Genomic DNA, 52,389 nt, shown 5'->3' on the forward strand with positions numbered 1-52,389 from the left:
AAGGTGACAGAGAGAGGGAGAGGGAGAGAGAGACAGAGACCTAAGTGAATGGAGATGTCTCTAAACTTTCAGAGTTTAACATCAGGAATTAACAACAGAAATAGCTTCTTTGAACACGTGGAGTGTGTTATTGTGTGATTAAAGCCTGGAATCCCTCTTCAAGTTTTTTTTTAATAATTATTTTATTTATTTGAAAGAGTTACACAGAGAAGGAGAGGCAGAAGAGAGAGTGAGAGAGAGATCTTCCATTTCACTGGTTCATTCCCTAAATGACTGCAACAGCCAGAGCTGAGCTGAAGCCAGGAGATTCTTCCAGGTCTCCCACGTGGGTGCAGGAGCCCAAGGACTTGGGCCATCCTCCACTGCTATCCCAGGCCATAGCAGAGAGCGGGATCAGAAGTGGAGCAGCCGGAACTTGAACCAGCACCCATATGGGATGCCGGCGCTGCATGTTAGGGCTTTAACCCACTACACCACAGCACCGGCCCCAGGTTCCTTGCCTTGAAGAACCTCACTTGTCTCTCAAGCTTTGTGCTGATCCCATTAGGGAACTCATCAGGTGATTCTTCCTGTGTTTCTCTGCCCACCTTTTTCTTTTTAAGCAGACACCAGCAGAATCAGGATTACCTTGGGAAATGAAGCAAACTCGACGGTAAGTGCTTTAAAATGACATTTTTGAGACATCCATCTATGGGGCACTGGCTGCCCTTGGGTGCTCTGAGATATTGAAAGGCTGTGGGGCCCCAGCGGGGAAGCAGTTCTGCATCTTTGACATGTGACGACATCATCAGTCTTGGAGTCCTGCACTGCTGGGTGAGCCTCTGTAAGTCACCAGTTATTTGATCTGTTTCTTCATTTTTCTTTTAAAATATATTTTTTATTGTTAAAAAAGAACATATTTCATGTATTTTTTTATGACATGCAGAGTCGACAGTGAGAGAGAGAGATAGAGAGAAAGGTCTTCCTTTGCCTTTGGTTCACCCTCCAATGGCCGTCGTGGCCGGCGCACCGCGCTGATCCGATGGCAGGAGCCAGGTACTTCTCCTGGTCTCCCATGGGGTGCAGGGCCCAAGCACTTGGGCCATCCTCCACTGCACTCCCTGGCCACAGCAGAGAGCTGGCATGGAAGAGGGGCAACCGGGACAGAACTGGCGCCCTGACCGGGACTAGAACCTGGTGTGCCAGCACCGCAAGGCAGAGGATTAGCCTAGTGAGCCGCAGCGCCAGCCAATTTCATTTATTTCAAAGATACAATCTGAGAACTTAAGGAAACCTCCCTCCCTCCTCCTTTTTTTTCTTTTAATTTTTGCCATAGCATACTTCTAATTTACTTTATAATCACAGGCTTAATACTCCACTGAATATAGTGTTCAGCAGTAAAATGTAGAAAGACCACTGTTCCACAGGAATATAGACAAGGGTTGTAAATGACCATCAGATGATAAACTGTCAATTTTATCCTTATACATTTAGGGTTTTTTTTTTGTATTCTATATATAAGCTACCATACATCAGAGAAAACATATGATGTTTGTGAGTCTGGCTCATCTCACTAAGCATAATGATCTCCAGTTGCATTCATTTTTTATTTGCAAAAGACAGGATTTCATTATCGATGACAATGGCCTCAAAATACACGTAAGAGAATTATTCGTGTTTTCAGTCATGAAAATGTTATTTAAGGCTGACTTTTTGTTTTTTATTGCAATAAAATATATGTAGCCAAAATTACCATTTTAGGAAATTTTAAGCAAACAATTCAACACCATTAATTTTACTTATAATATTGTGCAGCCATCACCACGTTTCCAAAACTTCATTGCTTGGGGTTGGTGCTGTGGCATAAAAGGCTCAGCCTCCACCTGTGGGTGCCAGTTCGAGTCCCAGCTGCTGCACTTCCTATCCAGCTCCCTGCTAATGGTATGGGGAAGCAGTGGAAGATGGCCCAAGTCCTTGAGCCCCTGCACCCACATGGAAAAGCCAAAAGAAGCTCCTAGCTTCAGATTACTCAGCTGCAGCATTTACAGCCATCTGGGGAGTGAAACAGTGGATGGGAAACCTTTCTCTCCTTCTCTCCCTCTGTCTGTAACTCTACCACTCAAATAAATAAAATAAAAACTTAAAAAAGCCAACTTTTCATTGCCCTAGATGGAAACTCTGAACCTATTAAACAGCCAGTCCCAGAGGGACAAAAATAGTATGTTCTCCCTGATCGGTGACAACTAACCAAGCACCAAAAAGGGAACCTGTTGAAGTGAAATGGACACTATGAGAAACAGTGACTTGATGAATCCTTGTCCTGACTGTTGATGTACAACTTAATACTTTATCCCTTTTAGTATTTTTTTTTGTTCTACTTAATACCATTGGTTGAACTCTGTAATTAACACACAATTATTCTTAGGTGTTTAAAATTAACTGAAAAGTGATCTCTGTTAAATATAAGAGTGGGAATAAGAGAGGGAGGAGATGTACAATTTTGGACATGCTCAAGCTGACTTGCCCCAAATGGTAGAGTTAGAAATGTGCCAGGGGATTCCAATTCAGTCCCAACAAGGTGGCATATACCAATGCCATCTCACTAGTCAAAGTGATCAATTTCAGTTCACAGTTGATCATACTGATAGGTCTAAGAGTCAAAGGGATCACATAAACAAGACTAGTGTCTGAAAATACTAACCAATAGAGTAAAAAAGGGAGAGAATGATCCAACATGGGAAGCGGGATACATAGCAGACTCGTAGAATGGCAGATGTCCTAAACAGCACTCTGGCCTCAGAATCAGCCCTTAAGGCATTCGAATCTGGCTGAAGAGCCCATGAGAGTATTTTAGACATTAGGCATGGAAAGCCAAGACACTCTGGCAAAAAAAAAAAAAAAAAAAAAAAAAAAAAAAAAAAAAAAAAACAAACAAACAAAAAAAACACCTAAATGACAGATCTCTGCAAGTGAGATCCCAGTAGAAAGAACAGGCCATCGATACCTTTCTCTGAAGGGAGGAGAGAACTTCCACTTTGACTATGACCTAAATAAGATCGATGTCCTCGAACTCAAAAGGCTTCCATAGCCTTGGCAACTCATGACAAGAGCCTAGGGAGATTACTGACACCATAAACAAGAGTGTCAATTTGTTAAGTCAACAACAGGAGTCACTGTGCAATTACTCCCCATGTAGGAGCTCTGTCCTTAATGTGTTGTTCAATGTGAATTAATGCTAGAATTAGTACTCAAACAATATTTTACACTTTATGTTCTGTGTGGGTGCAAACTGTTGAAATCTTTACTTAATATATACTAAATTGATCTTCTGTATATAAAGAGAATTAAAAATGAATCTTGAAGTGAATGAAATGGGAGAGGGAGCGGGAGTTGGGAGGGTTGCGGGTGGGAGGGAAGGTATGGAGGGGAAAAAACCATTGTAATCCGTAAGATGTACTTTGGAAATTTATATTTACTAAATAAAAGTTAAAAAAAAATAAACCTGCATTTACCTGCCCCCAGCCCCAACCCAATCCCTGGTGACCTCAGGTTTGTTTTGGTCTCTGTGGGGAGCAACTGGGAGCAACTCGGACTAGACTAAGTTACCGGAATTAAGACTTATTCTATGCATCTGCTCTCCCACAATATGGCGCTGAGAAGGGAGAAACAGCTTCTACACAGCTGCCTCCAGTTCAACCAATAAACTGTAGGACCTGCTCCTGATTGGAGGAGAGCAGCGTACTCGGCGTGTGGGTAGCAGAGTTGGGATTGGTGGAAGAGGACTATAAAGGAGGAGAGAGACAACATGCACCAGGAACATCTATCTGAAGGAACACCTGTGCAGCCCCCGAGAGAGCCAGCCAGTGGTGTGCCGCTCCCCCGCGGAAGTGGGGAAAGTGGCTGGGGGCCCGCCCCTCCACGGAGGTGGAAGGGATGGTAGCCAACACGGGAAGAACCAGCAGCAAACCCGGGAAGGGCTGAGCAGACAAAAGAACAGTGCAGGGTCCTGTGTCGTTCCTCCACGAAGACGGGGAGCAACATAATGGTGCTGTGACTCGGATATGAAGCCTAGGCAGGGTTTAGTGTCGTTCCTCCACAAAGACGGGGAGCGACATAATGGTGCCGTGACTCGGATAGGAAACTTAGGAGGGAAGAAACGGGAAGAAGTGGGAAAATACCGGAGAGACTAGCAAAGAGCCTAGGGGAAAGCCGGACGGAAAAGGTGCCGGAAGAAGCTATCGAAAGCGTAGGCATAGACTCAGATATGGACTGTGGGAAAGAAGTTAGGATTGAAAGCGAAAGTGAAAGCTTTCATAGACTCGGATGCGGACTATGGCGGGGAAGCTAGGAGATTGAAAGCGAAAGTGAAACCTGGAGGAGGCTTGGACTCGGATGCGGACTGTGGGGAGAAGCCGGGAGAAATGAGAGGGTAATATTGTTGTTGGAAGAAAAGTTAGGGAAACATACCGGGTAGAGAAAAATGTTAGGGAAATTGAAGCCATGGGGGCAGGCCGAGGCGGAGACGTAAGCTATCTTGGAATTCTTCAAGTCAGCCCGGGGAGCAAAAGATGAAAATCTGGAACCAGAGGCAGAGACATGGGCCGCCAGGTTGGAATTCGCCAGGTTAGCCCGGGGAACTTGGACTGAATGCCGGTGGCGGAAACGTGAGCTGGGCTGTGTGACTCGCGGAAGCCGCTGCGCACAGAGAGAGCGCACGGGGCAAAAGTGGGGAGAGCGCACGGGGCACGGATAGATAGGGAATGTGGGGCTAGCGCGAAGGCCGTGATGCGGGCGCGAAGGCCGTGGAGACTGCGGAGCGCGCGAAGCCGAGCCGCGCAGAGCCGGGAACCCGATGCAGGGCGGGCGCCGGGAAGCCGCGCAGATGAGAGAAGCGCGGGCTGAAGCCACGCAGAGCCGGGAACCCGCTGCGGGGCGAGGCGCCGAGAAGCAGTCTCGGGGTGGGCGCCAGGATGCCGCAGGGATAAGAGAAACAGAAGTTTAGAAGTAAAATGAGAGAAATAGGAATACTGGCAGATAGAAGTAAAATAGGAGAAATAGGAATGCCCGGAGGTAGAGAAATAGAGAAAAATAAGGCCTCCCCACAACACGGCAATGAGAGAGCTTGGATTCGGTCTGCCTGATTAGTAAGACAATAAGCACCTGTGGGTGGCTGCAGGTCACCAAAGACAGGCACGTTATCAACACCAATAAGTCTCCCCACAATACGGCAATGAGAAGGCTTGGATTCGGTTTGCCTGATTGATAGGGCTTGTAAGCACCTGCAGGCAGTTCTAGCAGAGCAGAGCATGCGCTGCAGGGCACCAAACACAGGCACACATCAGCGCCTAAAAACCTCCTCACAACATGGCGAAGAGAGGACCCGGATTCGGTTTGCCTGATTGATAGGGCTTGTAAGCACCTGTGGGCAACTCTAGCAAGCAGAGCAGAGTGTGTGCCGCAGGGCACCAAAGACAGGCGCGTATCAATGCCAAAAAATAAAAAGAAAGGGGGATCTGTGGGGAGCAACTCAGACTAGACTAAGTTACTGGAATTAGGACTTATTCTATGCATCTGCTCTCCCACAATATGGCGCTGGGAGAGAAGAAAACAGCTTCTACACAGCTGCCTCCAGTTCAACCAATAAACAGCAGGACCTGCTCCTGATTGGAGGAGAGCAGCGTACTCGGCGTGTGGGTAGCAGAGTTGGGATTGGTGGAAGAGGACTATAAAGGAGGAGAGAGACAACATGCACCAGGAACATCTATCTGAAGGAACACCTGTGCAGCCCCCGAGAGAGCCAGCTGGCGGTGTGCCGCTCCCCCGCGGAAGTGGGGAAAGTGGCTGGGGGCCCGCCCCTCCACGGAGGTGGAAGGGACGGTAGCCAACCCGGGAAGAACCAGCAGCAAACCCGGGAAGGGCTGAGCAGACAAAAGAACAGCGCAGGGTCCTGTGTCGTTCCTCCACGAAGACGGGGAGCGACAGGTCTCTATGAATTTGCTTGTCTTTATATTTCCTAATCAGAATGTCACAAGATTTGTCCTACTGGGTCTGGCTTCTTTAACTTATGTAATGTTTTCAGGTTTTATCTGTGTAAATTATTCCTTTTCGCTGATAGTGATTTTAGATCACTATTTTTAAAAAAGATTTTATTTATTTGAGAGAGTTACAGACAGAGAGGAAGAGACAGAGAGAGATCTTCCATCTGCTGGTTCACTTCCAAGGTGGCCGTAATGGCTGGAACTGAGCCAATCCTAAGCCAGGAGCCAGGAGCATCTTCCATGTCTCTCACATGGGTGCAGAGGCCTAAGCACTTGGGCCATCTTCCATTGCTTTCCCAGGCCATCAGTAGAGAGCTGGATCAGAAGAGGAGCAGCCGGGACATGAACTGGCACCCATATGGGATTCCAGTGCCACAGGCAGAGGCTTAGCCCATTACACCAGAGCACTGGCCCTGATCACTATTTTTTTTTTTAATTTAAGTATTCTTTATTCAAAGGTGAAAAATGTACTTTTCTGCATTAATGCAAAAAAAATTCACTGGCACAAAACACTTTTGCAGCAAGTGAGAAAGCAATAAAATGTTGACTTTAATGGCCAGAGATTTGGCTCACTAGGCTAATCCTCCGCCTGCTGCACTGGCACCCCAGATTCTAGTCCCAGTCGGGGTGCCGGATTCTGTCCCAGCTGCCCCTCTTCCAGTACAGCTCTCTGCTGTGGCCCGGGAAGGCAGTGGAGGATGGCTCAAGGGCTTGGGCCCTGCACCGGCATGGGAGACCAGGAGAAGCACCTGGCTCCTGGCTTTGGATCAGCACGGTGTGCCAGGCTGCAGCGGCCATTGGAGAGTGAACCAATGGAAAACGAAGACCTTTCTCTCTCTCTCTCTCTCTCTCTCACTGTCCACTCTGCCTGTCAAAAAAAAATGTTAACTTTAAAACTCAGTACTGTAAGTCATTCTGACAGTACTTTGCAAACTCAGAATTTCAAACTGCATTTTCTTTTTCTAAATTGCCCGTGGTACCCGAGGTTCCTGAAGCTCAGGTAGCTGTTTCAGAGAGGAAGGGGAGGAAGGAACTAGCAGATGTCAAGGGATTTCCATTTCTCTTTTAGTCCCCACAGACTTCAGATTACAGATACTGGTTGCATCTGTTGAGATTCCTTGAATGATTTGCAAAATGAATTTTGTTACCTTTGCTGGTTGCATCCACTACAGAATCATTGTTCAAGTTGAGCAAAAAGCTGCACATGTTATTTATCTTCTACTTTCCCTCTCCAGTCTACTTCACCTTGAGAAATTCCCTCTCCACGGTATTCAGAGATGAATTCATTTTCTGTACAGAGTCTTTGCTAAAACTCCCTCGGCCCGCCATCTGTGATGGTGCCAGCAGGAAATGCCCTTTGCAGTTGTACCTTTGTGCAGTGTGCTGCCCAAAAGCGGGTTTCCTTTTCTTCTTAATTGGAGGATGTCCACATCCTCAGCAGGAGCTGGGCTATCACACTAGACTGACTCTAAATTCATATGCCTGTCTACATGTCTTGACCCCAGCTAACCCAGCAATGGCACAGAAGTGATCCTAGTAAGTGCCGGTGAGGACTCTCGTCTAGTGTAGGGGCAGAAAGGAATGATACCTTTCCGTACCCATCAAAAAGGACATGGTCAATACCCTATAACAAAAGACAGGTTAACAGGAGAGGGGCCGGCATTGTGGCAGAATGGGTTAAGCTGCCACCTGCAATGCCAGCATCCCATATGGGTCCCAGTTTGAGTCCTGGCTGCTTCACTTCTGATCCAGCTCCCTGTTAATGTGCCTGGGAAAGCCACAGGTGAAGGTCCAAGTGCTTGGGCCCCTGCACCTGTGTGGGAGAGCTGGAAGAAGCTCCTGGCTCCTGCTTTCTGTGTGGCCCAGCTCCAGCCATTGTGGCCATTTGGGGAGTGAACCAGCGGATGGAAGGTCTCTTTCTCCCTGTCTCTCCCTCTCTGTAACTCTGCCTTTCAAATAAATAAAATCTATCTTTAAAAAGAAAGAGAGAGAAAAATTTAATCAACATATTACATGTCACAGAAGCCTTCATAATGAAGACACAAAGACCCAGAAAAAGTGTCATTCTTATGCTTAGGTATGATAATACGTGGATGGGTGTGCAGACATGTGATTAGACAAAGGGTATGGCTTAATGGTAATAGAATGAGAAGGGAAATCCAGCAAGGCCTGCCTGTTCAGCTTTCTTCTCGGCCTCTCAGTACAGCACTTCTTCCTCCCAGGTATGGGACAGGACTCCTTCCCTGGAATGATGGTCTGATGACAAGGGTGTATCAGAGAATTTCTTGATGGCCAGTCTGAGGCACAAAGGTGGGAGAGGGCTAGTGTGATAGGTTTAGGATTACAGCTTACTTTAGGAAGAGGGTTCTAGTTTCTTTTCTTTTTTTAAAGATCTAGTTATTTATTTGAAAGAGTCACACACAGAGAAGGAGAGGCAGAGAGAGAGAGAGGTCTTCCATCTGCTGGTTTACTCTCCAGTTGGCTGCAAGGGTGGGAGCTGTGCTGATCTGAAGCCAGGAACCAGGAGCTTCCTCCACATCTTCCCACACGGGTGCAGGGCCCCAAGGACTTGGGCCATCTTCTACTGCTTTTTCAGGCCATAGCAGAGAGCTGGATCAGAAGTGGAGCAGCCAAGACTCGGACCAGCTTCCACATGGGATGTCGGCACTGCAGGCAGCGGCTATACCTGCTATGCCACAGCACCGGCCCCAGGGTTCTAGTTTCTATAGTCCACATTGGGGAAGAAGAATTCTGGTTTCTGTGACTCACTTTGGGGGAGAATGAGAGTTGGGAACAGGAGGGCAGGAGAAGGTCCTAGAGATCTTGATTCCGAGGCTGCTTCTGAGGGCTTGTAATGTCCCTTAGTTCAAAGCACTCAGCATATCAAAGTGCCATACTTGGGAGTACCGTGTTATGAGCCACAATAATAGCAGCCTTATAAAATGTCTTGGTTTGAGATTACAGCATGGGGGCCTGCATTGTACAGCAGGTTAAGCTGCCACCTGCAGTGCTGGCATCCCAAATGAGTCCCTGCTGCTTCACCTTTGACCCAGCTCCCTGCTAATGCACCTGGGAAAGCAGCAGAAGTGCTTGGGCTCCTGTACCCTCATGGGAAACCTGGATGGAGATGCAGGCTTCTGGCTTCTGCCTGGCCCAGCCCTGGGTGTTGTGGCCGTTTAGGGAATGGCTGGATAGAACAGCTCCCTTCTTGATTCTGTCTCTCCTTCTCTCTATCTCTATGCTTTTCAAATAAATTTTTAAATCTTAAAAAAGAAAAAGATTATAGCATGAAAAGCCCATTACAACAAACCACATTGAAAATTCTTATTACTGGGGCCAGTGCTGTGGCATAGCAGGTAAAGTTGCCGCCTGTAGTGCTGGCATCCCATATGAGTACCAGTCCAAGTTCTAGCTGCTCTACTTTTGATCCCGTTCTCTGCTATGACCTGAGAAAGCTGTAGAATATGGCCCAAATGCTTGGGCCCCTGCGTCCATGTTGGAGACCCAGAAGAAGCTCCTGGCTACTGGCTTCAGATCGGCCCAGCTCAGCCATTGTGGCCATTTGGGGAGTGAAGCAGTGGATGGAAGACCTTTCTCTCTGTCTCCCTCACTGTCTGTAGCTCTACCTGCCAAATAAATTAAAAATAAAAAGACACTTGGGATGCCTGCATCCCATGTTGAGTGCTTGGTTTGAGTCCTCCCTCCTCCACTTCCAGGGCAGCTTCCTGCTAATGCACACCATGGGAGGCAGCAGACATGGCTCAAGTCCGTGAGTCCCTGCTACCCATGTGGGAGACCCAGATGGAGTTCACTGGCTCCTAGCTTTGGCTTGGCTCAACCCAGCTGCTGTGGGCATTTGGAGGGTGAACCGGCAGATGGGAGATAGCTCTTCCCCCCTTCCCCCAACCCTGTTCACTCGCACACTCTGTCTCTCATTCTGCCTTTCAAACAAATCAGTCAACAAAAACTTTTTAAAGAGGTATATACACATTAAAAAAGAGAATATGATTTCTTGTTAAGAGCCATTAGGAAATGTAGCATTTGTTATCTACCATAGAAAGCATAGGCTACTGTGGATATGGAAGTCCTCCTGGAGCTTCTTCCTTGTACATCGTATACTTTATAACTACATATATACTATTTCTTAAAAATTCAGTTGCTTTTATTTTTTTAAAGGTTTATTTATTTAGGATGGGCATTGTGGAATAGCTTTTAAAACGAACACCTGTGGAGCTAGCATCCCATACGGGCACTGGTTTGAGCCCTGGCTGCTCCACTTCCCATCCAGTTCCCTGCTAATGTGCCTGGGAAAGCAGCGGAAGATGGCTCAAGTACCTGGGCTCCTGCACCCATGTTGGAGGTCCAGAAGAAGCTCCTGGTTCCTGGCTTCGGCCTGGCCCAGCCCTGGCCATTAAGGCCATTTGGGTAGTGAACCAGTGGATGGAAGATCTCTTTCTTCCTCTCTGGCTTGGTCCTGCAAAGCCACACCATCGGGGAAGAGCAGGGCAGAGGTGTCCTTTCCCATAAAGAAACACTGGGGACAGGCTTCCATGAACATGTCCCTTTATTAACAGCCACGTAGGCTTTTTAAAGAGCAGGGAGAAGGGGTGTAACTAACTCAGGGAAACACTGACTATAGGACAGAACTGATCTGGTGTGAATATGCCTCTCCAGTCAGCTTGAAGGTCACGTAGCTTTCCAGGTGGGCCTAATGGGCCTTGGCCACACCTGGGAGCAGTTCACCTGATTGGCAGAAGGTGGGAGTGGGGAGAAATGTGCTTGGGCTCAGGCTAACTGCTGGGATTGCCCACATCCCTCTCTGTCTCTTATTCTCTCTGTATAACTCTGACTTTCAAATAAATAAATATATATTTTTTAATTAATTTATTTATTTAGAAAGAGTTACAGATAAAGAGAGGGAGAGGAGGAGAGAGAGACTGAGAGATTGAGATCTTCCATTTGCTGATTCACTCCCCAAATGGCTGTAACAGCCAGGACTGGGCCAGGCTGAAGCCAAGAGCCAGGAGTTTCATCCAGATCTCCCACATGGGTGCAGAGGCCCAGGTACTTGGGCCTCCTCCAATACTTCCCCAGGCACATTTTGAGGGAGGTGAACAGAAAGTAGAGTAGCCAGGACTCAAACCTGTGCCCATATAGGATGCTGGCATGGCAGGCAGTGGCTTTATCTGCTATACCACAACACCAGCCCTCCAAATTCAGTCACTTTAATGATTTATTTTACCTTTTTTGTTTGTTTGTTTCCTTTGCTACTTAGATTTGAAGGAACATTGTTGCTAAATCTGAGTTTGAAAGAGAAAATAAATACTTCTGAATCCTTAGGGTACTTTTGTAGCTATAGAGGAATAAATAAAATGACATGCTTGGCATTCCTCTTTACATTTCAGAACCAGGCAGTAAGTCAGTGCATCTGAGGCAAGCCGGCTCACCAGGCCCTCACAGGTGGCAGTGGGAGAAAAATGTACCTGGTACAGCTTTGACAGCTTTGGAAAACGCGTCCATCCTCACTTCCAGTGTAACAGCAGAGGATGACAAAGGTGAGTACAGTCGGCCCATAGCATCCCTGGGGGGTTGGTTCCAGGACCCTCTGAAGATACCTCCGAAGATGGCTCAAGTCCCCTATATCAAATTTAAAGTATCCTCCTAGGTACTTTAAAAAATCCCTAGATTACTTAGTAATACAGTGCAAGTGACATAAATAGTTGTTATACTGGGTTATTTAGGGAATAATGACAAGGGGAAAAGTGTGTACATTCAGTACAGACACAGTTTTTTAAAAACAGTATTTCTGATACACAGGTGGTAGAACACATGTGCGGAGGGCTGACTGTGTCAGATCAAATGCAGTTATTATAGGACATTTGCTCATGGTTATGATGTGCTGGGATTTCTTTCTCTCTTTAATGTCACTCTGTGCAAGATACCAGGTGTCACACATCAGAGCACTACTCATACAAAAAGTGAAAAACATTGTAGTTGAGAATCAAATATAACTAACTTTGCCTGAAATGTGATCTGGAAGACAGATGCTGAACATCTTTTTTTTATTTGGTGCTAATTTTTATCTTTCACTCTAGGTGGTTCTGTAATCAAATACAGTGAAAATAACACCCACAAGCAGTGGCTCAAAGAGACCCCTGACACCTTGTTGAACATCCTTCAGAATGCTGATCTCAGCCTGGCGTTTCAGACCTACACACTTTATAGACCAGGTAATTTATGCCTGTAACTGTGGAAACTCTTCAATTTTTAAAAAAGTATGAGATATATGTATAACATAGAATACACCACCTTGACCATTTTAATGCCATTCAGCCAGGTACAGAGTGTTCCCTTTTTTTTTTTTTTTTTTTTTTTTTTTTTTTTTGACAGGCAGAGTGGACAGTGAGAGAGAGAGACAGAGAGAAAGGTCTTCCTTTGCCGTTGGTTCACCCTCCAATGGCCGCCGCGGCTGGCGCACCGCGCTGATCCGATGGCAGGAGCCAGGAGCCAGGTGCTTTTCCTGATCTCCCATGGGGTGCAGGGCCCAAGCACCTGGGCCATCCTCCACTGCACTCCCTGGCCACAGCAGAGGGCTGGCCTGGAAGAGGGGCAACCGGGACAGAATCTGGCGCCCCGACCGGGACTAGAACCCGGTGTGCCGGCGCCGCTAGGCGGAGGATTAGCCTATTGAGCCGCGGCGCCGGCCGGAGTGTTCCCTTTGTACTGGCATTGCCACTATCCCACCACCGAGCTTTTCTCACCTTCCAACACTGAGACTCTAGACCCATTGGATAGTAATTCCCCATTCTCCCTTCCTAGAAACCCTGCAGCTATAAAATTGTGAAGTACGTCTTAGCATTGTATTTTTAGAGGTCCCTGAAATCTGTTCTAGCCCATCTTAAGCTGCAATTAAAATTTTCCATGTGGCTACTTTACTCACATTGTTTAAAAAAAGATTGACTTATTTATTTGAAAGTCAGTGAGAGAGAGAGAGAGATCGATCTTCCACCGCTGGATCACTCCCCAGATGGCTACAACAGACTGGGCTAAGCCAGGCCAAAGCTGGGAGCTAAGAACTCTGTCCTGCTCTCTGACATGGGTGGCAGTGGGCCAAGCACTTGGGCCATCATCCACTGCTTTCCCAAGCTTGTTGACGGGAGCTAGATTGGAAACTGAGCAGACCATTCTTGAGCCAGCACTTCAATATGGGATGTTGGCATCTCACGTAGTAGCTTAACTGTGGGGAGCAACTCGGACTAGACTGTTACTGGAATTAAGACTTATTCCATGCATCTGCTCTCCCACAATATGGCGCTGGGAGAGGAGGAACCAGCTTCTACACAGCTGCCTCCAGTTCAACCAATAAACAGCAGGACCTGCTCCTGATTGGAGGAGAGCAACGTACTCGGCGTGTGGGTAGCAGAGTTGCGATTGGTGGAAGAGGACTATAATGGAGGAGAGAGACAACATGCACGAGGAACATCTATCTGAAGGAACACCTGAGCAGCCCCCGAGAGAGCCTGCCGGCGGTGTGCCGCTCCCCCGCGGAAGTGGGGAAAGTGGCAGGGGGAACCGCTCTTCCACGGAGGTGGAAGGGACAGTAGCCAACCCGGGAAGAACCAGCAGCAAACCCGGGAAGGGCTGAGCAGACAAAAGAACAGCGCAGGGTCCTGTGTCGTTCCTCCACGAAGATGGGGAGCAACACTTAACCAACCCACTGTGCCACAGGGCTGTACCTAGAGCTTCATTGAGCTATTTGCTCATTTGTTTGCTTATTTTAATAATCATGCTACTACTTTTTTTAAGAGTAGCCCATTTTTACCATGCAAGTATTAGACATTACTTTTGTGACAGCCCCAAGATTTCTTTTGCTGTGTCCTTGAATTCAGTTATATTGAATAGAACGTAAAAGGGATGATCAAGCAGGATTTGATTTTTAAAGTTTTTCTACAGACATTTTGAGTAATTGTGTACAAAATAATATTTTATACTTCTAACCCTAGGGATCCAGGCCAAAGGCCTCCATGAAGGGTGTGCACATGTGTATAATTTTGATAATTCAGTTCCTGAGCCACCTTCCTAGATTAAAATTGCAGACAAGTTATACCAAGAGCCTATAGTGGTATATAGTAAGTCTGAACTTTATTTATTGTAGCAGATTGAGGTCTGATTTGGCAATATTTATTGATTTACTGACAGGTTAATGTTTAAAATAAACCAGTAAAACACTGTTTCTGCTTTGAAGACTGAAGGCATTTATTGCCTGGGAAACCGGCACTGTACCGTGTGCACATTCCAATAGGGCTAAACATGGAATATGGGAGCCTGAGGAGGGCTAATACCTGGGAGAAAGGTCTCAGGAAGATTAATGGCTGCAATTTTGATTTAGAAATTATAGTCCTGGATTTTGTATCTGCTCAAATGATGAAGTCTTTGTCATTTTAAGAAAGTCATCATTTAGAAAATCTGTCCTAGCTCTATCTTGAAATGGTTTTTATTAAGATTTAATTCACATTTTTACATTAGAGTTTTTTGTTTAAGTGAAAACTCAAAAGTAATCACTATCTGGAAATTTTTTTTTTAAAAAATGTATTTTTGTTTGATTTGAAAAAGAGAGACAGATAAACAGGAAAGATCTTCCATCTACAGGTTCACTCTTCAAATGCCCACCATAGTTGGAGCAAGGCCAGTCTGAAGCCAGGAACCAAGAACTCAGTCTGGGTCTCCCACATGGGAGGCAGGGACCTTCATATTTGGGTCATCACCTTCTGTCTCCCAGGGTGTACACTAGCAGAAGGCTGAATCAGAAGCAGAGGAGCCAAGACTCAAACCAGCACTCTGATATGGAATGTGGGCATCCCAAGCAGGATCTTAACCACTGCACCAAACACCCACCCCCTAGAAACTTTTAAAAAGTATGTGTGGGACCAGCATTGTGGCACAGCAGGTGAAGCAACTGCCTACAATGCCAGCATCTCATATGAGCACAGGTTTGAGTCCCAGCTGCTCCACTTCTGATCCGGCTCCCTGCCTGGAAAAGCAACAGCAAGTGGCTCAAGTACTTGGCCCCCTGCCAGCCACAAGGGAGACATGTATGGAGTTCCTGGTTCCTGGCTTTGGTCTGGCACAGCCCCTACCGTTGAGGCCATTTGTGGAGTAAAACAGTGGATGGAAGATCTCTTTCTCTGTCTTTCTCTTTCAGTAATTCTGCCTTTCCAATAAATAAATTAATCTCACAAAACAAACAAGCATGCGTGTAGGACCGAGTGTGTGGTGTGGTGGTTGTGATGCTGTCATCCCATATCAGAGTACTGGTTTGAGTCCTGGCTCCTTGCTTCCAGTCCAGCTTCCTGCTAATGCACCTGGGAAGGCAGCAGAGGATGACTCAAGTACCTGGGCCCCTGTCACCCACATGGGAGACCCAAATGGAGTTTCAGACTCCTGGCTTTGGTCAGCAGATGAAAAATCTTTCTCTTTCCTTCTCCCTCTCTCCCTTTCTCTATCTTGCTCTGCTTTTCAGATAAACAAATAAATAAGCTTTTTTTTAAAAAAAGCATGGGAGTGCTCTTCAGTTCACTACATTTTCCCCTGTTCAATGAGAAGACTTAGGAAGAAAAGGCTCAAAGGAAAAAGAATTCACCGTTATCCAACTTCCAAATAAAGTTTAATGCTTTAATATAGATTAATTTTAATGATTTAATATAGATTATTATATTTCAAAGTTTTTTATTGTGAGTTATTTTCCTGTTAAAGAACTGGTCTTTAGGGACTCCAATTTAATCCCATCAAGGTGGCATGTACCAATGCCATCTCACTATTCCAAGTGATCAATTTCAGTTCACAATTGATCATAATGAAAGGACTAAGAGTCAAAGGGAGCACATAAACAAGTCTAGTACCTGCTAACACTAACCAATAGAATAAATAAAGGGGAGAGTGATCCAACATGGGAAGTGAGATACTCAGCAGACTCATAGAATGGCAGATGTCCTAAATAGCACTCTGGCCTCAGAATCAGCCCTAAAGGCATTCGGATCTGGCTGAAAAGCCCATGAGAGTATTTCAGGCATGGAAAGCCAAGACACTCTGGCAAAAGATCTCTGTGAGTGAGATCTCAGTGGAAAGAACAGGTCTTCAAAGAAGGAAGTACCTTTCTCTGAAGGGAGGAGAGAACCTCCACTTTGACTATGACCTTGTCTAAACAAGATAAGAATCGGAGAACTCAGAGGGCTTCCATAGCCTTGGAAACTCATGACTGGAGCATAGGGAGATTACTGATGCCATAGACAGGAGTGTCAATTGGTAAAGTCAACAACAGGAGTCACTGTGCACTTACTCCTCATGTAGGATCTCTGTCCTTAATGTGCTGTGCATTGAGATTTAATGCTATAACGAGTACTCAAACAATATATTTCACTTTGTGTTTCTATGGGGGTGCAAACTGTTGAAATCTTTACTTAATGCATACTAAACTGATCTTCTGTAAAAAAAAAAAAAGAAAGAAACTATCAACTCCCAACTTTACTCTCACTGGGATTAAACATGACAATAGGTCTGATCTGATTTCATCATCATTTAAAAAAAATCATCTATTATTTTTCACTTTATGTTTCTGTGTGGGAGCAAACTGTTGAAATCCTTACTTAATGTATACTAAGCTGATCTTCTGTATATTAAGATAATCGAAAATGAATCTTGATGTGAATGGAAGGGGAGAGGGAGTGGGAAAGGGGAGGGTTGTGGGTGGGAGGGACGGTATGGGGGGGAAGCCATTGTAATCCATAAATCGTACTTTGGAAATTTATATTCATTAAATAAAAGTTAAAAAAAAAAGAGAAAAAAACAAAAACAAACAAACAAAAAAAACACATCCTTAGTGATCGTGACCTACAACGATAATGATGAAGATGATTCCTAGGGGGAAATTAAATAAATAGGAGTCATCAAAGACTTCATCAAAATGCATGTTATGAAAAAACCTGCATTATTTTCCAAAAAATTTTATATCACAATAAATGAAACTTTCAATTTTCTACAAAAAAAAAAAAAGAACTGGTCTTTAAAAATATTTCTTTTTAATTTTTTTAAAAATTTTATTTAAGGAATACAAACTTCATGTATTAAATATATACAAATTTGGGAACATGATGATTCTTCTCCCCTACCTCCCTCCTGCCCATACTCCCCCCCCCTTCTTCCTCCTTACTCTCCCTTTCCCATTCTTTTCTTTCTTTTTTTTTTTTTTACAAAAGTCAGTTTTCAGTTACTTTTTTATTCGTAAGATTAACCCTACATTAAGTAGAGAATTCCCTCAATAGTATGAACAAAAAAGAACAGAAACAAACAAACAAGAATAACATTGTTCCTTGACAGTCAAGAGCTGTTAAAAATCATCGCATCTCAAGGTGTCAGTTTCACTCCTATAGATTACCTTTAAGTACTCCATTAGTTACCACAGATCAGAGAGACCATATGGTATTTGTCTTTTTGTGACTGGCTTATTTCACTATGTATAATGGTTTCCAGTTGTATTCATTTTGTTGCAAATGTCTTTTTTAAAAATATTTTTTTATTTATTTGAGAGGTAGAGTTATAGACAAAGAGAGGGAAAGACAGGGAAAGATCTTCCATCCTCTGGTTCACTCCCCAAACGGTTACAATGGACAAAACCAGGATCTTCTTCCAGGTTTCCCACACAGGTGCAGGGGCCCAAGCACTCGGGCCATCTTCCACTGCCTTCCCAGGCCATCAGCAGAGTGCTGAATCAGAAGAGGAGCAGCCAGGATGTGAAGCCGTACCCATATAGGATGCCAGTGCAGAAGGTGGAGGCTTAACCTACTACATCACAACACCAGAAATATTTATTTTGATCTGCTTGAAAAGCAGAAAGAGAGCAAGAGTGAGATTCATCCTCCATCTGCTTGTTCATCCCCCAAATGCTCACAACAGCCAAATCTGGCCCAGGCTAAAACCAAGAGCCTGGAGTTTCATTCAGGTCTCCCATGTGGGGGACAAGGTGCCAGTACAGAACCATCATCTCTTGCCTCTCAGGTTGTGTATTAGTAGGAGGATGGATCAGAAATGGAGCCACTGAGAATTGAACAGGCCCTCCAGTGTGGGGTAAGGGGGTCCCAAGTGGCGATTTAACCTGCTGCACCACAATGCTTGCCACAATAATTCTTTTATTTAATCCATGCACTGATGCTTTGAACCTATTATATGCCAAAAAGCATGCTGGGTAAATGCTACTTGAATTGGTTTTTTTTTTTAAGTTTATTTTTTTTTATTTATTTTTATTTTTGACAGGCAGAGTGGACAGTGAGAAAGAGAGACAGAAAGGTCTTCCTTTGCCGTTGGTTCACCCTCCAATGGCCAGCGCGGCCGGCGCGCTGCAGCCGGCGCACCACGCTGATCCGATGGCAGGTGCCAGGTACTTATCCTGGTCTCCCATGGAGTGCAGGGCCCAAGTACTTGGGCCGTCCTCCACTGCACTCCCTGACCACAGCAGAGAGCTGGCCTGGAAGAGGGGCAACCGGGACAGAATCCAGCGCCCCGACCGGGACTAGAACCCGGTGTGCTGGCGCTGCAAGGCGGAGGATTAGCCTAGTGAGCCACGGCGCCAGCCCTAAATTGTTTAAATTGGAATTTTTTCCTATGATTTCCCTGAAGATTCAGAAGGGTTCTTGAAAGGCCCCCTGTCTAAAGAAACAGAAGCAGCAGACAGTGTGGACGGAGGTCATGATTGTGTCATTTTCAATCCTGAGAGACTGGAACCTGGGCTGGACGAGGAGGACATGCACGTTGTGATATTCCTAGAAAGCTTTAGAAGGGTGTGGGTGTGCAACTTAATGAGACCTTAATTTCAGGCTTCGTGGGGCCTGTTATTTTACTGTTCTTCATGAGTGAATATTTCTATCTTGCCTTTTGTCTGGGAAGGGTAGTGAATTTCGATATAATTGTAGAAATCCTGGCTGAACCTTTCCCATATATTATTTCAGCTCGGACTTACTATTTTTAAATATGCTATAAAAAATGTCCTTTAGGAAGGACGGGTTTTCTCTGTGTTCAGTTGTCTTATGGAACCAATTTTTCAAACACGTAAATATTGTCATGGCAGCATTCTGCTTGAACTCCATCCACAAATGGGCTTATCATACAAACTGTTTTCCTGCAGGGACTTTGAGGAAGATGGTGACAATGCCGACTGGGTGTCAGAACTGAAGAAGTGGCTGGATGGCCGGGAGTGTCTGATGGACCAGGCCGGAGGGGATGCTCCCAAGTCACACGGAGGAGACGCTGCAAATGAGGAATTCTTACTAGAGTAATAATTAGTTTGTAGGATGTAATAATAATTGGTACTTAGGACATATATTTGAAGGCAGAATGAAGGGAGAAACTGTTAATATTTAAAATAATTCCTAATATCACAGAATTAAAAATAATCTAGAACTTCTATTAATCTTTGAACTCGGAGGAGAAGGTACAGCAGAATGGGTAGGAGCCTGGTGCTTTGATGTCTAGTAGAACAGAAATCAGATGCCAGCTGCACCATTCACTAGTTGTGCGATTTGGGAAATTACTAAACCTCTTTGTACCCTGATTTCATCAACTATAAAATGAGCATAATAAGGCCTACCTCCTAGGGGTGCCGACCTGTAGATCATACAGCAGCATTTGTATTATTATTCATGGTGTTATGGTCTGTGTTGTTGACTATGTAACTCTTCCTGTATTTCCTAAAGGTTTGAGGATCTAAATATATTTAATTATAATAATGTGTGCATTTAATTAAAAATGTATTTATTTGAAAGGCAGAGATGCAGAGAGAGGGATATGTCGACAGTGAGCTCTTCCATCTGGTGGTTCACTCCCCAGGGCTGGGCCAGGCCAAAGCCAGGAGCCCCAAGCTTCTTCCAGGTCTCCTATGTGGGAACAGGGGCCAAGCACTTGGGCCAAATTCTACTGCTTTCCCAGGCACATTAGCAGGGAGCTGGAGCAGAAGTGGAGCAGCCAGGACTCAAATCAGCACCCCTATGCAATGCTGGCATCACAGGCAGCGTCTTAACCCACTAGGCCACAATGCTGCACCCCCCCCGTCCCCATTTTTTCATTAGGAGCAGGTTTTGGGTCGGTTGAAGTTCATTTTTAATCATTTTCAGCAACTACTGGCCGTCCTTAAATACAGTCCTTCATAGGAAGCAGTGCAGAGCCCAAGTCAGAGTGTTGGCTATGGGAAGAGTGAAGTGAGCCCCAGATCTTTCAGAAGAGAGCATGGGAATAAGGTCAAAGGCGATGGGTGGAGATGGCAAGTACTGGAAGCTAGAGAGTGTGGGGGCTCAAATGGTGGGAGAGGAGTGTCCCAACATGGGTATGTCCCCAAGACACACCTGTGCTAGGTCCTGTCATGTGTTACCTCATCTCATACTCGTACTGAGGGAATATTTTACGAGAGAAGAAACAGGCCTCTCCCGTCACAGGGCAATGGTGGGATTGGCATCAGCCTGTGCCAATACGGGGAGCAATGTTGAAGGGAAGATTGAGGGAAAACACAGTGGGATCATTAACAAGGATCTGCTGACACCGGATATAGACACATCTTGTAAAGAGTAGCACTTTTAAAAATTAATTTATTTTATTTTGTTTGACAGATAGAGAAAGGTCTTCCTTTTGTTGGTTCACCCCCCAAATTGCCGCTAGGGCCGGCACTGTGCTGATCCGAAGCCAAGGGCCGGGTGCTTCCTCCTGGTCTCCCATGCAGGTGCAGGGGCCCAAGCACTTGGGCCATCCTCCACTGCCCTCCCGGGCCACAGCAGAGAGCTGGACTGGAAGAGGAGCAACCGGGAATAGAACCCGGCGACTATATGGGATGCCCACACCGCAGGCGGAGGATTTACCAGGTGAGCCACGGCGCCGGCCGCTAAAAATCTTAACATAGAAGGCCAGCGCCGCGGCTCAACAGGCTAATCCTCCGCCTGCAGCGCCGGCACAACGGGTTCTAGTCCCGGTCGGGGCGCCGGATTCTGTCCCAGTTGCCCCTCTTCCAGGCCAGCTCTCTGCTGTGGCCAGGGAGTGCAGTGGAGGATGGCCCAAGTGCTTGGGTCCTGCACCCCATGGGAGACCAGGAGAAGCACCTGGCTCCTGGCTTCGAATCAGCGCGGTACGCCGGCCGCGGCGGCCATTGGAGGGTGAACCAACGGCAAAGGAAAACCTTTCTCTCTGTCTCTCTCTCTCTCACTGTCCACTCTGCTTGTCAAAAAAAAAAAAAAAATCTTAACATAGAAAATAAGTATTTCTACTTTGAAAAGTGTATACAAATAATTTAATCATTCAACCCAGGAAAAAGAAATTATTCTGCCATGACCAAGACTTATGTTAATTTCCACTTATATTCTTTCAGAGTAGTGTGATAGGACAAATAATAAGACTTAAAGCGTAAAGATTATTTTGAGATAAAGTTTTAGGAAAGTGGTATAGAGCTTTGATTTTTAAGGAGAAAAAGTGAGAATGTCAACTTTTTGATTCTTGGGGTTTTTGGTGGTGGATGGTGGGATCGAGTAGCCTGGGTATTGGAGTCTACTGGATATGCTTTCGTTTTGTCAATAGTTACAATTGCTGAAAATCACATGCTCCCAGCTGAAACACACAACAAAACTTGATACGCAAATAGGGGATGCGTTTGCGGAGGCCCCTGTTGGAGGCGCCTGGCCGCAGGGTCCGAGGCCTTGGCTCCCTGTGGCTGGTTTCCCAACGAGCGCCCTCTGCCTTGCAGGGGTGCAGCACAGCTAACGCTTGCCAAGTCCGCTGCGCCCTGAAGGGGAGCTGGGGCGCGTTCTCGCAGACTGCTCTGCGGAGAGGTCCCGACCGAAGGCCACGCGAGTCGGGGGATTCGGTCGGAGGTCCAAGTTTGCTGGCCTCTGACCCGTTTTCAGGGCGGGGCGTGGACCGGTCCTCACCGCCCACACCCGCGGCCCGCCCGTTCCTCCTGCGGCTCCACCCCGGCACGCAGGGAGGCGCGGCAGCCGGGGATCCCGGATCCTCCCGGAGGTCTCGCTGGCCCCACGAAGCCGGCGAAGCAGGTATGCTGCGGGCGGGCGGCCCTTAGTTCTTACCCGGAACTGACCCGGGTTCTGAGGAAAGAAACAGAGTCTCGGGAGGAAAGACTGGGAGCGCGGAGGAGCAGCCGGCGTCCCGGGCTGCCTCGGTCTCCATGGCAACGCGCGGCGCGCTGGGCTCCGGGGCCAGTGCACGAGCTGGGCCGCGCACCCCGGGACGACTCCGGGCCGGCCCTAAAAGAAAGGATTTTCCTTAAGTCCGGGCGTTTGAATCACGGGCGGTCAGCCCCCAGCTGGTCACCGAGAGGCCCGATGCCGCCCTCGGAACCAGGCCCTGAGGTGGTCACAGCCTCCCCAGGCCACCCAGTCGTCCCTCCTTCCTGTGCAGTCATGAAGTTATTGGGAAACAACCTGCCGGCTCACCAGTTTTTTAAAAACCTGCACGCTGCACTCGCAGTACGTAGCCTACAGGGATATAGAAGGAAAGCAACTGGTTACGAAAAAGCGTTTCAGTCAGTAAATGCTTAGCCCCGCCACCGTGGAGGAAGCGCGAAGCAGCTCGGTGGCCGCGCCTGGGCAGCCACCCATCGTGACAGAAAACCCCAAGTGCGGTCAAGCCTTGATTTACGTGCAGTTGCATTCCTAGAAAAATCCAGTGTTAGAATCCTGGGAAAAGTGCTTTGGGTTCGTTTGGTGCTGTAGTTCGATTCCAGCCGCAGGTCATTGTAAGCGGGTTTCCCCACGCACGTGAGTGTAGGGCTGCGGGATAACCCTTTATTGTGCGGGCCTGTCCTTTGCCTGGCAGAATTTTAGCATCCGCGGCCCTAACCTCTTCTAAATATGTCTGAGTCTGTGAGAACAGAGCCCCTATAAATATCCCAAATGCCCCCTAGGGGGCAGTACGTCCCCACTGAGAAAGACTGGGCCCTAAACCTACAGGAGCGTGATGTTCTAGCTTTCTGGAGGTGCCATGCACTGGCGTGTTGTGTCTCTCATTTGGAGAACGAACACGCTCACGGGTCCTGCTATTTCCGTCTTTGAAATCGGGAGAGTGAGGCTTTGCGAGGTTAAGAGGCTCGCCCCAGATCGCAGCGCCGAAGTGTCTGAGCTGAACCACAGCGCCTGAGCCTGCCCTTAGAGCCCGCCGGCCGAGCGTTCGCTCACTTTGATGGCTGACCCGCGGCTCTGTCCTGGCGGGGGTGGCAGGAAACTTTCAGCACAGGGAGTGCTTTTTGCATGTTGGTCGTCAGTTTTCTGACTTTGTCAGCCATTAGGAGAAGCCTGCGATGAAATTCCATTGCTCTGATGGCAGGAACCTCCGTGCACGGGCCACCATGGACAAATACGATGTGATTAAGGCCATCGGGGAAGGTGCCTTTGGGAAAGCATACTTGGCTAAAGGGAAATCAGACAGCAAACCATGTGTCATAAAGGAGATCTATTTTGGAAAGGTAAAGAAGTGCAAATGCCTATGACTTTTCAGCAGGCTTTTAATTCAATATGAAAAGGAAACTTTGTTTTACAATTATAAATCTTGACATTATATTAAATTATGAATCTTGAATTTAAATTAAATTATGAATTTTAACCTCAGTTGATTTGCATGCACTCACCTCACAAGTCTGATGTCTATGCAGAGACCAAGGATCTTATTTTAAAAAGAAAAAAAAGAGGTGGGTGTTTGGTGGAGCAGTTAAGTGGTCACTTGGGGCGCCCCACATCCCATATTGGAGGGCCTGGGTTTAAGTCCTGGCTCTGCTCCCTATTTCAGCTTCCTGCTAATGAGCATTCTGGATGGCTCAAGTACTTGGGGTCCCTGCCACCTAATGGGGGTCCCTGATAGGATTCCTAGCTCCTGGCTTCAGCCTGTGTAGCTCTGGATGCTGAGGGCATTTGGGGGGTGAACCAGTGACTAGACAGTCCCTCTGTCTCTGCCTTTCAAATAAACAAATAAGTAAATCTTCTAACAAACAAAGCAAACATGTTCTTGAAAGTAAGTTCTTTACAGGACTTTTCTGTGTTGGAATGTCATTTAGATGCCCATCCAAGAAAAGGAAGCTTCCAAGAAAGAAGTCATTCTTCTGGCCAAGATGAAGCATCCCAGCATCGTAACCTTCTTCGATTCATTTCAAGGTTTGATTTTCCGATATTCTTCAAGTACTCTAACAAAGTGTAGACATGTTGACTTACGTCAAAGGTAGGTTCCTGAGCATTTGATGCAAATGAACTTTTATAAATGAATCGCTTTCCCATTTACTGAAATTGTAATTTGAGGCATCATGTCTATTTCCTCTCTAATGAGTTTTCATACCTTGCTGGTGTTTTAAGTTTTTCCACCTCCCCTGAATTCTTATTCCTATAAATATTTAGTGATTGATGTTTAGTTTTGCTATGGCAACAACCTTTGCATCTCAGTGGACTATAATGCATCTACAGGAAAACTTCGAAAAGCTCATAGAAAAATTTAATTAAAAAGAAGTTTATCTTGGTGCAAAAAGTCTTTGAAAGTTTTATTATAATACACATTTACATGGACTTTTTGAAGACTTCATATTTTTCACATCACATATTGGCTCTGGGTGGGCTGGGGGTCTTAAGTCTGAAGGAGCCTCCCAGGCAGGGTTTTCGTGAGCAAGAGAAAAGAAGGGGACATGGATCACCACACCAGCCCTCTCAGAGTACTGCTGAGGCATGTGTGAATGCACGCATTCATGTGTGTGTGAGGGGGTGTGTGTGAGGGGTGTAGGCATGTGTGTGTGTGAAGGTTCTGTGTGGGGTGTGTGTATGTGTGTGTGTGTCACAGTATATGAATGTTTGAGGGGGTAAGTTGTGTGGGGGTGTATGAATGTGTCTGGGGGATAATGTGTGTGTATGTGTGTGTGAGTGGGATACATGGGTATGTGAGGGGGGTAATATGCTCCCCCCCCACACACACATATGGATGTGTGTGTGAAGGTTGTGTGGGGGGTGTATTGTGTGGGTGGTGTATGGATGTTTGCGGATAATTTGTGTGGGAGGGCATATGGATGTGTGTGGGGTAATGTGTGTGTGTGTGTGTGTGTGTGAGTGGGATATATGGGTATGTGGGGGGTAATATGTGTGTGTGAGGGAGGAGCTTATGGATGTGTGTGTGAAGGTTGTTTGTGGGGTATATGTGTGTGGGAGGGCATATGGATGTGTGTGGGGTAATGTGTGTGTGTGAGAGTGGGATATATGGGTATTTGGGGGGGTAATATGTGTGTGATGGGCGTATGGATATATATGGGGGTAATATGTGTGTGTGGGTGTGTGTGTGTGAGGGGGGATATGGGTATGTGAGGAGGGGTAATATGTGTGTGTGTGAGGGGAGTATATGGATGAGTGTATGGGGTAATGTGTGTGTGTATGTGTGAGGGGGTGTATGGGTATGTGAGGTATACTCTGCCTACATGAGGACCTGTATGTCCCATGGCAACAGCTAGGACTGTCATGCTCTTACAGAGAGCCTGCAAGTAGCCACTCATCACCAAGCAAACTGCAAAACTATAGTGGGAGAACCTTTGGGAAGGAAGTCCCTTTGTCTGCACCCTTGAATACAACTCTTCTGCCTCCATCCATCACTCTATTCCAAAGATTTAGAAAAAGAGTGTTTGGCACAGCAGTTAGGTCACCACTTGGAATTCCCATAATCCATATTGGAGTGCTCCTTTTCTCATCCAGCTCCCTGCTAATGTTCCTGGAAAAGCAGCAGAGGATAGCCCAAGCCGTTGCAAGGGCAATCTGTGTGGGAGACCAAGATGGAGTTCTGGGCTCCTGGCTTCAGCCTGATCCAACCCTTATACTATTGTACACATTTGGGGATTAAACCAGGGAATAGATGATCTCTTTCTTTCTCCCTTTCAAAGAAAAATAAATAAATTTTTAAAATGATTTTAAAAAATGAAAGAGCATTGGTGAGAGGCCATTCATTCACTCAGCAGGTGTTTATTGAGTGCTCACTGTGTGCTAGGCATTGTTCCAGCTTCCAAGAATATAGCAGTGAACAAAACCGACAAATATCCCTTTTTTCATGAAGATTACATTTTAGAGGGAAGAGACAGACAATAAACATAGAGTAGGTCAGGTGTTTATAAGACTGTGACAGGGCCTTATTTGCCACCAGTACATGGGACATCCCCCATCCCTCACCTTAATGGAGCAGGAGTGTTAACCTAGGTATTTCAAGCATCATCAGGTGAGTACAATCAGTAAATAAACAAACACAGAGGCTGTTTCTTGGACCCTTTGTGCTCTGCTGGGCATTTTCTTTCTTTCTTTCTTTCTTTCTTTCTTTCTTTCTTTCTTTCTTTCTCTCTTTCTTTCCTTCCTTCCTTCCTTCCTTCCTTTCTTAAGATGTATTTTAATTTATATGAAAGGCAGAGTTACAGAGAGAGAAAGGGAGAGCCAGAAGGAGGGTCTTCCATCTCCTAGTTCACTCCCCAAATGGCCACAATGGCCAGGGTTAGCTAAGCCAGGGGCTTCTTCAGGGTTTCCCATGAGGGTGCAGGGGCCTAAGCACTTTGGCCATCCTATGCTGCTTTCCCAGGCACATTAACAGGGAGCTGCATCAGAAGCAGTTGGGACATGAATCCTCATCCATATGGGAGGCCAGCACTGCAGGTGGCAGCTTAATCTTCTATGCTATAGTGCCCCAACATTGCATTTCTTACTGATTAAAACCATTCCATTCAAAGTAGTTCCACGTATACAGCCACTCCTTTTTTTAAGTTTTCTTTCCCCAAAAATATTTTATTTAATGAGTACAAATTTTGAAAGTACAACTTAGGAGGAATGTAGTGATTCTTCCCACCATAGCTGCCCTCCCTCCCACATTCCTCTTCCTTCTCCCATTCCCAGTCCCATCCTCCATTAAGATTCATTTTCTTCTTTTTTAAAGATTTTATTTGTTTATTTGAGAGGTAAAGTTACAAACAATGAGAGGGAGAGACACAGAGAAAGGTCTTCTATCCACTGGCTCACTCCCCAAATGGCCGCAATGGCCAAAGCTGTGCGAATCTCAAGCCAGGAGCCAGGAGCCAGGAGCCAGGAGCTTCTTCCCTGTCTCCCACATGGGTTCAGGGGCCCAAGCGCTCAGGCCGTCCTCCACTGCTTTCCCAGGCCACAGCAGAGAGCTGGATAATAAGCAGAGCAGCCAAGACTTGAACTGGTGCCCATATGGGATGCCAGTAATGCAGGCTGAGGATTAACCTACTGAGCCACAGCGCCGGCCCCCCAAATATTCATTTTCAATTAACTTTATACACATAATACCAACTCTATACTAAGTAAAGATTTCAACAATTTGCACACACACGCGCACACACACACACAAACTGTTTGAGAACAGGTTTTACAGTTAATTCTCATAATACAACTCATTGAGGACAGAAGTCCTGCATGGGGAGTTAGTGCATAGTGACTCCTGTTGTTGATTTAACAATTAACACTCTTATGTATGACATCAGTGATAACCCGAGGGTCTTGACATGAGATACCAAAGCTATGGAAGACTTTTGTGAATACAAACTCTGTTAGTGTTTAGATAAGGCCATAAGCAAAGTGGAGGTTCTCTCCTCTCTTCAGAAAAAGTACATCCTTCTTTGATGGACACTTCTTTCCACTTGGGTCTCTCTCACAGAGATCCTTCTTGTAGGACATTTTTTTTGCCATAGTGTCTTGGCTTTCCATGCCCGAAATGCTATCATGGGCTTTTCAGCCAGACCAGAAAGCCATAAGAGCTGAATCTGAGGTCACAGTGCTATTTAAAGTGATTATCAGTCTATGAGTTTACTGTGTTGCAGCTATTCTTTAACTGAGAATTTAAAAGAGCTCTTGGGACCCTTGGGATGTCTTCTTGGGAATAGAGCAATGCACGTGGCCAGCTAATGGAACTGTATTGAACAACTTCTAAGGGGAGCCCCTAAATGAAGTGACCTCATTCCTGTCTATTGATATCCAGCTATGCCATAAATGAGTGTGAGTGGGAGAGCAGATAGGGTGGGAAGAATCACTATGTTCCTAAATTTGTATTTATGAAATGCATGAAGTGTATATACCTTAAATCAAAGGTTTCTGGGGCAAAAAATGCTACCACCTCACTTGCTGGGATGCTGTTGTGACTGTGTGTGGCTAACTCCTACTCCTGCTCCCCCTCAGTCTAACCTCTTTACTGATCTCTGCAATTTTTGTATTTGGGTCTATATATCCTGTGTGTCTACAAGTATGCCTATGTTTCAGGAAAAACCCTGTGTATGAGAACCAGCAGCCACAGGGAAAAGGGGCTGAGAGACCAAAGAAGAAAAATCCAAGATTAGATAGAAAGTGATTTATTGAGAGCACAGAAGTGTAGGCTGTGGTGGTGTCCATGACACAATGGACCCACACAACCTCAGTCAATGGGAAGGGGGTCCCCAGCTAACCTAACAGCACCTGGACCATCTCAAGCAACAGTACTGTTCCAAGGATTAGACAGGGGACATTCCACCTGCAGGTCTGGCAGATCTTAATGACTTCCTTTATCTCACAAGGTTTGGAATGACCCTCGGGGCTACCGCAAGGGGAAGAGGACAGATGTGTCCAAAATGGCTTTGGTCACATCATACTGAATCCCTACATCATAATTATGAATTTGTACATTTTATATTCATCTTCAGGAGTCACTGGGTCTGGCCCTGCCATGGCAGCCACAGATGGGACTCCATAATTCAATAACGCCTTAGCAGGCTAATTTTAACTTGGTAATTTGTATGGCCCACGCATGATGTTATAAATATCCAAATGACCTTTGGTGAAAGGAATCTCACTTTTGCTCAGTTCTTTTTTTTTTAAAGATTTTATTTATCTATTTGAGAGAGAGAGTTACAGACAGTGAGAGGCAGACACAGAAAGGTCTTCCCTCCGTTGGCTCACTCCCCAGATGGCTGCAACAACTGGAGCTGCACCAGGAGCCAAGTGCTTCTTCCAGATCTCCCACACAGGTGCAGGGGCTCAAGCACCTGGACCATCCTCTACTGCTTTCCCAGGCCATAGCAGAGAGCCTGATGGGAAGAGGAGCAGCCAGGACTAGAACCAGCACCCATATGGGATGCTGGCACCGCAGGTGGAGGATTAACTTAGCCACAGCACAGGCCCCTGCTCAGTTCTTGATCCTTAGCATCTAGCACATAGGAGCTGCTTAATGTATGTTTGCTGAATGAATGAATGGAATGGAGTGGCTTAACAGTGTTTTAAGTCTTTATATCATGCAAGATCAGCTTTAAAGGACAGTTTATACTGGATACTGTTACAAAACTCAGGTCACTTCTACAGGATGAAAGCCTGTGCTTTGTTTGTTTATATTGTAAGTTTACATTTTCTGATGACTGCTTTTATTTTTCGAAGTAAAGTACCCTGTGTTTACGAACACTGGAGATGCTGTGATGCATTTGCCTTTGCTTGGTAGCTTGTTGGTACCTGAAACCCCAAGCTTATCTGGAAAGGTCTTTGTAGCACCTGATAAAGGCTTTGTTTGCCCTCCAACAGCTCATCCCTGAACACAACCAGGCTCCACTGTTTGTCTATGAAAATTTTCCCAGTTTGAAGCAACATAAGAAAAATAAGGAGGATGTCTTGATATTTTCCTAAGGCTAAATTAATACCACATAAGTTCTATCAATAAATACTGTCTTGTCGTGTGCTAGGTATGTTCTAGGACTCCGAGATACACCAGTGATCAAAAGAGGCAAAAATCTCTGCACTGCTGCATTTGGTTTCTATTGCTGCCTAGCAAATGACCACAATCTAGTTGGTTAAAACAACTACCATTTATGAGCTCTTAAATCCTGCAGCTCAGAAGGTGGGGCTTGGCTTAGGTGGAGAGTCTGCTCAGGGTCTCATGCAGTTAAAATGGGGGTGTCAGCTGGGATTGCAGCTCATGGTCCTTTTCTGAGCCTACTCAGGTTGCTGTTTGGCCTGTTCATTTCCCTGCAATTTTAAGACATAAGCCCCTACTTTCTTGCTAGCTGTTCAGCAGCTGGCAGCTAACCTGTTAACGGGGCCTCTGCTGTCGGCTTCAAGAAGTGGGCCTCTGTGCCTTGCCATTTGGCCTCCTTAACAGAGTGTGCAGATCCTTCTCTTCCTTTGTTTCTGACCTCTAGGCACAGATTAAAATGGATCATGTAGTTAGGTCACTTCCACCTGGGTAATCTGCCTTTCCATTGACCATGAGTCAGCTGATCAGTGCCTTTACATCAGCAAAGTCCCCTTGTAATGTGACATAACAGTCCCGGGAAGAGTGGTTCCACCCTCACTCAGGGGTGAGAGTTATCTGTGGTTTGTTCACCAGGGCCATCATACATCCTAATGCAACTATAGGATTTAACCTTCTTGGAGCTAGGGAGTAGGGAGAGACAGAGGACAAATGTAAATAGTTCATGAGCTTACTTTATATAGCAAGGTGACAAGTGCTGTCAGAAAATAGAATGGAATGAGATGGGGGGTGGGAGGGTGCAGTTTTAAATAGAGTGGTCTGGAAGGACTAATGGAGGTGACATTGGAGCAAAGATTTGGAGGAGGTAAGAAAAGAGTCCTGCTGATGTCTCAGGAAGAACCTTCTAGGCTAAGGGAATGAACACTGCAAAGGCATGAGGCAAGAGCAGGCCTGATGTGTTAAAGGACCATCCAGAAGCTGTTGGGAGAACAGCTCACTGCAGGCCTTCAGCATCCACTGCTGAAGAATGCAAGGTCCTGTCCACTGTCTACCTGGGCTGTTTCTCAGGACTGTGTTTGCTGAGAGCAACTTTCAAAGATGAGGTGACATCTCCCTGAAGACAGCAGCCTTGCTTCCTTCTCACTGTGAAAGCAGTAGCTTCCCTGCCCTCGGTGTGATGAAGTCCACCCCATGTACCGGTGTCCATCTAGACCCACCTGTGTTGGTTCTGTGGGATTTCAGTGACATAGAGAACCAGTGTTAATATGAAGCTCTGGCTACTGCTTTTGCCAGACATAATAACGTCCTTTGTTTCTTACCTGGGAGTCTCATGACTTCTGCCAGCATTTGTGAAGTAGAAAGCAGCCAGTTAGTAGGGTAGAATCTCAGATTCTTCATAGAACCCTCCCTGATGTCATTGTGAGTAGAGCATAATGATCAAGAAGAAAATAGGAGATTTGTTTTTTATTCTTTATTCTGATAGTGTGTACTCCCCAGATTTTTGGTATTAAAATGCCTTTATTTTGCGGAATGATAGTGATAGTAGATGATATTTCATCAAATGATTGAAATAGGCATCATTGCATGCTAATGCAAAAGAAAAAATTCTTACAGATGCTGACACAGTGCTTTCTCCTCATTTATGATTTTTATATGTATAGACAGACCTCTTTTTAGATTTACTTAAACATAGTTTTATATTACTATTGTGCATATAGAAACAAGAAAATGTAAGTGAATAAAATTGGCTAATGTATTTTTTAATGTATTCTAAAAATTATGCAGGAGCAAGCATTTGGCCTAGCAGTTAAGATGTTGGCTCAGGCACCCACAGCAGATATCAGAGTGCCTGGATTCAATACCCACCTCCAGTTCCCGACTCCAACTTCTTGCCAGTGCCTGCCCTGGAGAGCAGAAGACTATGTAGGAGATCTGGACTGAGTGTCCAGCTCCTGACTTCTGTGGGTATTTAAGGAGTGAACCAAGGGATGGAATCTTTCTTCCTTTGTCTGTCTTTGTCTCTCAAATTTTTTTTAATTTTTAAGAAGTTTTTAAAAATTATGCACACAGTGAAAACATTAAGACTGCTGGCCCTACAGCAATTGATAAGAAGATTCTAACGTCTGTAAGACACAAACTTGATTTTTCAAGAGTGTGTTTTAGAGTTGATAATTATAGCAACAGTTAATGTATGTTGGGACTTGGCTAATAAAGATTGCAGCCCTAATATATTTTTTAAAGATTTATTTGAAAGGCAGAGTTACAGAGAGGCAGAGGCAGAAAGGGAGAGAAGTCTTCTATTTGCTAGTTCACTGCCCAAATGGCTGCTGTTGCTGTGCTGATCTGAAGCCAGGAGCCAGGAGATTCTTCTGGCCACAGACCCAACCCCACAACCCTAATATTATTGCCCCTTAATTGTTTTTGCAAGGTCTATGATCCATGAGCTTTATAAGTCTAGAAACTCTTTATTTCCCTGTCACTCTTTCAAATAAATATTAAACAACAAAAAAAGGCAATTTTAACACTGATAACACTGATTAATGGGGAAAAAGGATATGCTTATATTAGAGCCAATTAATGCTCATTTGCCTGAATAGTCTGAGATGGTTCAACCATGATAATCCTGAACCTGTACGTTTCTTTCACCAAAAGCCAGTGTAGTGTAAGGCTGAGTCCAATGGAGGTTAGTGGAAAGGAAATGAAGTGGACCCCTCAGTTTCCTTATTCTGATTCCCCCCTGGTTTTGAAGTTGCCATCCCTTCCTTGCCTTCGTAGTTCTTTCAATGACTGAGTTACAACAAAAGTCAATTCTTAAAGTAGTATGGTGCTGAGGATAACTGATCTCCAGATGTGAGGGTATATTGGGGAGCATCTTCTTAGGAGCCTTCTTAGATCTCCAGTCAGACTTATCACTCACCCTTCCTTCCTTCCTTCTTTCCTTCCTTCCTTCCTTCTTCCTTCCTTCCCTCCCTCCCTCTCTCTCTCTCTCTCCCTCTCTCTCTCTCTCTCTTTCTTTCTTTCACCTATTTATTTATTTGAAAGGCAGAGTTACAGAGAGAGGGAGAGACAGAGAGTGATCTTCCATCTGCTGTTTCATTACCCAAATTGCCACAATGGCCAGGGTTGGGTCAGGCCCAAACCAGGAGCATCTTCTGGGTCTCCCATGTGTGTAGCAGGGACCCAAGCACTTGGGCCATCTTCCACTGCTTTCCCAGGCACATTAACGTGGAGCAAAGGTTGGAAATGGAGCAGCCAGAACAAACCAGCACCCATATGAGTGCATGCATCACTGGCAGCATCTTAACCCACTGAACCACAACACCTGCCCCCTGTCACTTTCTATATGCTCTCTACACCCTGAAGCCCACAGACGTCCAATCCAGCACTGGTCACACAATGTGGAATGCCTCCCCAACTAGACAGAGCAGGAGGACAGCTTATTTGCTCTGTATCCCTAACAGCATTTCTTACTGATCACATGTCCTTGATAAAAGTGTGTTGTTGAATAAATGGATTACTCCTTAAGAAGGGAGATGAGGGCCGGCGCCGCGGCTCACTAGGCTAATCCTCCGCCTAGCGGCGCCGGCACACCGGGTTCTAGTCCCGGTTGGGGCACCGGATTCTGTCCCGGTTGCCCCTCTTCCAGGCCAGCTCTCTGCTGTGGCCAGGGAGTGCAGTGGAGGATGGCCCAGGTGCTTGGGCCCTGCACCCCATGGGAGACCAGGAAAAGCACCTGGCTCCTGGCTCCTGCCACCGGATAAGCGCGGTGCACCGGCCGCAGCGCGCCGGCCGCGGCGGCCATTGGAGGGTGAACCAACGGCAAAGGAAGACCTTTCTCTCTGTCTCTCTCTCTCACTGTCCACTCTGCCTGTCAAAAAAAAAAAAAAAAAAGAAGGGAGATGAGGGGGGCAGGCATTTGGCACAGCAGTTAAGCAGCTGCCTGGGACACCTGTAGGAATAATATGAGTGTTTAAATTTTTAAAAAATTTTTACATATTTGAAAGAGTGACACAAAGAGAGACGCAGAGAGATCTTTTATCCACTGGTTCATTCCCCAAATGCCCATAACACACAGAGCTGCCCCTGGCTGAAGCCAAGAGCCAGGAAAACATCTGAATCTTCCTGGTCTCCCCGGTGGATGGCAGAGATCTCAAGTACATGAGCCACTATCTGCTGCATCCCAGGAGTATTACAGGAAGCTGGATTGGAAGCAGAATAGTCAGGATGTAACGGGGCACCCAATGAGATGCTCATGTCCCGAGCAATGACTTCATCTGCTATGCCAGAACTCCCGTCCCCATACATACAAACAAATTTAACAGATAAAAACACAATAAGTTTGTCAAACTTTTGATGCAAGACCAAAGCCTTGAGTTCATGGACTAGAGTTCTGAATATTCTTTCTTATGTAAGCTCTGCCTCTTATTTAGAATTTTGTTTCCTTTCTTTAGTGTAGAATAAGAGTTTCTGAATAATCTGTATTCACAATCCTCTTAGAGCTTTTCTAACTATATTTTACTTGTCTCATCCAACATTTAGGTAAATGAAATTTTTTTCTTTAGTCAATTTTTCTGAGTCCTCCAAAACATTCAATGTGGTCTTCTACAGATATAATCCTCTTTCTTTTTCTATTCCTACTATATCAGTCTATAAAATAGTTACAATGACAAACATAAATGGCATAAGAAGATTTGGGGAAAACACAAGGGTCTCGGTAAGCATCAGTGTGATTGGTGGGAACAGAAATGTGTAGAAAAATGGAGAGCCCAGAAGCCACTAGTGATGACCTTGAGCGGGCAACACTACAGGAGAGCATCCAGGAATCTACTGAGTAGGTTAGGAGAAGTACACCAGAAAGAACAGTTGTACTCAACAACATGTTTGAATAAATGCACATGTTCATACCCCAACATAAGAAGGGGCTCTTAATCTTGGGGTACTGGGAGAGATTCACAGCTGCTATTTTTCCAGCAGATTTCTAATCCTTATAGTAATGTATTAATCATAATAGCTCTCACCACACTCTCATGTGTAGGCAATATTCTATGGATCTGACATGGATGAACTCATTTGATCTTTCCAGCCATCCTAGTAGGATGTTTCTGAATTATTTGCATTTTACAGATGAGGTACTGAGACACAAAGAAAGTGACTTGCCCAGAGTTACAGAGCTAAGAAATGTTCACTGGTCAAGTGGGCGTAGAACCCAGTCTGTTTTGACTCCACAGCCAGAGTTGTGATCTATTGTATACAGTATTATTTTCTGTTACATTCTCCACCTTTTGGAACTTGGCAAGCAAATGATTGTTAAATATCTGAACCCCTCCAGCACCAAATGATGCCTTTTCTTACAGAAAAAGGTCGGCTGTTTATTGTCATGCAATACTGTGATGGAGGGGATATCATGAGAAGGATCAGCAGACAGCGGGGAGTGTTACTTAGTGAAGATCAGGTAAAATCGTTTCTAATTTGCCGTTTAATCTATATGTGGAGAGGAAGGATTACATTTAAAATGTCATAAGTTTGTATGAAACATGAACGAGTGGATCAATATTCTTGGTAAATTCAGGAGCGTGGCAGCCGCGGCGTCTGACCTGAGTCCTCTGCGCGGAGCAAGTGGCGGCGGCGCGGGCCTGGCGCCCGGCAGCGGGCGGACAGGTAGGTGGCGGCTGCCGGGCCCCATACGGCCTGGGGCTGGGGAAGGGGGCCATGAGCCCTCCCGGGAACTTCACCTGGGTCCTGCGCGGGCGGGTGGGGCGCGGGCTCCCCGCTCCGCCTCCGAGACACTTCCTGACCCCTGTGGCTTCCCGCGGGCCCCTGTCCTCGGCTCTGCGCCCATGCTGGGCGACCCGCCTGGTGCCCCGGGTGTCTCGGGCTGGGTTAGAGACAGGGCCCCCGACAGCTGGGGCACCCCCCCAGAGCAGCCCGTCGGGTGCTGGGGGCTGTGCCCTGGTCTCCCCCGGGGGCTGCGCCCTGACTGCAAGGTGGCTGCACGGCGGCCGCTTGGGCGGGAGGGCGGCTGGGTAAAGCGGAGCCCCCAGCGATGGCCAGGCCCCCGGACGAGATGTCACCCCTAGCCCTGCCCCGCCCATGCCTGGCCTGCCTGCCACGGCGAAGCGTGGAAACACCGTCGCAGAAGCTGGTCAGCATGCAGGCCCCACATCTCAGCTCCTTGCTAACGCGCCTCAGTGCTCGGGCCCCGCCCTACTGTGGGAGACCAGGCTGGAGCTTCTGGAGTTGCCCTGTGCCTGCCAGGCCACTGCAGGTACCTGGGGTGAGCCAGCAGGTGATCTGGGCAGAGAAAGAGAGAGGTCGTCTGCACGCGGCTTCACTCCCCAGGGGACTGTAACCCCCAGGGCTGGGCTGCGCTGAAGCCAGGAACTCCATGGGGGCTCCCAGGTGGGCGCGGGCCCTGGCACTTGGGCGGTCTTCCACTGCGTTCCAGGCCATCAGCCGGGACTCCATGTGGGCTGTGGCTTAACCCTGTCCCCAAGTAAATCTTCCTTTTAAAAATGCAGTGCCCTCCCACGCCCCCCCCCCAGAGGCTGGGCTCCCTGCACCTTGCCCACCCCCTGTCCCCAGCTGCTCTGTGCCTACCTGAGCCCGCTGGCCAGGCTAGGTCCAGCGGCCCCGGCCGTCCACTCAGCACCACCGTGAGCTCCTGCTGCTGGCCCCGTCCCTACCCCGTCCCAGGTGTCCAGGCCGGTGATGCCCTGGTCTCTGGCAGCCTTGCTACAACGCCAGCAACCCTCATGGCAACCAGTTCAGGTCCCCGCTGCTCTACTTCCAATCCTGCTCCCTGCTGGTGGGCTTGGGAAGGTGGTGGCGGACGGCCCAAGCATGTGGCCCTGCCATCCATGGGGGAGACCCGGATCGAGTTGTCCAGGCTCCTGGTGTCAGCTGCTGGGGAGTGAACAGCGTTTAGAAGATCTTTCTCTGTCACCCCTCATCCTCTCCTTGTAGCTCTGCCTTTAAGGAAATAAAAATTAGAGTTCAGTAATGCTGTGGCACAGCGGGTAAAGCCCTGCCTGCAGTGCCGGCAGCCCATGTGGGCGCCAGTTCCAGTCCTGGCTGCTCCACTTCTGATCCAGCTCTCTGCTATGGCCTGGGAAGGCTGTGGAAGATGGCCCAAGTCCTTGGACCCCTGGACCCATGTGGGAGACCCGGAGGAAGCTCCTGGGTCTTGGCTTCAGATTGGCCCAGCTCTGGCCGTTGCAGTCAATTGAGGAGCAAACCAGCAAATGGAAGACCTCTTTCTCCCTCTCCCTTTCCCTTTCCCTGCTCCCCCGCCCCTGCCTCTCCTTTCTCTGTGTAACTCTGACTTTCAAACAAATAAATCTTAAAAAAAAAATTCTTGGTAAATTCAGACCAAAACATGTTTGCAATTGAACTTGAACTCTACCTTTTCTGAGCAATGAGATCTTCTTGAGAAAAGATAGTCTTTTTGGACAGTCTTACTTAGGATGCCGCTGAGATAAATCTTCCTGGCTTAAAAAGCATCTGACTGTGGATGCTCCTTAGCTATTTGAAATGTGACATATTTATAGCTTCACTCTTTCCTTTTATCATTTGGCATTCTGTTTTAAAATAGCTATCCTACTCTGCTAGGGAAGACGGAAGATCTTAGCAATGTCTATTTAGTATATCTTGATAAAGACAGAATTTTCTTGGTTTTTTTTTAGTTTTTAAATTTTTTAAAATATACAAATTTCATGTATTTCATATATATAGATTCAGGAATAGAGTGCTACTTCCCACCCTACGCTCCCTCCCACCCATGCTCCCATACTGCTTTCTCCACCCTCTCCTATTCCCACTCTTGATTTTTACGAAGATCTATTTTCAGCTTAATTTATACTCACAAGATTAACTCTCCACTAAGTAAAGAATTCAACAAGTAGTATGAAGAAAAAAACTGAAGAAAAAATTAAATGGGGTGGTGTGGGGAGCAACTCGGACTAGACTAAGTTACTGCCATTAAGACTTATTCTATGCATCTGCTCTCCCACAATATGGCGCTGGGAGAGGAGTAAACAACTTCTACACAGCTGCCTCTCGCCTATTTGACTGAGCTGCAGGAGCTGATCTTGCTCCTGATTGGAGGAGAGCAGCGTACTCGGCGTGTGGGTAGCAGAGTTGGGATTGGTGGAAGAGGACTATAAAGGAGGAGAGAGACAACATGCACCAGGAACATCTAAAAGGAACATCCGGATAACATCTGAGCAGCCCCCGAGAGAGCCGGCCGGCAGTGTGCCGCTCCCCCGCGGAAGTGGGGAAAGTGGCAGGGGGAACCGCCCCTCCACAGAGGTGGAGGGGTTGCCAGCCAACCCAGGAAGGGCCAAGCAGCAGAAAGAACAGCGCAGGGTCCTGTGTCGTTCCTCTGTGAATGGGGGAGCGACAGGGTGGTGCATACCATGTTTTGGAAATGATCACTATAAAAGACAATTGGAATATTGAATGAGTACAAGGATTCTTCACTAAATATAGTAATTCAAATTTGAAACATATTTGAACCAGTAATTCAAATTACATGATTCCTTTTTTCAATAATTAAGGAATATATCTTTTTCTTTTGTCTGTGTTTTTCAAATTCTCAAATGGGTATGTGTATTTTATAACTCAAGTGTGTTTTCTTCACTTATAATCAAATGAATTATCAATATATTTTTGGTGAATTTATCTGATCATCCATTATTAATAAAACTTGCTTTTGTTATTTGACTAGATGATATCATTTAAAGTCTGATATGATTTTGATATGCTTTATCCCCATCAAGACTCATGCAGAAATTCGATTCCCAATGTAGTGGCAATGGGAAGTGGGGACCTTGAATTTTGACTAGGTTGTTAAGGCTGAACCACCAAGAATGGATTGATAGAGTCATTAGATTTCTCACTCTTAACAGAACTAAATTAGTTACTGCACTGCAAATTGCTATGAAGGAAGCCTGGTGCCTTCCCTCACTCTCTTGAATATTTGCTCCTCCTGCACACATCTATTTGTTCTTCTAATTTCTACCAGGATTTAAAGCAGCATTTGACCCTCACCAGATGTGGCTGCCTAATTTTAGATTTTCATATCTTCAGTACCCTAAACCAAAATAAAAATCTTCTCTTTATAAATTACCCAGTCTCATACATTCTATTGCAACATCATAAAATGGATTAAGATGCTCTTACACAGATGTATGCCCATTACTTATCAAAAATTAATACAATATCTTTACCTTTCAGTTCTCTTTGGTTTTCATAAAATTAACTCTTACCAGTCAAATGCATATCTGTGTTAGAAATATGGAGCTAATTAAAATTATAGAGACAATGAAATGCCAAGCTGACCCTGTCATTATTATTTGTCATACCAGAAACAAAATGAATAGAATGATTTATAATATGTGATTTGATAAACCATACATGCTTGCATATATAAATATCTCTTATGAAAATATATGAAATATGATTTGAGTTGTAGAATCATTAAAGCTAAAGACAGATACAAACACCATTGCATTTTCTATATTGCCCTATTTTCTAATAAATTGAAAATGTTTTCTTTTTAAAAACCACAATTAACCATGTGCCTTTTTTTCCCAAGATAATGCAGAAAACCTGTATTGTGTTTATCATTGCCAATTTCTCTAATAAATTTGAAACCAGTAAATGTGAATTTAAGTGATAATAAATAAAACTTGTGTTTTAACTATGCTAGAATGCAAAAATAGGTATAAAGCAATGGTTTCGATATTGCTATTGTATCTGCTATCTACAAAAATAACATATTGCTAAGTTAGACTTTCATGGAAGCTGTGGATACTGATCTGCTAGTTTTTTCTTTTTTTAACTTTTATTTAATGAATATAAATTTCCGAAGTACAGCTAATGGATTACAATGGCTTCCCCCCCCATAATTTCCCTCCCACCCGCGACCCTCCCCTCTCCCCTTCCATTCACATCAAGATTCATTTTCAATTATCTTTATATATAGAAGATCAGTTTAGTATATATTAAGTAAAGATTTCAACAGTTTGCACCCACACAGAAACACAAAGTGTAAAATACTGTTTCAGTACTAGTTATAGGATTAAATCACAATGTACAGCACATTTAGGACAGAGATCCTACATGAGGAGTAAGTGCACAGTGACTCCTGTTATTGACTTAACAAATTGACACTCTTGTTTATGGCGTCAGTAATCACCCTAGGCTCTGTCATGAGTTGCCAAGGCTATGGAGGCCTTTTGAGTTCACCAACTCTGATCTTATTTAGACAAGGTCATAGTCAAAGTGGAAGTTCTCTCTTCCCTTCAGAGAAAGGTACCTCCTTCTTTGATGGCCCGTTCTTTCCACTGGGATCTCACTCACAGAGATCTTTCATATAGGGTTGTTTTTTTTTCCAGAGTGTCTTGGCTTTCCATGCCTAAAATACTCTCATGGGCTCTTCAGCCAGATCTGAAGATCTGCTAGTTTTTTCAACACAGAACTGACAACAAGCCTATCCCATAGAATGATAAAAGCCTAATGCAATTAGAATATCTAATCTCCTCAGGCCAGCTCTCTGCTGTGGCCCGGGAGTGCAGTGGAGGATGGCCCAAGTGCTTGGGCCCTGCACCCCATGGGAGACCAGGATAAGTACCTGGCTCCTGGCTTCGGATCAGTGTGGTGCGCTGGCCGCAGCACGCTGGCCGCGGTGGCCATTGGAGGGTGAACCAATGACAAAGGAAGACCTTTCTCTCTGTCTCTCTCTCTCACTGTCCACTCTGCCTGTCAAAAAAAATTAAAAAATTAAAAAAAATTAAAGAATATCTAATCTCCTAGTAATCACATATTCTTTCCTTGAAGCTTTGCCAGTGTTTCCTCTGAGAACAATGTTCAAACTTGTCATCACACAACTCAAACCGGCTTACATTCACAGAACTTTAGACACCCACTTTTGCATTAAACAAAAAAAAAATTGTGCTTTAACTCATATGTGTGGGGAGTAATCTGGGTCTCAGGAAGAAATGTGAATCCCTGTGATTTCATTTTCTTGTTTAATGGCTTTGGCTAAAACTTCCAGGACTATATTGAATAGCAGTGGTGAGAGTGGACATCCTTGTCTATTTCTGGATCTCAGTGGGAATGCTTCTAAAGTTCCCCATTCAATAGGATGGTGGCCATAGGTTTTTCATTAATTGCCTTGATTCTGTTGAGGAATATTCCTTCTAAACACAATTTGTTTAGAGTTTTCATCATGAAAGCAAGTTGTATTTTATCAAATGATTTCTCTGCATCCATTGAAATAATAATATGCTCTTCAGTTTGTTGATGTGATGTATTGTCGTTCCTCCACGAAGAGGGGGAGCGACATAATGGTGCCGTGACTCGATAGGAAGCCTAGGAGGGAAGAAGTGGGAAAATACCAGAGAGAGAGAGACTAGCAAAGAGCCTAGGGAAAAGCCGGATGGAAAAGGTGCCAGAAGAAGCTATCAAAAGCCTAGGCATAGACTCTGATATGGACTGTGGGAAAGAAGTTAGGATTGAAAGCTAAAGTGAAAGCTGGAGGAAACATAGACTCGGATGCGGACTATGGCAGGGAAGCTAGGAGATTAAAAGCGAAAGTGAAACCTAGAAGAAACTTAGACTCGGATACAGACTGTGGGGAGAAGCCAGGAGAAATGAGAGGGGAATGTTGTTGGAAGAAAAGTTAGGGAAACATACCGGGTAGAGAAAAATGTTAGGAGGATGAGGCTGTGAGGGCAGGCTGAGGCAGAGATGTAAGCTATGTTGGGATTCGTCAAGTCAGCCTGGGGAGCAAAAGGCAAAAAGCTAGACGCGTAAGCTAGGTTGGAATCCGTCAGATTAGCCCGGGGAGCAAAAGATGGGAAGCCAAACCAAAAGGCACAGACGTAAGCTAGGTTGAATTTGCCAGGTTAGCCCGGGGAACTTAGACTGAATACCGGTGGTAGAAACGTGAGCTAGGCTGTGTGACTCGCGGAAGCCGCTGCGCACAGAGAGAGCGCGTGGGGCACAAACAGGGAGAGCGCATGGGGCGCGAATAGATAGGGAATGTGGGGCTAGCACAAAGGCTGTGGTGCGGGCGCAAAGGGCGCGGAGACCACGGAGCGCACAGAGCCGGGAAGCCGCCGCGGGGCGAGGCGTCGAGAAGCAGCCTCGGGGCAGGCGCCGGGAAGCTGCGGGGATAAGAGAAATAGAAATTTAGAAGTAAAATGAGAGAAATAGGAATAATGGCAGATAGAAGCAAAATAGGAGAGATAGGAATGCCAGGAGAGAGAGAAATAGAGAAAAATAAGGCCTTCCCACAACATGGCAATGAGAGGGCTTGGATTCGGTCTGCCTGATTAGTAAGATGATAAACACCTGTGGGCAGCTGCAGGTCACCAAAGACAGGCACGTTATCAACACCAATAAGTCTCCCCACAAGACGGCAATGAGAAGGCTTGGATTCGGTTTGCCTGATTGGTAGGGCTTGTAAGCACCTGCAGGCAGTTCTAGCAGAGCAGAGCATGCACTGCAGGGCACCGAACACAGGCACGCATCAGCGCCTAAAAACCTCCTCACAACATGGCGAAGAGAGGACCCGGACTCGGTTTGCCTGATTGGTAGGGCTTGTAAGCACCTGTGGGCAACTCTAGCAAGCAGAGCAGAGTGTGTGCCGTGGGGCACCGAAGACAGGCGCGTATCAACGCCAAAAAATAAAAAGAAAGGGGGATCTGTGGGGAGCAACTTGGACTAGACTGTTGCTGGAATTAAGACTTATTCTATGCATCTGCTCTCCCACAATATGGCTCTGGGAGAGGAGGAAACTGCTTCTACACAGCTGCCTCCAGTTCAACCAATAAACAGCAGGACCTGCTCCTGATTGGAGGAGAGCAGCATACTCGGCGTGTGGGTAGCAGAGTTGGGATTGGTGGAAGAGGACTATAAAGGAGGAGAGAGACAACATGCACCAGGAACATCTAAGAGGAACACCTGTGCAGCCCCCGAGAGAGCCGGCCAGCCGGCGGTGTGCTGCTCCCCTGCGGAAGTGGGGAAAGTGGCAGGGGGAACCGCCCTTCCACGGAGGTGGAAGGGTCAGTAGCCAACCCGGGAAGAACCAGCAGCAAACTCGGGGAGGGCCGAGCAGACAAAAGAACAGCGCAGGGTCCTGTGTCGTTCCTCCATGAAGAAGGGGAGCAACAATGTATCACTTTTATTTGCAAATGTTGAACCATCCCTGCATACCAGAGATAAATCCCATTTGGCCTGGGTGCATACTCGTTCTGAATTGTTGGATTGTTGTTGGATTCTATTTGGCCAGAATTTTGTTGAGGATTTTTGCATCTATGTTCATCAGGGAAATTGGTCTGTAGTTCTCCTTCTCTGTTGTATCTTTTCCTGGTTTAAAAATTAAGGTGATGATGGCTTCATAGAAAGAACTTGGGAGATTCCCTATCTTATAATTGAGAAGAAGAGGAGTTAGTTCTTCTTTAAATGTATGGTAGAATTCAGCAGTGAAGCCATATGTCCTGGGCTTTTCTTTGTTGGGAGGGTCTTTATTACTGACTCGATTTCTGTCTTGACAATGAGTCTGTTTAGGTTTGCTATGTATACATGGCTCAGTTTAGGTAGGCTGTATGTGTCCAGGAATCTATCCATTTCTTCCAGGAATACCAATTTGTTGGCATACAGCTCTTTGTAATAATTTCAGATGATTCTTTTTATTTCTATGGTATTGTTATATTTCCTTTTTCATCTTTTATTTTATTAGTTTTGGCCTTCTCTCTCCTTTTTTTGCTTAGTTGGGCCAATGATGTGTCAATTTTGTTTGTTTCAAAAAACCAACTCTTTATTTTGCTGATCTTTTGTATTTTTTGTTTTATTTGGTTGGTCTCCTCTCTAATGTTAATTATTTTTTTCTCTTGTTAGTTTTGAGTTTGGTTTGTTGTTGTCTAGATCCTTCAGGTACATTGATAGCTCATTTATTTTGTGCCTTTCCAATTTCTTGATTAGGCCCCAACTGCTATCAACTTTTCTCTTAACACTGCTTTGGCTGTATCCCATAAGTTTTGATGTGTTATGTTGTCAGTTTCATTTCTTTCCAGAAATTTTTTGAATTCTTTTTTGTTTCCTTCTGTGACCCACCGTGCATTCAGGAGCATGTTGTCAGTCTCCATGTGTTTGCATATGTTCTAAAGGTTCCTGAGTTCCTCATTCCCAGTGCCATTGCATTGTGGTCCATGAAGATGCATGGTACATTTTTAATTTTTTTTTTTTTGGATTTTCTGAGACTTGCTTTATGATCTAGGCATGTGGTCTATCCTAAAGAAAATTCCATGTACTGGGGATAAAAATGTGTATTTTGTGTTTGTTGGGTGGAAGGCTGTGTAGATCTCTGCTATGTCTATTTGATCTGTATTGTTGATTAACTCTTTGGTTGCCTTGTTGATTTTCTGTTGGTTTATCTGTCTATGGCTGACAGTGGCATATTGATATCCTCCATTACTACTGTATTTGAGTCTATCTCTGCATTTAAATCCATTAGCATTTCTTTTAGATAGGCAGGTGTCCTATAATTGGGTGCATATGCATTTATAATAGTCACATCTTCCTGTTGAGAATTGGTCCCTTAATCATTATTTAGCATCCTTCTTTGTCTCTTTTGTTTTTTGTGTTAAAGTCTATTTTTTTATATTAGCATGGCTACATTAGCTCTTTTTTGGTTTCTTTTGACATGGATTATCATTTACCATTCTTTCACTTTCAGTCTGCATGCATCTTTGTGGGTAAGATTTGTTTCTTGAAGGCAGCAGATAGATGGGTTTTCTTTTTTAACCCATTCATCCAGTCTGTGTCTTTTAACTGGGGAGTTGATGCAATTTACATTCAGGGTGACTGTTGTTCAGTACCTGCTTAGTGCTGCCATGTTCTCATCAATAGTCATAATTCCAGTTTTTTGGCTTACTTTGTGATTTTACTGGGTCATTTTCTGCATTCATCTTCTTTCATAGAGTTGTTCTTGCCTCTGTGTTAATGTGTGTGTGTAGCACATCCTCAGGTATCTTTTGTTGGGATGGGCGAGTAGTTATGAATTCTTTCAGTTCAGTTTGTTGTGAAACTTCTTTATTTCTCCTTCATTCATAAATGATAACTTTGCAAGTTACTGTATTCTGGGTTGACAGTTTTTCTCTTAAGACTTTGAATATATTCTCTGCTTGCCTGTAGGGTTACTGATTAGAAGTCTGGAGTGAGTCTAATTGGATTTCCCTTAAATGTAGTTTGGTGTTTCTCTCATGCACATTTTAAGATCTTCTCTTTATGTTTTATTGTGGAGAGTTTTACCACAATGTGTCATGGTGAAGACTTTTCTGGTCATGTCTATTGAGAGTTCTGTGTATCTCCTGCACTTGGATGTCTCTCTCTTTCTCCAGATTGGGGAAGTTTTCTGTTATTATTTCATTAGGAAGGCCTTCTAATCCTTTCTTTGATTTCATGCATTCTGGAACTCCTAGGATCTGTATGTTGGGTCACTTGGTAGTATCTTGTAAATCTCTAACTGTTTTTAAGTTTCCTGATTTCTTCTTTGTTTTTATGATCTGACTGTAATATTTCAAGAGATTGGTCTTCTAGTTCTGATATCCTTTCTTCTGTCTTACTTATTCTGTTAAGGCTTTCCACTTCATTTTTTATTCTATCTATTGAATTCCTCATTTCTAGTATTTCATTCTCACTTCTCTTTAACATCTCAATTTCTTGGGAGCACTTTTTATTTAAATCATGAATTTGCTTCTGATTGCTTTAAAGTAATCTGATTAATTTTCTGAATTCTCTTTCTGACATATCCTCACTTGCTTCATCTGCAGCTTCTATTATTGAAGAGTTGTAGTGTTCCTTTGGAGGTCTCATATTGTCTTCCTTATTTGTATTTCAGGTTTTTGCTTTGTTTCTAGCATATGTGTGTATAAATATATATTACACATAAATATTTATAAATTTGGAGAATTTCTCTTGTGAGATTTCTCTGTTATATGCTGCTCTGTGTGCATTTCAAGTTGAAGCACAGAGCAGTATCTACTGAAGCCCTGTTCACCTGTCAATCGTGGTGGAGGTGGGTGTGAGCTTTGGTGCACTTAGCCCCACCTACCAAGACCCAGCTAGCTTCTCAATGATAGATTTAATGGGCTTGCGTTTCCTTGTTGCCTGACTTGCATGGTGGGGAAGAGGCTCCTCTGAGATAGTGTGGACATCACTCCTGGGTGGGAGGTGTGGTGGGATGGCTCCTACAGTTGATGCTTATGTGTTTGGTAGGCCAAGGTTTATGTTTGAGAATGTAAACATTCAAGATGGCTTCTGAGGGCCAGCTGCATGTCTGGATGGGCTGGGGGGGGAAGGAGATGGACAGCTTAGTACCCTATTTTAATGTTTGCTTTTTTATACCTTCTCTTTTTTTCCCCCTCTTGGAACTTCAAAAGCAGTTCACCTATCTCCTCCTCTTGCTGCTACTCCCAGCTCCATGGATGTCGCTCCCCCTCTTCATGGAGGAATGACACCAAACCCTGCCTAGGCTTCATATCCGAGTCACGGCACCATTATGTTGCTCCCCGTCTTCGTGGAGGAATGACACAGGACCCTGCGCTGTTCTTTCGTCTGCTCGGCCCTCCCCGGGTTTGCTGCTGGTTCTTCCCAGGTTGGCTACTGACCCTTCCACCTCCGTGGAAGGACGGTTCCCCCTGCCACATTCCCCACTTCCGTGGGGGAGCGGCACACCGCCGGCCGGCTCTCTCGGGGGCTGCTCAGGTGTTCCTTCAGATAGATGTTCCCTTAGATGTTCCTGGTGCATGTTATCTCTCTCCTCCTTTATAGTCCTCTTCCACCAATCCCAACTCTGCTACCCACATGCCGAGTACACTGCTCTCCTCCAATCAGGAGCAGGTCCTACAGTTTATTGGTTGAACTGGAGGCAGCTGTGTAGAAGCTGTTTTCTCCTCTCCCAGAGCCATATTGTGGGAGAGCAGATGCATAGAATAAGTCTTAATTCCAGTAACTCAGTCCAGTCTGGGTTGCTCCCCACACATGGACACCCAATTCTCCATCTGACCTGATCCACTGGGGGCTGTCACCCTTTGCCCCAACACCTGCACCTGCTACATCTCTGTTCCTCCTCCTTATTTTCCCTTTCAGCGTGGACCTTCCCAGTCTGTGTTGACCTCCTGGGTTTCCTGTTGTAAATTTCCCGCAGTTCTATCTCCTGCATATAACCTCTCTCCCTTTTTGTTTTTATCTTTTATTTAATGAATATAAATTTCCAAAGTACGACTCATGGGTTACAATGGCTTTCCTCCCCATACCGTCCCTCCCACCCACCACCCTCCCCTTTCCCACTCCCTCTCCCCTTCCATTCACATCAAGATTCATTTTCGATTATCTTAATATACAGAAGATCAGCTTAGTATACCTTAAGTAAGGATTTCAACAGTTTGTTCCCACACAGAAACATAAAGTGAAAAATAATAGATGATTTTTTTTAAATGATGATGAAATCAGATCAGACCTATTGTCATGTTTAATCCCAGTGAGAGTCAAGTTGGGAATTGATAATTTCTTTTTTTTTTTTTTTTACAGAAGATCAGTTTAGTGTACATTAAGTAAAGATTTCAATCGTTTGCACCCCCATAGAAACACAAAGTGAAATATACTGTTTGAGTACTCGTTATAGCATTAAGCCTCAGTGTACAGCACATTAAGGACAGAGATCCTACATGAGGAGTAAGTGCACAGTGACTCCTGTTGTTGACTTTACAAATTGACACTCCTGTTTATGGCATCAGTAATCTCCCTATGCACCAGTCATGAGTTTCCAAGGCTATATAACCTCTCTCCCTTTTAACTACCTATTTTGCCCCACATGACTTGGATTTTCCTATTTCTAAGCTGCCATCTTTTCCCTGATCCCTTGGTTCTTCTTACAACTTGATTCTTACATTCAATTTTAGAATAATTTTGTCAATTTTCACAATATGTTTAGGATTTTCATTGGAAAGGCACTGAATTATTGATTAATTTGAGAGAACTGACAACTAGGTTATATTTATTTGAATCATTTTGTCTGTCCTTCAATAATCTTTTATACTTTATCTTCTCATTAGTTTTGTAGTCCATTTTCTGTTGTGGTAGCAAAAATACCAAAGACTAGAAACTGTATAATAAAAGTGGTTTATTTAGATCACAAATTTGAAGGCTGAAAGTCCAGGATCAGGCAACCCCATGTGTTTGGGCCCTGGTAAAGCTCCTTGGTTGCATCACAGCATGGGAGATGGCATCATGGGGGGAGTGACACAGTCGGTTAGCACATGGTACTTATATTACCTTCTTAATAGAAAGCTGCTGGATTCTGTTGATAGTTTGGTTTATGGTTCTTGTATCCAGGCCATGAGTGTGATTGGCTATGCTTTTTTTTTCTCATAATATTAATTTCAACTGTTGGCTTCACAAAATGAGCTAGGTTGTATTACCTTTCTTTTTGTATTCTCTGAGTCTGTTTAATTTGGTTATTATTTTTTCCCCTTAAATGTAAGCTAGAACTCCCTAGTGAAGCCACATTGACTGACAGTTTTCTCTGTGGATGTTTTCAAGTTGTAAATCAGATTGTTAGATATAGGATTGTTTAAAACTATTTCTTGTATCTATTTTAGTGAGTTGTATTTTCCCAAGTATTTGTCCATTTTATCTACAATTTCAAATGTCTTGGCATCAAACTGCTCCAAGTATAATCTTACTATTCTAATATCTACAGTGTGCTCCCCTTTTTATTCCCTATGTAGCTTTCTTGATGCCTTGTCTCTATTTTCTTTGATTAGTTTCACCAGAGATTTTTCAATTTTATCAAACTTTTCAAATTTTTATTTCATTAAGTGCTGTCACATATCCTGTACTCTAACACAGTTAGACTCTTTGATATTTCCCAGGTTGTCAGCACTGTATATCCTCATGCCATGAATCTGGTGTCAGGAGCCACGGGTATGTGAAATGTAGCTCCTTCAATGACTCTCCCCTACATCTCCCTTTTTCCATTTCTCCTGTAGTCTTGCACAGTTATCCTGACTTTAGTTCAAAACTAGCTCACCATATGCTGCACTGGGATAGCAATAGAACTGAGCTACAGATTTCAGATTTGAGAGCTCTCTTGGCAAGGCCTCAGGGAAGAGGTTCCTTTATGTCAAATGATAATTCTCCAGACACCATCACATTCTGACCCTCCCAGTGGGCCAGTCTCCTGATCACATTACATCTATCCCTGAGTTAAGAACTTGCATGAGACTGTGTCACGGCTGCCCTTTCTCCTGGCTTCAGATTGGCACAGCACCAGCCATAGCGGCCATTAGGGAAGTGAACCAATGGAAGGAAGACCTTTCTCTCTGTCTCTCTCTCACTGTCTATAACTCTCTCTCTCTCTCTCTCTCTCTCACTGTCTAACTCTGCCTGTCAAAAAATAAAATAGAAACAAGAATAAGGAAGACAACACAATACCCCTAAAAGAACAAAACACTTCAGTACTATATTGTGAAGATAATGAGATGAAAAAATGCAAAAAATGGAATTCAAAAAATTATCATAAGATTAGATAGAAGTAATCAGAAGTAAATGCATGAACTATTGAGATCTGTACTATACTATATTGTGTACAATAAATAAATTTGTACAATAAATGAATAAATCTGTACAATAAATAAATCTATACAATACTATATTGTGAAAATAATGAGATGGGGGAACAGTGCTGTGGTGCAGCAGGTTTACATCGTGGCCCGAAGCACCAGCATCCCATATGGGCAGCAGTTTGAGTCCCAGCTGCTCCACTTCTGATCCAGCTCTCTGCTATGGCCTGAGAAAGCAGTAGAAGATGGCCCAAGTCCTTGGGCCCCTGCACCCATGTGGGAGTCCTAGAAAAAGCTCCTGGCTCCTGATCTTGGCTCCTGGCTTCAGATTGGTATAGCTCTGGCCATTGCATCCAACTGGGGAGTGAACCATCGGAAGGAAGACTTCTCTCTCCCTCTATCTGCCTACCCTGTCTCTGTGTAACTCTGACTTTCAAATAAATAAATAAATTTAAAAAACAAGAAACTAATTAGATGGAAGAAATGCAAGAAATGAAATTTTTAAAATGATGATAAAATTACATAGAAGTAATAAGAAGCAAATGCATGAACTACTGAAATCCATACAGGACATAAAAAGAAAATTTATTCCATGAAATTGAGATCTTAAAGAAAAGTCAAATGAAATGAAGAATTCAATACAACAGATAAAAATGCAGTGGAAAGCCTTAACAGAATTGGTCAAGCAGAAGAAAGAATATCGATGTAGAAGACAAATAACAAGATATTATACAGTCAAACCAAAAACAAGAGGAGGAAATAAACTAAAAAAAAAAAACATTGTTGAGAATCTATAAGATACATTCAAATGACTGAACATATGGATTCTAAGAGTTCATGAAGGTGTGGAAATAGAGAAAGGATTAGTAAAATAATAACGGAAGACTTCCCTAATTTAGAGGAAAAAAAAAGGACATCCAAGTACAGCAAGTACATGGAACACCTAATAGAATGATCAGAAAAGATCTTCACCACAACATATTGTAAATCAAACTCACCACAGTAAAACATAAAGAAAAGATTCTAAAATGTGCACAGAGAAAACCAGATTACTTTCAGAGTATCTCCAATTAGACTCACAGCAGACTTCTCATCAGAAACTCTACAGGCTGGGAAAGATTGGCGAGATATATTCCAAGTCTTAGCAGAAAACTACTGACAACCCAGAAGACTATACCCTCCAAAGCTCTCATTTTTGAATGAAGGTGAAATAAAGACTTTTCATAACAATCAGAAATTGAAAGAATTTGACACCACCCGTCCAGCCCTACAAAAGATGCTTAAGGATGTGTTGCACACAGAAACACAGAAACACTCTCATCACTATGAAAGAAGGTGAAGAAAGAAAATCAGTAAAAGTTCATGGGAAATTAAAAGGAAAAAATAGGAATATTTTTGGGAAAATGGCAGGACAAAGTTGTTACTTATCAATAGACACCTTGAATGTAAATGGCCTCAACTATCCAGATGGGAAACACAGACTGGCTGAACCATTGAAAAACAAAACCTATCTATTTACTGCATATAAGAAACACATCTCACCAAACAAGATGCACACAGACTGAAATTGAAAGGATGGAAAAAGATATTCCATGCCAAAAGAAACCAAAAAACAGATGGTGTAAGCCATCCTAATATCAGCCAAATAGACTTTAACACAAAAACTTTTAAAAGAGACAAAGAAGGTCACTATGTAATGATTAAGGGATCAATTTAACAGGAAGCTGTGATTATTATAAATGTATATGCACCTAATTACAGGGCACCTGGCTATGGAAAAGAAATGTTATGAGATTTAAAGAGAGACTTAGATTCCAATACAGTAGTATTTGGGGACTTCAATACTTTACTTTCAGCATTGGGCAGATCAACCAGACACAAACTCAGCAAGGAAACAGCAGATTTATTGGACACTGTAGACCAACTGGACCTAACAGATATCAACAGACTTTTTCATCCTATACTTGCGGAATAATATGCATTCTTCTCAGCAATGCATGGAACTTTCTCTAGGATTCACCATATACAACTATAAATCAAGTCTCAGTAAATTCAAAAAATATAAATCATAGCATGCATCTTCTCAGAAAACAATGCAATGAAACTGGAAGTCAGCAACCCAGGAACCTCTAGAACATATGCAAACTCTTAGAGACTGAACATGCTCCTGAATGAATAATGGGTCATAGAATAATCAACAGAGATATAAAAAAATTTCTGGAAACAAATGAAGATGACAACATATCAAAACCTATGGGATGCAGCAAAAGCAGTGTTGAGAGGAAAGTTCATAACAATAGGTGCCTACATCAAAAATTGGAAAGGCACCAAATAAATGAGCTATTAACGCATCTCAGGGATCTAGAAAAACTACAGCAAACCAAAGCCAAAACTAGTAGGAAAAAATAATTAAAATTAGAGAAGAAATCAACAAAATTGAATTCAAGAAACAATACAAAGCATCAGCAAACTAAAGAGCTATTTTTGAAAAAATAAACAAAATTGACCTACTATTGGCCCAGCTAACCAAAAAAAAAAAAAAAAAAAGACCCAAATCAACTAAACTAGATATGAAAAAGAAAATGTAACAAAAGACAGCACAGAAATAAAAAATCATCAGAAATTACTACAAAGAGCTATATGCCAACAACTGGGAAACCTAGAAGAAATGGATAGATTCCTGGACACATACAAGCTAAATGAAGCCATAAAAATATAGAAAACCAACAGACCCATAACCAAGATGGAAATTGAATCAGTAATAAAGGCCCTCTCAATAGAGAAAAGCCCAGAACCTCATGGCTTCACTACCAAATTCTACCAGACATTTAAAGAAGAACTAACTCCAATTCTTCTCAAGTTATTCGAAACAATTGAAAGGTTGGGAATCCTTCCAAATTCTTTCTATGAAGCCAGCACCACCTTAATTTCTAAACCTGAAAAAGATGCAACAGAAAATTACAGATCAATTTCACTAATGAACA

General features: G+C 44.5%; 1 protein-coding gene across 1 annotated transcript; it reads left to right on the top strand.

Moving 5' to 3' along the window:
- Positions 1-20,309: 20,309 nt before the first annotated feature.
- Positions 20,310-38,495, top strand: LOC103352316 (uncharacterized). The gene is made up of 7 exons (XM_089303308.1): positions 20,310-20,444; positions 21,415-21,449; positions 21,947-22,093; positions 23,382-23,520; positions 24,106-24,202; positions 35,129-35,226; positions 35,344-38,495. The coding sequence occupies exons 1-7, from the start codon at positions 20,310-20,312 to the stop codon at positions 35,365-35,367; spliced, it is 675 nt and encodes a 224-aa protein (XP_089159434.1). The 3' UTR covers positions 35,368-38,495.
- The last annotated feature ends 13,894 nt before the right edge of the window (positions 38,496-52,389 follow it).

This window comes from Oryctolagus cuniculus, chromosome 9, assembly GCF_051225735.1.
Source record: "Oryctolagus cuniculus isolate XC-2025 breed Fujian yellow rabbit chromosome 9, ASM5122573v1, whole genome shotgun sequence".
NCBI classification, from domain to species: domain Eukaryota; kingdom Metazoa; phylum Chordata; class Mammalia; order Lagomorpha; family Leporidae; genus Oryctolagus; species Oryctolagus cuniculus.

What these genes read in the sequence shown, in the direction of transcription:
- LOC103352316 (XM_089303308.1), top strand. Translation starts at nt 20,310, where the DNA reads ATGGGTGGAGATGGCAAGTACTGGAAGCTAGAGAGTGTGGGGGCTCAA. An exon ending in CCACGAAGCCGGCGAAGCAG is followed by an intron (nt 22,094 to 23,381) that starts GTATGCTGCGGG and finishes CTCTGATGGCAG; the next exon opens with GAACCTCCGTGCACGGGCCA. An exon ending in TGTTACTTAGTGAAGATCAG is followed by an intron (nt 35,227 to 35,343) that starts GTAAAATCGTTT and finishes TGGTAAATTCAG; the next exon opens with GAGCGTGGCAGCCGCGGCGT.